Raw genomic sequence first — 72089 nt, forward strand, 5'->3', positions numbered from 1 at the left:
ATTTTAGAATTTATATTATTTTACTCTTAAAAATAAATATTTTTTTCTTTCTTAATTAAACTTTCTTTAAAAAAGTTTACACATTCTCAGTATTAAGAAACATAGAGCAAAAAGCTGTTTGATGTGGAAAAATTAAGCGTTCAGATTCACTTACAATTTCAAAGAGGGTATAAGGTTATATATGTAATTTAGATATTTGAAATAGTTAAATTAATCATAATTACTTTGAAATTGGCAATTTTTTTGAATATAGGACATGTTTATAAATACAATTATAAATGGGCTAGATTTACAAACCAACTTTTAAAATGAGAAATATATGTAAAAAGCCCAATATTTAATTTTATCTTCCTTCTCTTATAAATCTGACACCCTTATTCTCTAACATTTTTTACGATGGTTGGCGATCAAAGTTGTCAAAATATTAATACATTATAGTTATAATTAGATATGAAAATTATTTGAAATTGCGACGATTTAAACATTTCGTCGTAAGTTAATTATTTTTATTAAAATTTACGACGGAAATTAAAATTCGTCGTAAGTTATCAAAGAGGGAAATTTAACTTTTTCCCCAAATTTTTGGCAGGAAATTAAAAATCATTTGAAATTGCGACGATTTGAACATTTCGTCGTAAATTAAATATTTTTATTAAAATTTTAATTTGAAATTAAACAGAAAATACATTTCATCTAAATTTACGATGAAATATTTGTGACAGAAAATATTTGAACATCTAATTTACGACGGAAATTAAAGTTCGTCGTAAATTATCAAAGAGGGAAATTTAACTTTTTCCCCAAAATTTTGGCGGTAAATTTGACTTTTCTCAATTTTTTGTAGATAATAATTTCTGACGGACTCCAGCGTAAATTAGCACATGATTTTTGATAATTTCAATTTTTAAAAAAATATTATTTCATGATCCAACCATATTAATGTCATCATTTATTTGTTTCGGTGACATTTCAAGAATTTCAGAAAAAAATTAAATATTTTGATAAAATAATTTAATATGAAACATTGATTATCACTAATATATATATATATATATATATATATATATATATATATATATTGTCATCCATACAGTTGGATCGATGATTTTTTTTTGATATGAAATTTTGGTTACATCACTAATATATATATCTATTGACATCCATACGGTTGAATCGTTGAAAAATATTTTTAAAATAATCGAAACACTAATTCAAGATTCAACACTAGTTAGATGTACTAGTCAAACTGACGCTTGACTCTTAAAATGTCAAACCAAATAAAATTATTTTGATATGAAATTTTGGTTATATCACTAATATATATCTATTGACATCCATACGGTTGGATCGTTGAAAAATATTTTTAAAATAATCGAAACACTAATTCAGGATTCAACACTAGTTATCATGTATTAGTCAAACTGATGCTTAACTGTTAAAATATCAAACCAAATAAAATTATTTTGATATGAAATTTTGGTTACATCACTAATATATATTGACATCCATACGGTTGGATCGTTGAAAAATATTTTTAAAATAATCGAAACACTAATTCAACATTCAACACTAGTTAGCTGTACTAGTCAAACTGACGTTTGACTGTTAAAATGTCAAACCAAATAAAATTATTTTGATATGAAATTTTGGTTATATCACTAATATATATATCTATTGACATCCATACGGTTGGATCGTTGAAAAATATTTTTAAAATAATCGAAACACTAATTCAGGATTCAACACTAGTTATAATGTATTAGTCAAACTGATACTTTACTATTAAAATGTCAAACCAAATAAAATTATTTTGATATGAAATTTTCATTATATCACTAATATATATATATATCTATTAACATCCATACGGTTGGATTGTTGAAATATATTTTTGAAATAATCGAAACACTAATTCAGGATTCAACACTGGTTAGCATGTATTAGTCAAACTGATGCTTGACTGTTAAAATGTCAAACCAAATAAAATTATTTTGATATGAATTTTTGGTTATATCACTAATATATATATATATATATATCTATTGACATTCATACAGGTGAATCATTGAAAAATATTTTTAAAATAATCGAAACACAAATTGAGGATTAAATACTAGTTAGTTATACAAGTCAAACTCATGCTTCAATGTTAAAATGACAAACCAAATAAATTTATTCTGATATAAAAATTTGGTTATATTACTAATATATATATATATATATATATATTGACATCCAAACAGTTGGATCATTGTAAAATATTTTTAAAAAATAAATAAAAACTACCCTCTTAAGCAGAACTATTAAGAACTCTCTTAAAATATATATTTTTTAAAATTTTAAACAAAACTCTCTTAAAAGCGTTATTAATCATTTATTTTTAAAATGCCCTCCCTTAAATACGAAAGATTGGTTAATTAAAATTTTAAATATATCCAAAAATGGAAAAACTAATTAATTAATTATATTTTGAAACTAATTAAATTAAGTATTTTTTTTACTTAGAAAAGAAAAAAATTATGTATTTTTAAATATAGACTCAACTATAATTTTATTTTCATTGGCGGGATTGCGGGGAGTAAATATTCTGAAATTTCTAAGTGCCGGGTAATTTGACCATTTTCTTTTTCTTTCCCCCCGAACCCCTATTTATCTTCTTTATTTATTTTTATATCTTTCTCAAGGTCTTCTCACGCTCATTCTGGCCTCTGTCTTCAAACCCTAGCATTATCGCCACACTCTCCACTTTTATAAAGCCACTATTTCATTCTCGAACGCCCTAATTTTGATTTATTCTACCTGAATTTGAGGTAAACTGTGTTTGTTTTTTCTCAATTTCATTTCTTATACTTTTTGTAATTTGATTGATACTGATTGTAATTGATGTGTTTGTCTGTTTAATTGTAGGTGTGATAAGTTTTGGAGAAGATGTCGGATGAAGAGAGAGAGGAGGTGGAGTTGGATCTGTCCTCTCCTGAAGTTGTTACTAAATACAAGCTCGCTGCTAAGACTGTTAACAATGAGTCTCTCTCTCTCTCTCTCTCTCTCTCTCTCTCTCTCTCTCTCGTGAAACAAAACAAATGTAGTGAATCTTCATTCTCAAACTGTACTGATTTGCTTTCTTGATATATGTCGTCAGTTTTTGGTAAGGCTATCTTAAAGTAGGTCTGCTATAAGCTTAAGCAGAGCAAACGATAATGATTTTTTGTATTAATTTATCAAAATAATGCCTAGAAGTTTTTTCAGTATCCTGCAGCTAAAATTTGTTTAAAAGCATTACTAATCATAAGAAGCAGAACAAGTGCATTTCTGCTGCTGTTCTAGTGACAACATTCCCACTTTTATTATTGGGAAGAGATTGTCTTTAAAAAAATTATATATTGGATGAAGTAAATCATTTGAATTGAATATTCAGTTGACTATGTGATTGTGGTGGTTGGATTAAGCTCTAATATATTCTAAATCATGAAAATAAAATGTTTCAGGAATCACTATAGCAGAATACTTCAGAGATATGGATTACAATGTTCGTATGATGGCAAATTCAACATCCCGATGGGCAGAAGCTTTAAGAGAAATTTCAGGGCAATTGGTAATTACATACTTAAATTTGTGCATGTAAATTCAATGTAGATTGTTTCAGGAAAGTTTCAGCAACTTTTTCTTTGATTCTCATCATAATGTGATGCATTAATCTGCTATCCCAGAATATAAATAGCTGTTTTTGTCAGCAGAATGAGTACAATTTAACTTTTTATCTTTGTGATCATGGAAGTTGAAGACTTGACGATACTCGAAGAAATGTGGAGAGACGTTGATATTGTTGTTAACATAGCTGCTACAACTAACTTCGACGAAAGGTCTCTATTATCTTGTACCTATATTGCTCATTTCGTTATCAACTTTTTAATATATGTATAGATATGTTATATGTTATTGCTACTCTCTCCATTTCTTATTAGTTTCATTTCTATTTCAGAAACTAATTTATACTACTCTGAATAATATTGTATAGCTTATAATTTCCTTGTCGATGTACATGTGATGCTTAATTTCATAATATATACGCACGAATAATCACTAGTCTATATGTATATAGGTATTACTATTAACTCGATTGTTGAAATGTTGGATATAGGTATGACATTTCACTAGCTCTCAACACATTTAGAGCAGAACATGTGTACAACTTCGCTCTCAAGTGTAGCAACATCAAGTTGCTTCTACATGTATCCACTGGTAATTAACTGTCTAATGAGTAATTTTCAATTTCCTATAATGAGTTACATCTGAAATACCTGTATTGATGGCCTGCAGATTGTAACTAATGGTCCTCCTATTGATTTAAATTAGAAAAAAGTTTACGAGACTGATTTATATAGATAAATGTAACGTATGATTGTTGCAGCATATGTTTGCAGAGAAAAAAGTGGACTCATGGAGGATCCGTATAAAATGGGGGAGACACTTAACGGAGAAGGAGGACTCGACATTTACAAAGAGAAGCAAATAATTGAGGATGCACTCTCTCAGCTCAATCACAAAAATGCTTACAATGAAACTATTATCCTAGCCTTGAAGGAGTTGGGGATCCAAAGGTAATTTACGTAATTTGCTTAAATGTAGATCACAAAACTGTAGTCAATTAGTGAGGTAGCTTACGTTAGAGTCAATTAGTGTGGGTGTGTGTGTGTTCTTGGGAGGGGTCGTTTTTTCTTGGGTAGGATTATTGGGTTTGGTGGATTCCCAAGGGGGTTTTTGGGGGGTTTACTTCTCTGTTGCTTGGGAAGTTGGGTGTGTGGTGGTTTGATTTAGTTGGTGTAAGGAGAGGAGGGTGCGATGTCTCTGGTTTTCGAGGGGGGAGTTTTAGTTTAATGTTTTTAGTGGATTTAGGCATTCTGGAGCTGGGTTTTTTTAGCATTGACTTGGGTAGTTTTTTGCGTAGGAGGGGGGTTGGTTTGAGTGTTCGAAGAGATTGAGGGTTACGGGTAATTTTAGGTCGAGTGCAGGAGTCGGAGGTAGCAGTTTTTGGAGCTCTCAAACTGGGTTCTGTGTATTGTGTTTCCAGGAGTTTGCGAGCAGCTAGTTTTCGAGATGGGATTGCTTGGTGTCTAAGGTGTGGTGCTGTAATCTCTGTGGGTTTGTGAAGACTTATGCGGCTCTGGTTCTTCAGATTGGGAGGCCCTGGAGTTTCACTGGTTTTCCAGTAAGCACAATCTGGGGATTTTATTTCTGGACCTACAGATTTTGTGGGTGGAGCTCCCGTCTTTTTCTGATTTCCTTGGATTTATTTCGAGGTCATTCTTTGCTTGACACTTGGAGTTCTAGACATTTTTGGTTTGATTTTTTAGTTGGTTTTGGTTATGTTTTGGGGCCTCTCTTTTGGTTCTATTATTGGTTGTATATCTATTTTCTTTTTATGCTAGTTTTTTGTCTCTTAGAGGCTTGTTTTGAGAGATGAGAATTCTAACATTTCTCTTTGTATATTTTTTCTCTTATTATATTTTACGAGGTTAGACCTCATTTACCTAAAAAAATTTGTAAAAATCCAGTTAATTTGTGATTACGGAAGAAAATTCATAGATGTTTCTAAATTTAGATTTAGTCAATTGCGTGGATGATTACTTGTTATTTGATTTTGGTTTCGGATTGAGCTACGATTGTATGTAGATCGGTATTTGTGATTGTACAGGTTTAGGATCCAATTTGAAATCCGAAATGGCTGAAAACTGGAAAATCAGTATTTGGTTATTATGGAAAACAAACTTACGACGGTTGTTCTTTGTATATTCCGTCGTAATCTAGCCATTTTCATATTTTTTTTTTGAATTTTCATTTTCCAAGCTTGTAGGTCCCACCTTCTAAAATACGACGTTTTTTCTGTCGGAAATTTCTAAGTTACGACGCACTTTTTCGTCGTAAACTTATGTTTTATTTTATTAAAAGTGGGTCCCGTAAAGTAATATCCGACGTTTTTCCGTCGTAAGTACAAAACTTATGACGTTATTTTTCGTCGTATTTTGGTATCTTACGACGAAATATTCCGTCGTAAGTAGATTTATTATTTTATTGAGTATGTGGGCCCCTACTTTATAACTTGCGACGCAATTTTATCTTGTGACGAAAAAACGAACTTACTACTCGACCAAAAATGACGATTTTTTTCTGTCGTAAATGGCTCAATTACGACGATTTCAGTTCAAAAAACCGTCGTAAATGACTGAATTACGACGATTTCAGTTCAAAAAACCGTCGTAAATGGCCAGATTTGTTGTAGTGATTTTAACTTTTACACTATTTTAAAGTGTTATGCCCGCATATTTTTGTTATTAAAAATATTCGTGATTAAAAATTTAATCTTAAATTTTAATTTATAGAAAGAAAATTAAAAAAAAATTATTAACAGAAATATATGGTAAATGCATATGTACATTAAATTACGAGCAAGGACAAGCAAATTAGGATAATTTATCTTTTAATAGGGTGTCAAAAATTGGACACTTTGTTTAGCACCCATAAGTCTACGATGAGTGGCCAATAAAAATGACATAACAGATAATATTTTGACCATTTTTTTGACATCCGACGTTATAAGAAACTACTAGGATACTACTGAAACAACGTCAACTGCCTAAAGTTTTAAAGGTTATTTAGTAAACATATTTTTACATGGTTATTTGAAATACCTAGAAAGTGATATAAATTAATATTCTTTGAACCATAAAAAATTATTAATTAATCAAAATATTAATATATCGATAAATTAATAATTTGTTAATTTATCGAGATATATTATTATAAATTTTATAATATTATAATTTTTAGAATTATAATTTATCATGATTTTATTTATGAACATTTAAAATAAAATTAAAAATTTGAATATATATATTTATTAATATAAGTAAAATAGATAGATTCATGTATTTAATTAAATTATATATACATGAATTTAAATAATTTAAATACATTCATGAATTTAAATAAATTAAATACATTCATGAATATTACTAAACCTAATTCATTCATGCATACGCTCAGAAGATGTAGACAGCTTTGTGAAGATCTCCAACAATTAAGTCTTTTGATCAAAGAGTTAAATTATCATGATGCAATGGATGCTGAAAAAATTATTAATTATCCTACTGAAAATGAAGTAGTGGGGCTGTTGAACAAATTATTAACAGTGTGATGGGAAATGAGAAATAAGATGAAGTTGAAGATGATAATACACAATTAGAGCTGGTCTCACCAAAAGATATCTTTAAATTAACAATTACTTTACCTAAGTTTCTTTTGCAATATGAATATATTACCCTGAAAAAGAAAAATCAAGATGAAATATAAGGCGAAGTTACATTTGAGTCTTATTATAAAAGTGCATCTTAGAACAAATATTTATAATTTTTGATGTAATAGGCAATTATTTAAATTTATATATTATATGGGACTTATATGCATTTATAAAAATATATTATCTTATAAATTTAACGAATTATTAATTTAACATAAAGGGTCAGACTCGAAACCACAAGAAATTATTAATTTATCAAGGTTATTAATTTATCTAGTATTAATTTATCAAGATTTCACTATATTAGAACTGCCACCCATGGTTAGTCACATTTCCTGGTAAAATAAAGCTAATACATATATTATTATTTTTTTTTGCCAAAGTAATACATATATTATTAATAAAGCACAAATAAAAAACAAATTTTAATTGATGTTGTTTAAGAATTAACAAAACATAGCTCATTTTTAAATAAAGTATAGAATATATGTTAATAATATTTTTTAATATTTATTTTTAAATTCATTTAATAATATTTGATATCTTAAATAACATAATGGGTTTGTAATTAAAAATATTAATATTTAAATTCAATTTTTTACTATTTAAAATTTAAAATTTAAAATGTACAATTATAATTTATTAAAAATATGGATGATAATAACAATAATTTCAAGTCATATGTTATAATACTAGTAATTGTGTTTGTTAAGATTTTAATAAAAATATAAATTGAAAAGACAGATAAGGTTGTATAATCATTTTTTCATTTTGATTTTACATGTTAAAAAAATAAAGATAGACGCGGAGATATTTATTAGTAAATAATAATTATTATTAACCTAAAAAAATATTATAATAAAAAAAAGAAATAAGTAAATCAAATTAATATAAAAAAATAAATGCATAAGGAATTTGAATACGTGTTATTAACCAAACAACATCCCAGAATACATGTACCTTCTTTGTACATAAAGAAAGTGTAACTTCTTAAGAGCGTATTTTCAATAGTGATTGTCAAGAGCCAATAAGTTAAGGAAAAACACTCTTGATTGCCTATCTATGAGTTGGTAGATTGCAAACCAATGTGGCACAACTTCCCGAAATGATTAAATTGGTCATCATTATGATCGTATAGCTAGACTTTTTTTGTAAAATATTATTATATTATATAATATAATATTACACACCGGGTGTTTGTTTTTTTTCCATTAAAAACACTAATTTTTTGGATTTTTATTTTTACTTATTTCTTCGATGGTTATTGGTAAGGTGTATGTTATTTGCCCTTTCAAGGGGTTTGATAATTGTTCCGATGGTGATACTAAAGGTAGGGGCTTACACATTCTTATTTTATTATACACCTCCGTAAACATCACTTTCGGTCAAATTCACAAATTGCTTTTATTAAAGAGCTTATCAGTAAAGATTTTGGTATCTTTAGAGTGGTTGATATTGCTCTTCGTCAAGTTGATCAATAGCTTTGTGGTGAGTGCATAACTATACATTCACTTTGCAAGCATTATAAACATGCTAATGGACAATCCCATTCACCCATGTGTATGAGTTGGACGATTTAATTTCTTGCTATATTCGGGGTATTTCTTCACCTAGATGCATTGTCAGCAGTGGTGTGGATCTTTCAGATCCCGAAGCTATTGCATATCCTCGTATTTTGGATTCCACATTACTTGACAAAAAAATTCAGTGCTCATTTCGTACAGTGAAGAGTATTCCCCTGGCTTGTAGATTTGCTTTTTCATGAGCTCTTAAGAATATTTTGGCTACAATTGTAAGCGACCCTTCCTCTTGTGATTATTGGATAGTCTTCTTATTCTACCAGCATGTACCCTCAAAGTCTACATTTCACGTGAACGTCAAGAACAAAGATCTAGGAATAGAAAAGCCTTCCAACAAAAGTGCATCCTTACCGCGCTGGCAACTTGGAGTGAGCTTGGAGGTTCTTTAAAGTTACTTGACACTATATTTGAAGAGACATCATATCCCTCTAGTCTCGGGTTAGACGAGTCTCCAAGAAAAGATAATGTGAAACAGTGTTTGAAGAAAATTTCTGATGGTCTTTACTCGACAGCGGTTAAGGTTTTAACATTATCTGGAGTTGTACCTGGTACCCCTCAAACTAGACTTTTAATTGAAGAGAAGCACCCATATATATCTGCTCTGATATTCCCTACCTCTCTAGGTACTGAAGATCCTCTTTTGATTGATGATGAAATTGTTCTTCGCTGTATTAAATCTTTTCCAAAAGGGACTTTTTGCGGACGAGATGATTTGAGGGCTCAACATCTAATTGATTCTTTTTGTGGTTTCGAGTCTAACATGGCTAAATGGCTTATTGCAATCATAATACCGGTTGTAAATTTGTGGTTAAATGGTAAATGTTATGCATCTTTAGTGGAGTTTATTGTGAGCGCACCCTTGACACCGTTCTAAAGCCTGATGGTGGAGTCAGGCCAATTGCAGTAGGCAACATATGGAGACGGTTAGTTTCCAAAGTAGCTATGAAGAAGGTGGATAAAGAGATGGCTGATTATCTAGGGGATTTTCATTTTGGTGTAGGAATTTCAGAATGAGCCGATGCTATTTTATACGAAGTTAGTCAGTTTGTTGTACATGGGTCAAATTCTAATCTATCTGTACTATTGGTGGAATTCAAGAATGCCTTTAATATGATTAATAGGGGAAATGCTTGAAAGAGTCAGAGCTATGTGTCCCTCTATATCTTCTTGGATAGAGTTTCTTTATGGGCGACCAACTATGTTATTTCTAGGGTCCGAATTTATATGGTCAACTCATGGTATACAGCAAGGGGATCCATTGGTATCTCTCCTCTTTGCACTATCTTTACATCCGTTAATACTTAAAATACGTGAGGGATGTGTTAGGAATATGTCATAGACTTGATGATAAGTTCACCAAAACACCTTAATAGATTTAATTTAGTGACTTTGTAACTCTCAACGGATGATTTACTCTAAAATCTTTTGAGAGAGTAGCTTATGTATTAATAAGTTTTGTAACACATTTCTGCATACTACAATACCTTAAAGATCTAGAAGTTATAGGATATTTAAAGTCATGTTGACTACTAGATTGATAAGCAAAATAGGTTGGCTAATTGTGCATATTAGATGCCTTGCAATTTTGCATAAGTAAAATGGAGTTAACTGACATGGAAGAATTTCAATGGATGATTCTACAAGGTTTCAACGGATGATCCAAGTCACATTCAAAGGATGATCTAATGAAGTTTCAACGGATGATCCAACACATTTTTAACGGATGATCCAATGAAGTTTTAACGGATGTTCTCATTCAAATTGCAGTTGACAGTTACATGGGTTGATTAGATGCAAATGGAATGTGGCAGCCTATTAACAGGTTTTAGAGAACAAAGAAGCATTTCCATTTCCATGCTTATTTGAAGAAAATCAAAGATACTGGATGGAAAAATGAAGAAGCATGTGATTAGACAAAGACACATTTTTGTTTTATTAGTTTGTCTTATTCACTTGTATCTCGGTAATATATAAACCAAGAGTAGCTAGTAGTAAATTAAGCAATCAACAAGAGAAATAGAAAAAACTGTATTTGTAAAGAATTTCTCTGTTCTTTGTAATTCTACTTGTAAGCAGCTGTGTGCAAACATTGCATCACAGAGTTCTCGATCTTATATATATCTCTGGTGGAAAAGTTCAATCCACCAAAAAGTTTTTAAATACTTGTGTTTAATTGCTTTGTGTTTGATTACATCAATATTTTCATTCCGTATTTTTGCTTAATCAAACACTGTTATATATTTGAGATAGAACAGTTCTTGAAATCGAAAAAGAACCAGAGTTACATTCAACCCCCCCTTTTGTAATTCTTTGTTAGATTGTTTGGGAATAACAATTGGTATCAGAGTGAGCTCTTGAATTACAAAGAGTTTAAAGATCACAACAACTAACAAGATGAGCAGAAAAGATGTTGGAGTAAAAATTCCATTTCTGGACAAAGACAATTATCAATATTGGAAGGTGAAAATGCACCTACATCTTCTCTCTCAAGATGAAAGGTATGTTGATTGCATTGATAAAGGTCCTCATGTTCCTGTAAGAGCTGCTACAGATACTGAAGGTGTTGTAGGTAATGAGCAAAGTGTCCCAAAGTCACAAGCAGAATGGACAGATGAAGACATTGAGCAAGTACACAAAGATATGAATGCTATGAATATTTTGTTCAATGGTCTCGATGGAGATATGTTTGATAATGTAATAAACTGCAAGACTGCTAAAAATGTTTGAGATACTATTTAAATTATATGTGATGGAACTAAGCAAGTGAGGGAAAACAAGACGCAACTTCTAATCCAGCAGTATGGGCATTTTCATTGTGAAGACAGTGAATCTTTAAGTGACATCTTTAATAGGTTTCAAAAACTGTTAAATGCACTGAAGCTGCATGGAAGGGTTTATCAGACAAAAGATTTAAACTTGAAATTCCTTAGATCTCTACCAAAGGAATGGAAGCCTATGACTGTCTCTCTCAAAAACTCACAAGATTACAAGGAGTTTACCTTGGAGAGACTGTATGGGATTCTAAAGACTTATGAACTTGAGCTAGAACAATCTGAGCAAATAGATAAAGGAAGGAAAAAGGGAGGATCTATAGCACTGGTAGCTGAGCATGAGAGAGGGAAAGAGATGAAGGTTGAAGCTGTGGAATCTGCACCAAACTCCAGGGTTTGTGAAGGCAAAGGAAAAGGGCTAGTAGCTGAAGTTGAAGATCATCTTAGTCAAGATGAAATGGAAGATATAGATAAACATCTAGCTTTCCTGTCAAGAAGATTTTCCAAGCTCAAATTCAAGAAGAATTTTGGAGCAGCCAAGCCAAAATAGAAACATGGTGGATAAATCCAAATTCAAGTGTTTCAAATGTGGCTTGAGTGGTCATTTTGCAAAAGAATGCAGAAATCCTAATTATGATAAAAAGAAGTTTGAGCCTGTTAATTATATGAAGAAGTATTTTGAACTGCTCAAACAAAAGGAAAGAGCTTTCTTGACTCAGGAAAATGACTGGGCAGCAAATGGGAAAGATGATGATGAGGAACCAAACTATGTCAACCTAGCCCTAATGGCCAAATCAGATGAAGCAGAGGTCAGTTCTTCAAGCAATTAGGTAATCACCACTAACCTAGCACATCTTTCTAAAGCTGAGGGTAATGAAGCTATAAATGACATGTCTATAGAATTGTATAATTTGCGTGTTACACTTAAGTCACCCACAAAAGAAAACAACAGAATTAAAGATAATAATTTGTTTTTGAGTGAGAGAAATGCTGTGTTAGAAACTTAATTTATTGAGTTTGAAAAACTTGAAAATAGAGTGTAGAATTGATAAAGAAGAATTGACTGGATCCTTAAAGAAAGAGGAGATTTTAAGAAAGCAGCGTGAACAAGAATAGGAAGTAATTAAGGCTTGAAAATCATCTAGAGATGTCCATGCTCAAATTACTAAAGTTCAAGGTATAGAGTCTTTCTGTGAAGAAGCCTGGAAAAAGAGCAAGGGGAAACTGAATCCTAACTTGGAAGAAGGACTTTAAACAGATGTGGATTCAACGGATGATGAAGATTATCCGTCAAATGATCAAAAGAATTATCCGTCGAAAGACAAAGAACCACATCCGTCGAGTGAAAGGAAACCGGTTAGCAAAGTCAATCTAGCTAAGTTAAATGATAAATATGGATCAGTTTCCGAGAACTTTGCTCCAGGAGAAATAATTCAAGTGAAAGAAAACAAGAGAGTCAATGTGGGGCACCTATCAATGAAGGAGTTGAATGACAGATTGGAGAAGATTGAGGTTAAAGCAGAATCTAAAAGGAAAAACAATAGGAATGGGAAAGTAGGAATTAACAAACATAACAACTACACACCTGATAAATATGCACCTAGAAAAGTCAGTGTAAAGTGTGGTAGTGTTAATCATTTGTCTATTAATTAGAAACTTGCTATGCCTGCACCCATGTATGCACCTCCATCATTTCCCAACATGCCCATAATTCATGTGAATGTTATGTCTACACATAATTTGAATACAAAATTTCTAAATATGCCATTTGCACAAAATCTTTACTGTGCTGCATTTAGTATGCCTCAAATGCCAATTAGCATGCCTTACTAGAATAACATGCTTGCACAAAATATGCCTTTCCATGTTAACCATCCTGTGTATGATAATTCTGTTATGATGAATGGTTTTCCAAGATCTACTCAAATGACCAAGGTTGAATCTCAATCACCTAAGTTAAATGAGGAAGAGCCTAAGAAACCTAAGAAAAACGCTAACAAAGCAGGACCCAAGGAAACTCGTGTAACAAAATCAACTTGATTTGATTTTATTGTGTGTAGGGAAACAGAAAGAATCTTTGGTATTTGGATAATGGGTGCTCAAGATACATGACTGAAGATTCTACCATGCTCACTGAGTTCAAGGAGAGAGCTGGCCCAAGTATTACTTTTGGAGATGACAGCAAAGGGTTTACTGTGGGATATGGCTTGATTTTAAAAGACAATATCATCATTGAAGAAGTTTCTCTAGTGGATGGACTCAAACACAATCTTTTGAGTGTCATCCAGCCATGTGACAAGGGCAACTCAGTAACATTTAATTCAGAATCCTGTGTTGTGACCAACAAGAAAAGCAACAAAAGGATTCTCACTGGAGTGAGAAAGGGAAATGTGTAACTAGCTGACTTCAACTCATCAAATGCAGAACCTGTCACTTGTCTTTTCAGCAAGGCAGTCAAGATGAAAGTTGGCTATGGCATAAGAAGCTGTCCCATCTTAACTTCAAGATTAAGAATGAACTAGTCAGGAAAGATCTGGTAAGAGGCATTCCTCAGGTGGAATTCTCAAAGGAAGGATTGTATGATACCTTCCAGAAAGGAAAGCAAATCAAGGCATCATTTAAAAAGAAGCTTGAATCCACAATTGAAGCACCTCTACAACTACTGCATATGGATTTGTTTGGACCAGTCAATGTGTTGTCAATTTTAAAGAAAAGATACTTCCTAGTGATTGTTGATGATTTCTAAAAGTCCACTTGGACATATTTTCTCAAATCTAAAGATAAAGCTAGTGAAATCATTATCAATTACATAAGACAAGTCAACAATCATCCTGATCTCAAAGTTAGAAGAATTAGAAGTGATAATGGAACTGAGTTCAAAAATTCTGTTATGAGGTTGTTTCGTAAAGAAAATGGAATCATGCATGAATTTTAAGCATCTAGAACTCCATAACAAAATGGAGTGGTGGAAAGAAAGAATAGATCTCTTATTGAAGCTGCAAGAACAATGCTAGAAGAATCAAAGTTACCAACATACTTTTGGGAATAAGCTGTAAATACTGCATGCTACACTTAGAATATCTCTTTAGTCAATCAGGCAAAGTGCATGACTCCCTACCAATTGTTCAAGAATAGGAAACCAACATTAAACTTTCTTCATGTCTTTGGATGAAAATGCTAAATTCTAAAAAATCAAACTGAGCAACATGGAAAGTTTGATGCTAAAACGGATGAAGGTATTTTTGCTGGATATGCAGTTGGAAAAGCATACAGAGTCTACAATCTCAGAACCAACATTATTATGGAATCTGTACATATTGTGTTTAATGATAAGAAGATTGAAGGACTGCAAGATGAAGGTTTCCATGAAAGCCTTAAATTTGACACTGTTGAGATGATTTGTGATGATAGTAAAGATGAAAGTGATCAAGAAATAATCTCTAAGGATAATACAGAAAAATATACAACAAATGAAGCACATAATTCAACATCCATCGAGAGACCAAGTGCATCATCCGTCGAGAGACAATCTGCATCATCCGTTGAGAGGCAAAGATCAACATCTGTTGAGCCATCAATAGGAGTTGAAAGTTAATACATATCACACTCAGAAAGTACCCCTATTTCAAGTTTAAGATCCACAAACTCAGGTGGAGTTTCTTCTAATCAAAACTCAGTCACACATCAAGACAATTATGAGGCCTCTTCATCTAGAACTATTCTACCATAATAGAAAAAATGGACAAGAGATCACCCATTTGAACTTATTATTGGTGATGCAACTTCAAGAGTACAAACTAGGAAAGCAACTCAAGAAATTGTCTATACATCAGCTTTCTGTCTCAGGAAGAACCTAAAAGGGTAGAGGAAGCTCTGTTGGATCCTGATTGGGTTTTAGCTATGCAGGAAGAGCTAAACCAATTTGAAAGAAATAAGGTATGGAAGCTGGTACCCAAACCTAAAGGCAAAAATCTTATTGACACCAAATGGGTATTCAGAAATAAGATGGATAAAAATGGCATAATAGTCAGGAACAAAGCTAGATTGATTGATAAGGGCTATTGTCAGTAAGAGGGAATAGATTTTGATGAAACATTTGCTCCTGTTGTAAGACTTGAAGCAATTAGAATCTTTCTAGCCTATGCAGCCCATGTTAATTTCAAGATCTATCAAATGGATGTTAAAAGTGTATTTCTGAATGGAGATTTGGAGGAGGAAGTCTATGTCAGTTAAACTCCTGGTTTTGAAGACCCCAAATTTCCAGAATATGTCTACTATCTTTAGAAAGTACTTTATGGTTTGAAGCAAACACCTAGAGCCTGGTATGACACTCTGTCAAAATTTCTCTTAGAAAATCATATCATAAGAGGTATTGTTGATAAAACTCTTTTCTTTAGAAATATTAATGGCTCTAGTATAATTATTTAGATTTATGTAGATGATATTATATTTGGCTCTACATATGAGAAACTTTGCAAAAAGTTTGCCAAAGTGATGCAAAGTAAGTGTGAAATGAGCATGATGGGAGATTTAACTTACTTTCTTGATTTACAAGTTAAACAAGTTAGTGATGGAATATTCAGTAGTCAAATCAAATATATTTATGATCTTTTAAAAAAGTTTGACTTAATATATTGCACATCTGCAAAAACTCCCATTGCCACCAAACTTGAATTCAACACTACTGAAAAGTCTGTGGATATTTCAAGTTATAGAGGCATGGTTGACTCACTTTTATATTTAACAGCCAGTAGACCAGATATAATATTTGCTACTTGTCTTCGTGCTAGATTTTAGGCTGATCTTAGAGAATCTCACTTAATAGCTATAAAGAGAATTTTCAGATTTCTCAAAGGAACACCAAAACTTGACATTTGGTATCCTAGATATTCTGGTTTTGATCTAATTAGTTATTCAGATGCAGATTATGCAGGTAGTAAAATTGATAAAAAAAAGTACAACAAGAATCTGTCAATTTCTAGGAAATAAGCTAGTATCCTGGTTCAGTAAAAAGCAAAATTCAGTCTCTACTTCTACAACTGAGGCTGAATATATTGCTGCTGGCAGTTGTTGTGCACATATTTTATGGATGAAAAATCAATTGTTAGACTATGGTCTACAGGTGGATAAGATTCCTATTTTCAGTGATAACACAGGTGCCATTGTAATTATTGAAAATCCAGTACAACATTCAAGAACCAAGCACATTGACATCAAGTACCAATTCATTAGAGAACATGTCATGAATGGTACTGTGGAACTTTATTTTATTCCAAGTGAGAAGCAGCTTTCAGACATCTTTACCAAACCACTTGATGAGTCCACCTTTACTAGGTTGGTAAGTGAGTTAGGTATGCTGAATTACTCTTAAATTACTTTTGATATCTTTGCTAGTTGATATGCAGCCAGAATTAAATTTAATTTTCCTTGTCAAGGATGAAATTTTGGCTAAGTCAAAATTTACATCTCGACGAATGTTCTTTATCCGTCGAAAATGAATATCCGTTGAATTTTATTATCTGTTGAAAAATCAAATATTATTCTGGGTACTTTTTATCTCGACGGATATATGTTTAATCTTCATCCGTCGAATTGCTTTAATCATAGCCGTTAATTCTATTTATCATCTGTCGAATTTACTTACAGCCTGTAAGTATATTTCGATGGATAATCATTAGAATTTCGACAGTTTATTCATTTTTAAACTGCTATTTTGGGCAAATTTCATTGATTACTTTATTTTTACTTTTTAACTTTTAACCATTTATTTCTGAGAAAGTATAAAAGACCATTTTATTTTCATTTTTAATTTTATCTTTCTCAAGAAATTTCTACTCTCTCTACGTCTCCAAAACTCAAAACCTTTCTTTGTAACTACTTTCATCACTTTAATGGCACATGCTGTAAAGATCATGTCTCAAACTGGTTTTGTATATGAAAAGAACAATTTTGTAGCACTTTTTAATAAGAGTATCACTGCTTCTGAAGCCTATCGCAAGATGATGGACTTTATTTAAGTCTGCAAATTGAGCTATGCTATGTCGGCATCACCAGTAATCTACTGTGAGATTGTGGAAGAGATATGGACCACAGCAGCGTACAACTCAAAGGAAAAAAACTATTGCCTTCACTCTGAAAGGTAATGATTTCTACATAAATAGTGATTTAATTCGAGCCTGTTTTCAATTATTTGAGAATAATACACTAGTTCCACACACAGACACATATATAAGTTATATGCTTATTTCTATGGGCTATTCTCTTGACCCTTCCAAGCATGGTGAGGTTAGGAGGAAAGGCCTTAGAAAGGAGTGGTGCTTTCTCCGTGATTCTTTCATTAAAGTCTTTTCTGGAAAATAAGCAATTTTGATACCGTGACTTACTCACTTGTTAACATGCTCTATATGCTACTTAGTGATAAGTATCATAATTTTAGTGAGTCTTCTTGTATGAGTTAGGTTATAAATTAAGAGATATTAAGAAATAAACAACACATCTATTATGCTAGATTCTTTATGATGTTGGCTAACCATGTTTCTAAAGATCTTCCTATTGAGAACCCGAAAAAAAAGTTAGATTGTTGGGTACAAAAGATGAGAGTTATTGCTGATTTGAACAGGGCAAATAATCTCAGTGAGGTTACTCTAATCTACTTGCCAATCATGGAGGGGGATCAGGTAAGTGAGGTTAGTTCCATTGTCTTTACTACTTCTCTACCACAAAATTCTTTGCAGACAAGTGTGGATATGGCATCTGTGAGTTTGACCCAACAGATGTCTACCCAAGCCACTAAAACAAAAGTTTCAAAATCCAAGTCTCAAAGACCCCACTCTAGTTCCTCTCAAAAGGGACTAGTTTTAAAAACTACCAAAACTCTAGAGGGGAGTGTGAAGGAAAGTGAGGCTGGCGAGGGAGGGGGTGAACATCAAAGAAACCCTAAGAATAAGGAGAGAGAGGCATGTGTAACCCAGTCTAGCCACACTACAGTTTCCAAACAAACTGTAGTGATTAATAAGGAATCAAGCTCATTACTAGTTACATCCTCCCAAAAGGATGTTACTATTGAACAAAGCGCTCAGCCAAGAGCACATGTCAAAAGGGTTAGGGACACATACCTACCTCAGACTTACACAAGAAAGAAGAAATCTAAACACACTAGGGATACACAAGGTGCACACACTATGCAAACTGCAGTCAAAGACTCAGTTATAGCACTTTCTCAAATTCAGATTGATGTGGCTCCAATAAATGTGGAGTCACAGCCAATCTATTACTATAAAAGCACCTCATACACAAAACTCACCCACTAACTGTCTGGATGTGGACATGATTCACACATCATTTCCGGATTCTCCATATTTAACTCTCTTGGAGGAGCCCAAATCTCAAGCAAGTGGGCATCATCTTTTAGATGATTTGTTGGATCACTTGCCATTTCTTTCTGAAAATATTGAGAAATCTGTGGACAATCTGAAATCAATCACCACATATTCTACAATAATTTCAACTCCAAGCTCATTCATTTCTACTACTTCGATGGATATTGTTTTTCTGTCAACTAGTGCTTGTATCTCGACGGATGTGCTTAAAAGCAATTATCTATTAAATTTCTCAACTACTATTTCGAAGGATGTTGCTCATCCATTGAAAGTCACTGCTCCACTTGAAATTTCCAAAATTGTTACAAGTGCAGATGATCTAGTAGTTGTATAATCACTATTAGGATTGAGGGAAGGGTGTGAACTGAGTGAGAGGCTGAGTTGCTCTCAGGAAAAAGGAGAGGAAAAGAGTGAACAAATGCAAACTATTTCGTCTAGCTTGGCAAAAGAAAGTGAGAGGAGTCCCACCTTAGATGGTGAAGGTGAGGGTGTGAGGGTGGGAAACCAAGGGGAGCCCTTGATGCAAAAAAAGAGAGAACATGAGAGAAAAGTAGGTATAAATGAATGGGAAATACCCATTGTTAGTGAGTTAATGGATGTCAATGAGGCTAAAAATAGATAGCTAATTCAACAAGAATATCAAGTTGATTTAGACTTTGTCACTTATGATGCTGAGACATTTACTCACCCTAATCGAGCATATTAAGTTCTTGCTGGACATGGCAATGAGGCTGCTGAGTAGATTCTGAATTTGGTGCACACAACAACATCTACGCTAAGGGCCAAGGATGCAATCAATGCCATGCCCTCCACATCTGATGATGATTTTGAGTATCCCTCTGGTGGTTCTGAAGACTCTTTTGGGGATGATGGTGAGGATGATGAAGGAGAGGGCATGGATATACGGGAGATGTAGACATTCCATCATGGATGCAGCACAAGGAATGCAATTATTCACATCTCTAAACCACATTTTTCAAGTTAATTCATGACATCCTAAGTGCAATTCAAGCAACCACAAGTGCCAGTACCAAAAGTCTACTCAAAGCCCATCTGGAGTCTCTACAATTGCACAAGATTCAAGCTCTAAAATAGAGTCAAGATATGACAGAAATCAGAACCAAAATTGCACAAGTCAAGAAGGACATCTTACAAAGATAGAGTCTACCCTTCTTGACACTACAATGAGAGACATTAACAAGCAACTCGTGAAGGACTCTGACTCAAGTAGCAAGGTTGATTCTTTGGACACTAGGCTGAAAGCACTAGAAAGGTCAATCACTAAGATCCAGATTAACCAAGTTCACCAGACACTCCTTCTTCAGAAATTGGTGGTTTCACAAACCTCAAATCCTACTCAACTTGATGCTAACAAAAAGGGGGAGAAAGATGCACTTGTCCCAGTCAGTAAAGGGGAGAAAGATGCACTTATCCAAGGTAGTGAGGGGGGAAGAATGTGCATATTCGATTCAGTAAAGTAATTATTTCAGCAATTACCTTATCTAAGCCACCAATTCTGGATAGCATTGACTTGATCAATATTGCAGCAACTGAGCTCAGGCTGAATAAATAATTGAAGTAAATTGATGAGAAAATTGAAAAGGTTTTTGGTCCAATTAAAAAACCTGATAAATAAGTGAAACACTTCACTCAATTGAGACCAATTTCAATCATTGAAATGGTCTTAGGGAATTTAGAAAAAGAACAACCCTCAGCAAGAAGACTTCTATAGGCCAATGTGATTTTACAGCCAAAGAAAAACTACCCAAAGAATTCAAGAAAAAAATCCATTGGACCTAGTCTATACAACTCCCAAGCCTGATGAAGAGAAGCTGTTTGGTAGATCTATTGCTAATCACAAAGATCCAAGAGACTCGGTCTTGAAGAAGAAAATTGCTAAAGTCTACAGGCATGGCAAATTGATTTGTGTGATGGCTGAATATCCATAATTTGCAGAAGCTAAGAAAGAGGAAAAGGCGAGGCTCAAATAACAGAAAATACAAGCTGCCTTAGATGCCAAGAACAAACCTAAGAAGCCTGCAACCACAGAAACTGAGATGCCTGTTGTGATAGCTGAGTCTGTGAATGAAGAAAAGCAAGAGGAACCAAAGCAGACAAAAGTACCAAGACAGAAATTTAGAGCAAAGAGAAAGCTGGATTTTGATGAAGAAATGGAATAGTACATGCCAACCCAATCTACCACAACAAGTCAACCAACCTTGTCCACAATGGAGCAGGCTGAATTCAAGGTTTATTCAGATAGAAATTTCCATAGTGAACCCATAATTCCCAAGGACGAACCTATAGATTGTGAAAGCCTACCAATCCCTGATATAAACATCCCAATCCCTACCAAACCAAGGAAAATAAAGAAAAGAGCATTCAAACAAGCCAAACCTGTCAGACTTCCATCCAAAGCCTTAGCGAAACCCAAACCAACTGTCAACAAGGGAGATCAACTCTACATATGTGACATCAAAGAGTTTTCAGACCTAAATCTCTATATGGATGAGATAGATGAAATAAGAGCTATTGATGCTTACAAGAAGCTTCCAGAGAGATTAGTGTTCAGGTACAAGAGTGGAAAAGAGCTAACTTGGCCTCTTCACAGAATTCTCAATGAAGGCTATTCCGTCCTAGTGAAGATATTCTCCTCAATAAAGAAGAACTTTGGGTTCAATATTGTTGCCAAAAAGATGATACTAAACAAAATTGAGAAGATAAGAAATAGATGGAGAGACCCAAATGCACTCCCAAGAGTCTTAACTATTCCTTATAATGGAGATATAGTGCATTTGAGGCCATACTGGATAATGGAGTTCAAGGATGAGAAGAACACTAAAAGATTCTTCAGATTAGAAGATCAGCTAAAGATTTCAAGCAATGAAACTCTCATGGAGATGCAAGAAATGCTGGATCAGACTAATGAAGATGAATCTGAATTCTACAGGAAACTTCAACACTAGATTGAAAAGAATAATGAAAAACTGGGAAAGAAGACTAGACATTCAAGGAAATAAGATAAAATTTGCTCAGTCTAAAGGAGCACCCTGAAAATGGCTTGTGAGATTTTTTATGAACCTTCCTCTGTACAATTTTCAATAAATTTCAGCACTTATGAATTTTATCTACTATTAATCTGTCTATATTCATAAGGTGTTTTTTTATCAGGAATTGTAGGCATAAATTAAGAGGAGATTGTTAGGAATATGTCATAGGCTTGATGATAAGTTCACCAAAATACCTTAGTAGATTTAATTTAGTGACTTTGTAGCTCTTAATGGATGACTTACTTTAACATCCATTGAGAGAGTAGCTTATGTATTAATAAGTTTTGTAACACATTTCTGCATACTACAATACCTTAGAGATCTAGAAATTGTAGGATATTCAAAGTCATGTTGACTACTAGATTGATATGTAAAATAGGTTGGCTAATTGTACATATTAGATACCTTACAATTTTGCATAAGTAAATTAGAGTTAACTGCTATGGAAGACTTTCAATTGATGATTCTACAAGATTTCAATGGATGATCCAAGTCACATTCAACGGATGATCTAATGAAGTTTCAACAGATAATCTAACACATTTTCAACGGATGATCCAATGAAGTTTTAATGGATATTCTAATTCAAATTGCAGTTGGTGACTTGACAGTCACATGATTGATTAGATGCAAATGAAATGTGGCAGCCTATTAACAGGTTTTAGAGAACAAAGAAGCATTTCCATTTCCATGCTTTCTTGAATAAAATCAAATATACTGGATGGAGAAACGAAGAAGCATGTGATTAGACAAAAACATATTTTTATTTAATTAGTTTGTCTTATTCACTTGTATCTTGGTAATATATAAACCAAGAGTATCTAGTAGTAAATTAAGCAATCAACAAGAGAAATAGAAAAAGTTCTATCTGTAAAAAAACTCTATGTACTTTGTAATTCTACTTGTAAGCAGCTGTGTGCAAACCTTGCATCACATAGTTCTCGATCTTATATATATATCTGGTGGAAAAGTTCAATCCACCAGAAAGTTTTTAAATACTTGTGTTTAATTGCTTTGTGTTTGTTATTCCCAGTGGACTAACAATGAGATTTACAGAAGGGGGGTTGAATGTAAATCTCAAAACTTTTTCAAGTTTTGAGCAGTTTGTAAGACTAAGTGTTTGAGTGATCAAATGTGTGTGAATTGCTTGGAGCTGATGCAGACAGATATATATTCAAACACAAATGTAATGAACACAAAGAACTTAAAAACTTTTCTGGTGGATTTGTTGTTCCACCAGAGATGTGTTATTTCAGAAAATCTGTGATTCAAAACTAAATCACAGATGCTTCCTAGTACAAACTAGATGATTTTCTCTCTTGATATTTCTAAACAGCTCAGGGAAAATTCACATCTAATTACTAGCTACTACTTGGTTTATATAACACCAAGTTTACAAGTGAGGACAAAGATAAAGTACAATAAGACAATAGTTCTCCACTTGTTTCTGTTCCATTTTTATCCAGTGTAATATGGAATTATCTGTTGACTTTCCATTTTGAACCAGACTAAAAACGGCTGCTTTTTCTGCTGTTCCTGAAATATGCTACCACATCTCTGTCAATCCATGTGCCTCTGTCAGCTTTGTTAACTGTCACTATCAACTGCTATGAGACTGAGCATCCGTTGAAGCTTTCATCCGTTGATGGCTTTATCCGTTGATGCTCTAGCAGTGCATCCGTTGAAGCACTTATCCGTTGATGGATATTATCCGTTGAAGCGTTAGAGACATCCGTTGAAGCTTAGTTTCTTATCCGTTGAAGGTCTTCAATATCCGTTGACACTTCTTCACTTATACAAAATTACAAGGCATGAAATATTTACAATTAGCCCTCCTATTTGTACATCCATTAGTAGTCAACATGACTGATTATCTCCTAACAACATCTAAGAATTACAGCTTGAAACCAGAGAGTGAGATGTGCTACAATACCAAACTTATTGCTAAGTAAGGCTACTCCTTCAACGGATAGCCAAGATGGTCTTATCCGTTGAGGCTACAAACACTAGATTTCTACTTAAGTGTTTTGCTGAACTTATCATCAAACTAATACACATATTCCTAACAATCTCCCCCTATTTATGTCTACTAGAACTGTAGGCATAAATTTGGGTTTAGCTTGATGATAACAAAACACTTAACAAATATATAAACTGTAACAAAGCAGAAATTCAAAAGTGCTACAAAAGTGTATATGCTGAGATGAAATTGAAGAAATACATTGTTTCCATGGGTGCTCCTTTAGCCTGAGCAAATTACTTTCTTTTCCTTTGATCCCTGGTTTTCTTTCCTAGCCTCCTGTCATTCTCCTCTATTTGAAGTTGAAGTTGTCTGTAGAATTCAGCTTCATCTTCTTCATTGATATCTAACTTAGATTGCATATCCTTGAGAGTTTCATTACTGGCAATCTTTAGCTGATCTTCAATTCTGAAAAATCTTCTGACTCCTTTGTTGTCTCTGAACTCCATCAACCAATGAGATGATTTGTGAATTGTAATACCTCTCTCTTGAATGAGTAAAGTTCTAGGCAAGGCATTGGGCTCCCTCCATGTTTTCCTTATGTTGGCAATCTTGTTGAGAATCTCAGTCCTGGCAGTTCTGGTAAAGCCAGAATCCTTATGTATGGCTGAGTAGACTCTAATCACGGTAGAGTAGCCTTCATTCAGAATTCTGTGAAGAGGCCATGTTCTTTCCCCAGCTCCTTTGTATTTGAACACTAGTCTTTCTGGTAGCTGTCTGTAGGCAGCTATTCCCCTTACATCCTCCAGCTCATCCAGATAGAGTTCAATGTCTGAAAATTCTTTTATGTCACAGATGTGAACATAATCATCTTTAGAGGTTTGAGGTTTAGGCTTAGGCTTCTGTGTGAATTTGATTGAGGCTTTAGGGGGTGTTGATTTGATTCTTCTTTTCTGCTTCTTTGATGGTGGAGAAGAGGTTAGGAAGGTGGGCAATTTGATGGTGTCCCAATCAATTGGTTCCTCCTTGGGAATGATTGTTTCACCATGAATGTTCATGAAGGGGTCAGGTACAATGGGTTCGGGAATAGAGGGTAGTGGTTTGGATATTGATTGGGTTTCTTCAGTCTTATCTACCTTCTTTCTCTTTGCATTGACCTTCTTTCTTTTCCCTTTCTGCCATTCTTCCTTACTTCTTTCCTCCATCTCAGTACCAACCATATCCCCCATAGCTTCATCTTCACCTTTGTCTTCAATTTCTTTCTGTTCTTCAGCCTGACTTGACTTTAGCCATTTTTCAAGCTTTGCTTGTGCTCTTTTGTCAGCCTTTAGCTGTTTGGCTTCTTCATTCAACCTTTTGGTTTCTTCCCTCTTGGCTATTGAGAATTTGGGATGTCCTTGCATCACATATATACTCTTTCCCTCTCTGAAGATAATAGCCATGTTTCTCCTTACAGCCTCATCCATGGTCTCTTTGAGATATGCAATACTTCTACCTAAAAGCTTGTCCTCATCAGCTTTTGGAAGAGGAAAATCCACCTCTTTTAGAGGATTCTTTGTAGAGTCCTTATTGGATCTGTTGTTGGGCTTGAGAACCATAGGTTGCAGATCTTTGGAAGAAGTTTATCCATCCTTATGCCTCCCTACTGGCTTGAGTTCCATAATAATTGATTCCACTTTTGTGCTATGCTTCACAGATTGTGATTGAGAAGTTGTAGAACCAAATATTAGTTGCATCTTTTCATCAATCTTCTTCCTTTGCTCTTTGACTTGCAATTCAGCTGCTGCTATCTGGATTAGATCAATTCCATCTAGCTTTCCTTTGACTTGAATTGGTGGAGAAGTTGTGATGACAAGAACTAGCACTTGAGAAATCTGAACTGTTGTAGATGGCTCTCCTTCCCCTTCCCCTTTATTCTCCCCCTTTTTTTATCATCAAGGGTAGGGGTCAAGCCTTGTGCTTGTGCCAGCTGCATGAGTAGATTTGTTTGAGTTTGTTGATTCTGAAGAATGGTGACCATAGAGTCTTCAATGATTTGAACCCTATCTTCCAATCTGGCCAGCCTCTTGTCAGCATCAGATGCCTTCCTCAGTCTCCCCAACAAATCTTGCATAGTACCATAGGGTATAACTGAATCCAATTTCTCAGCATTGTAGGATTTCAGATCAGCAATGTCCAGCTTGAGCTCATCCATACTTAGATTTTGCTGGTAATGCTGCAACTGCAAGAGATGCAGAGATTCCAGATGAGCTTAAAGAATTGCCTTGGTACCAGCATCCTGAGTCTCCTGAATGGCCTTCTGAATTGTCATGACTTGTCTGACCAAAGTGACACCAAACTCTCCTGGTGTTGATGGTTTTGCCCATGCCCATGCAGGAAGATTAGGAACAGAACTTGGGCCTGCTACTCCCCCTAAGTTCATGCTCTCATTCAAAGAATTAGAGTCATCATCATTAGAATTTACTCCAAATTCTTCAGATGGCTCACCAGCTTGAGAAGGCAGCCTGTTGAAAGCAGCTTTGTCTCTGAGAAGAGATTCTGAAGTGTGTACAATATGTAGTGTCTGTTCTGCCTCCACATTGCCCTGTACAGCCAATAATTGATAGGCTGAAACAGGGTGAGTAAAAGTGTCAGCATCCAAGGAAATGTTATCAATGACAGCTTTGTAATGTTGCTGAAATTGTCTTTCCTTATCTGCATCATCCACTTTCATTAACTCACTAGCAATGGCTGGATCCACCCTTATAGCTTCTGTACCTGCCTTTCTCTCAATTTCTCTCTTTTCTTGCATCAGGGGCTCCCCCTGGCTCACACACACCCTCACACCCTCACCTTCACCTTCTAAGGTGGCACTCCTCTCACTTACTTTTGCCATGCTGGAAGAAATAGCATGCATTTGGTGACTCTCAACCTCTCCTTTTGCCTGGGAGCAACCCAGCCTCTCACTCAAAAAATCACTCCCTTCCCTCAAGCCTAAAAGTGATTGTACAGTTGCCATGTCCTCTACAGTTGGAATTGTTTCTGTTAAGTGTGTAGAGGCCATTAACGGATAGGGAGTATCCATTGAAGTAGAAACTGATGGTATCAACGGATAACTGCTGTTAAGCTTATCCGTTGAAGAACAACCACTTGTCAACGGATGAGAGATATCCGTTAGGAAGGAAATGATGTAGAGATAGAAAGTGACATAATTGTTGAATCTGTGTGGATTGATTTTAAGTGTGGTGACACAGATTCTGCAACTACATCTGAAAGAATTGGCTGATGATCCAACAAATCATCTAAAAGATGATGATCACCAGGTTTTGAGTGGGGCTCCTCCCTGAGTTTTAATGAGGGAGAATCAGGAATTGATGTGAATATCATATCCACATCCAGAGAGGGTGTTGGAGAGTTTGAGGAATGGTGTGTTTCTATATTGAGAGAATGGGGCTGTGATTCCACATTTACTGGAATCACATCAAGCTGAATTTGAGAAGGCACAGATACTGGTGGATGTATCTGTGCTGTGTGTGTCCTTTGTGTGGAAACTAGGGTTTTGGCCTTCTTCTTCCTTGAAAAGGCTTGAATTGGTGAATGTGTAGCTTCAGTGTCCCTCCCTCTTTTGTTCTGTGTCCCTGGTTGGGGACTATTTTCAATAGTTGCATCCTTTTGGGAGGATGCAACTAGGGATATGCTGGACTCCTTTTGAACCACTACAGTCTTTTGAGAGACTGTGGCTTGGCTGGTTTGGGTACTACTCACCTCTCCCACCTTATCCTGGGGGGCTTTTTGATGTTCACCCCTCCCCTCACCACTCACACCCTGTTCACTCCCTTCAGGGTTTATGGTAGTTGTTACAACTGTTGTCTTTTGAGAAACAACAGAGGTAGGTTTCTTTGACTTGACTTTGGAAACTTTAGATTTGGTGGCTTTGGTAGGAGCCTGTTTGGACAATGACACAGGTTCCATATCCACACTAGAAGGCAAAGAAACATTGGGGTTGGAAATAGTAGGAGTTATAGAAACATTTACCTCACTTACCAGTGGTGCATTCATGATTGGCAAGTATACCAATGGCACCTGGCTGTTGAGGTTTATTCTCAAAAGGTCTGCAAGGACCCTTTTCTCTTGTGCCCAACATTTGAGTTTATTATTCTCATTGGATATAACCAAACCTTCAGCAACATGGTTAGCCAATAACATAAAGAATCTAGCAAAGTAGATGTTATGTGGTCTATTAGCTTTGTTGCCTAATCTGGAACCTAATTCTAGCATAACACAGTTGCTAAAATTAAAGTACCTATCAGAAACTAGCATATAGAGCATATTAACAAGAGATGAAGTGATAGCATCAAAATTGCTAATCTTCCCAGAGAAAACCTTAATAAAGGCATCTCCAAGAAAACTCCATTCTTTCCTAAGGCCTTTCCTTCTAATACTACCTAAACTAGCAGAATCAAAAGCATAGCCTATGGAATCTAGCATTGCAGAGACATCTTTATCAGTATGTGGTGTCATGGCATTATTCTCAGGCAACTTAAAGCAAGATTGTATATCATCACAATTAATGCAATAGTCCTTACCTTTGAGAGAGAAGGTAATAGTCATATCTGTGGAGTTGAACTCTGCAGTTGTCCAAATCTCCTCAATCACTTCACAGTAGATGGTTGGGGCTTCCAGCATTGCATAGCTCAGTTTGCAGTTCTTGATGAAGTCAATCATCTTGTGATAATCAGAATGGGCTTCATTCTTTTCAACCAAGACTATGAAATTATTCTTTTCATAAACAAATCCTGTTTGAGACATAATTTTGACTACTGGTGCTATTGTTGTGAGTAGAGGTTGCAGAGAAAAACTTGAGAATTGAGAGAGAAAGAAAATGATAATTGCAAGAAAGCGTAAAGTGAAAATAAGAATTCAATTGGGCTTTTATACTTTCTTGAATTAAAACACAAATAAAATAATTAAATGATACTTTTAAGTAAGTGATAGCCGTTCAGGAATAAATGAAACTGTAGAAATTCTGAAAACTACCGTAAATACAAATACATACAACACTGTATATCTGTATCAACGGTTGAGTAAAAGAATCAACGGCTGTAACTCACTGACGTGACACATCAATGGATAAGGTAAATAATTATCCGTTGATGAATAACACTATTTTGTCCGTTGAAGGATAAAATTACCAGAAATGTATTTGTCTTTCAACGGATAATGAATATCCGTTGATAGAACAATTTTGGCTTTCAACGGATAGGGAATATCCGTTGATAGGATAAGTCTTGATTAAAGCCAACTTTGTTCTTGCAGCAAATTCATTTCAGGCTACAAGACAGATTACATAGATGACATAGATTATGAATAGTTAAGCATACCTAACTCACTTACTAATCTTGTGAATGTTGATTCATCAAGTGGCTTGGTAAATATATCTGCAATCTGCTTTTCACTTGGAACAAAATAAAGTTCCACTGTACCTTTCATCACATGTTCCCTAATGAAGTGGAACTTGATATCAATGTGCTTGGTTCTTGAGTGCTGCACTGGATTTTCAGTAATGGCAATGGCACTTGTGTTATCACAAAATATTGGAATTTTATCAACAGTTATACCATAGTCAAATAACTGGTTCCTCATCCACAGTATTTGTGCATAACAACTACCAGCTGCAATGTATTCAGCTTCAGCTGTTGATGTGGAAACAAAATTCTGCTTCTTGCTGAACCATGATACAAGCTTGTTTCCTAGAAATTGACAGGTGTCTGTTGTGTTTTTCCTGTCTATTTTGCAACCTGCATAATCTGCATCTGAGTAGCCAATTAGATCAAAACCAGACTCTCTAGGGTACCAAATTCCTAGATTTGGAGTCCCCTTGAGATATCTGAAAATTCTTTTAATAGCCACTAAGTGAGATTCTTTAGGGTCAGCTTGAAATCTAGCACAGAGACATGTAGAAAATATAATATCAGGTCTACTGGCAGTTAAATATAAAAGTGAGCCAACCATGCCTCTATAACTTGTAATATCCACAGACTTTTCAGCCTTGTTTAATTCAAGCTTGGTGGCAGTGGCCATGGGAGTTTTTGCAGGTGAACAATCCATTAAGTCAAACTTCTTTAAAAGATCATAAATATATTTAGTTTGACTAATGAAAATTCCACCACTAACTTGTTTAACTTGTAAACCAAGAAAGTAAGTTAGCTCTCCCATCATGCTCATTTCATATTTACTTTGCATTAATTTAGCAAACTTTTTACAAAGTTTATCATCTGTAGATCCAAATATAATATCATCTACATAAATTTGTACAAGTATCTTAGAGCCATTAACATTTCTAAAGAAGAGAGTTTTATCAACAGTACCTCTTGTGAAGTGATTATCTAGAAGGAACTTTGATAAAGTCTCATACCAGGCTCTAGGTGCTTGCTTTAGTCCATAGAGTGCTTTCAACAAATAATACACATGGTCTGGAAAATTTGGATCTTCAAAACCTGGAGGTTGGCTTACATAAACTTCTTCCTCCAATTCCCCATTTAGAAATGCACTCTTGACATCCATCTGATAGACTTTGAAATTGGCATTAGCTGCATAGGCTAGAAAGATTCTGATGGCTTCAAGTCGTGCAACTGGAGCAAATGTTTCATCAAAATCTATTCCCTCTTGTTGAGAATAGCCTTTGGCAACCAATCTGGCTTTATTCCTTATGACTATGCCATTTTCATCTATCTTGTTTCTGAATACCCATTTTGTGTCAATAGAACTCTTGTTCTTTGGCTTGGGTACCAGCTTCCACACTTTGTTCCTCTCAAATTGGTTTAGCTCCTCTTGCATTGCTAAAATCCAATCTGGATCCAAAAGAGCTTCTTCCACTCGCTTAGGTTCCTCCTGTGATAGAAAGCTATTATACAGACATTCATCTTGAGTAGCCCTTCTAGTTTGTACTTTAGATGTAGCATCACCAATGATCAGTTCAAAAGGGTGATTCTTGGTCCATTTCCTTTGAGGTGGTAGATTAGCCCTTGATGAGGTTGCCTCAGTATTGTCATGATGTGAGATAGAATGTTGATTTGTTGAAACTCCCCCTGAGTTGCTGATCCTTTGAAAGGAATTGGGAGTTCTATCAACTGATGAGGTGAATTGATTATCCGTTGACAGACTGTGATCAACGGATGCTTCGTTATGAACTTCAACGGATGATGCACTTTGTCTTTCAACGGATGCTGCATTGCTTCTTTCAACGGAAGCTGAATTATGACTTTCAACGGATGCAGCATTCTGTGCATTATCCAAAGACAGACTCTGGTTTCTTCTTGAGATGCCTTCTTCATCATTCTCATCTTCACTATCATCATAATATATCTCAATATTGTCAAATTTGAGTCCTTCATGATGTCCCTCATCTGTTAGTCCATCAATCTTTTTATCATCAAACACAACATGTACAGATTCCATGACAATGTTGGTTCTTAGATTGTAGACCCTATATGATTTTCCAGCAGAATAACCAACAAATATTCCTTCATCAGCCTTTGCATCAAACTTTCCTTTGTGATCAGATTGATTCCTTAAGATGTAACATTTGCAACCAAAGACATGTAGAAAGTTTAAAGTTGGTTTTCTTCTTTTGAATAATTGATAGGGAGTCATGCATTTTGCTTGATTGATTAGAGAAATATTCTGAGTGTAACATGCACAGTTAACAGCCTCAGCCCAAAAATAAGTTGGGAGTTTTGACTCCTCAAGCATTGTCCTTGCAGCTTCAATTAGTGATCTGTTCTTCCTTTCCACCACACCATTTTGTTGTGGAGTTCTTGGAGCTGAGAACTCATGCATGATCCCATTTTCTTCACAGAACATCTTCATGGTTGAATTCTTGAACTCAGTTCCATTGTCACTCCTAATATTCCTTACTTTGAAATCAGGATGATTGTTGACTTGCTTGATATGATTGATGATGATTTCACTAGCTTCATCCTTTGATCCAAGAAAATAAACCCATGAAAACTTTGAGAAATCATCTAAAATCACTAGGCAGTATCTTTTCCTTGAAATTGACAATACATTGACTGGTCCAAAAAGATCCATGTGTAGAAGTTGCAGTGGTTCATCAATTGCAGATTCAAGCTTCTTACTGAATGATACTTTCTTTTGCTTTCCTTTCTGACAAGCATCACACAGTCCATCCCTTTTGAATTCCACTAGAGGCATTCCTCTAACTAAGTCCTTTTTGACTAGATCATTCATTGTCTTGAAATTCAAATGGGACAGCTTCTTGTGCCATAGCCAACTTTCAACTGGACTTGCTTTGCTGAGAAGACAAGTAATGGATTCTGCATCTGTAGAGTTGAAATCAGCTAAGTACACATTCCCTTTTCTAACTCCAGTTAGAACCACTTTATTGTCCTTTTTACTTGTGACAATACAGGCTTCAGAATTGAAGGAAACAGTATTCCCTCTGTCACATAGTTGACTGATGCTCAATAAATTGTGTTTGAGACCATCGACCAATGCAACTTCATCAATGATGACATTTTCTTTTGAAATCAAGCCATATCCCATAGTGAATCCTTTGCTGTCATCTCCAAAGGTTATGCTAGGGCCAGCTTTCTCCTTAAACTCTGTGAGCAGGGTGAAATCTCCTGTCATGTGTCTTGAACAACCACTGTCCAAGTACCATAGATTCCTTCTTTGTCCCTGCACACAACAAAATCAATCAAGTTAATTTTGGTACCCAAGTTTCCTTGGGTCCATCCTTGTTAGTCTTTTTTCTAGACTTCATTCCTCCTGCATCTTTTGACTTAGGTAACTTTGGGTCAACCTTGGTCTCAGATGTGGTTGGTTGAAGTGTAGGGTTAGTCACAGAATCATTTAACACATTTGATTGAATTTGATAAGGCATAGGTTGTGCAAACATGTTATTCCACATAGGCATATTGTATGGCATTTGAGGCATACTAAATGCAGTAAAGTAAGGATTGTTAATGTATGGCATGTTTGCAAAATGTGCATGGGGATTCTGTTGATACATAACAGGCATAGCATGCAGAGGTGACATAGACATGTTAGGCATGGAGGGATTTGAAGGCATGGGAGCATTTTTAACAAATTTGCAATTATCAGATAGGTGATTAACACTTTTACAATGTACACAGCTTTTTCTAGGAGCATACCTATCAGGTGTGTAATTGTTATGTTTATTAATCCCTACCTTCCCATTTCTTTTAGATTTTCTTTTAGTTTCCTTCTTATCCTCAACCAACTTAAGCCTATCTTTCAACTGATCTAAAGTCATGTGTCATATATTCACCTTATTGACATCTCTGGATGTGCTAGCTCCTTCTTTGACAAAGTTCTTGAGAGTTGAATCATTCTTTTTATTTTTAAAAGAACTTGCCTGTTTTAATTGATGAGCCTTCAACGGATGCTCCTTTTCTTCCTTCAACGGATAACTTTCATCATCCGTTGATTCCACATCCGTTGACAATCCATCAATTAATTCTAACTTCTTTTTGTTTTTCTTGCAGGCATCCTCACAGAATGATTCAATTCCCTGAACCTTGGAAATTTGAACACCAACATCCCTAGATGTTTTCCAGGCCTTGATTACCTCTTGCTCACTTTCTAACTGTTTAGAAAGAATTTCTACTTTCTTAACAGCTTCTTCTAGTTCACTCTCAACAGTCAAGCATTTAAGTTTAATCTTTTCAAGCTCAATTACCTGACTCTCTAACACAACATTCCTATCACTTAAAAACACATTATTTTCTTTGATCCTAGTGTTTTCTTTAGCTAGTGATTTAAGAGAAACACGCAAATGATATAATTCATTGGACATATCATTTATGGCTTCATTGCATTCATGTTTAGAAAGCTGAGAGAGATCAGTAGTAATTACCTGGTTGCTTGATGAACTAGTTTCATTTTCATCAGAATTAGCCATCAGGGCTAGGTTGACATATTCCACATCATCATCTTTATTTACCCCATCTGCTGCCCAATCATCTTGAGTGAGAAAATCTCTTTCCTTTTGTTTGAGCAAATCAAAATACTTCCTTTTGTAATCAACTTGCTCAAATTTCTTTTTCTCAGAATTTGGCTTCCTACACTCACTTGCAAAGTGTCCACTAATGCCACAGTTGTAACATTTGAACTTTGATTTGTCCACCATGTTTTTGTTTGGCTTAGTGAACTTTGTGTTTTTCCTGAACTTCATCTTTGCAAACCTCCTGGACAGAAAGGCCAGATGTTCATCAATATCATCAGATTCATCCTGACTGGAATTGTCTTCATCCTCAGCAACTTGCTCTTTACCCTTGCTTGATTCTGATTTACTTGTGCCAATTTTGAGACTTGGCATTGTCTTTTCCTCATTTCTGGCTTCAACTTTTTCACTGTCAGCTACAAGTGCAACTGATCCTCCTTTTCTCTTTCCCTTTTCCCACAGCTCATCTTGCTCCATCTCAAGTTCATAAGTCTTCAAAATTCCATATAATCTTTCAAGTGTGAAGTCCTTATAATCTTGAGAATTTCTTAGAGAAACAGTCATAGGCTTCCATTCCTTTGGTAGAGACCTTAGAAATTTTAAATTGGAGTCCTTGACTTGGTACACTCTCCCATACAGCTTTAATCCATTCAATAGTTTCTGAAATCTGTTGAATGTATCATTCAATGATTCTCCTTCTTCAAAATGAAAATATTCATATTGTTGAATGAGAAGCTGTATTTTGTTTTCTCTAACTTGCTCAGTGCCTTCACATATAAGCTGCACAGTATCCCAAATTTCCTTAGCAGTTTGGCTATTGATGACATTGTCAAACATATCTTGATCCAGGCCATTAAACAAAATGTTCATGGCTTTCTTGTCCTTGTGGACCTCTTCAATATCTTCAACAGTGCATTCTACCTTTGGCTTGGGAATAGACTGTCCAACGGCAACTGTAGCAGTAGCAGCTGTGGCCACCTTGTGTGGGATGTGAGGACCATTCTCAATGCAGTTGATGTAGCTTTCATCTTGAGAGAGAAGATGTAAATGCATCTTCACCTTCCAGTGATGATAGTTATCTCTTTCCAGGATTGGAATCTTTACACCAATATCCTTCTTACTCATGATGTTAGCAGAATAGATCTTTAAACTCTTTGTATGTTAAGAGCTTGCTCTGATACCAATTGTTATTCCCAGTGGACTAATAATGAGATTTACAGAAGGGGGGTTGAATGTAAATCTCAAAACTTTTTCAAGTTTTGAGCAGTTTGTAAGACTAAGTGTTTGAGTGATCAAATGTGTGTGAATTGCTTGGAGCTGATGCAGACAGATATATATTCAAACACAAATGTAATGAACACAAAGAACTTAAAAACTTTTCTGGTGGATTTGTTGTTCCACCAGAGATGTGTTATTTCAGAAAATCTGTGATTCAAAACTAAATCACAGCTGCTTCCTAGTACAAACTAGATGATTTTCTCTCTTGATATTTCTAAACAGCTCAGGGAAAATTCACATCTAATTACTAGCTACTACTTGGTTTATATAACAACAAGTTTACAAGTGAGGACAAAGATAAAGTACAATAAGACAATAGTTCTCCACTTGTTTCTGTTCCATTTTTATCCAGTGTAATATGGAATTATCTGTTGACTTTCCATTTTGAACCAGACTAAAAATGGTTGCTTTTTCTGCTGTTCCTGAAATAGGCTACCACATCTCTGTCAATCCATGTGCCTCTGTCAGCTTTGTTAATTGTCAATCACATCTCTGTCAATCCATGTGCCTCTGTCAGCTCTGTTGACTTTCCACTTTGAACCAGACTAAAAACGGCTGCTTTTTCTGCTGTTCCTAAAATAGGCTACCACATCTCTGTCAATCCATGTGCCTCTGTCAGCTTTGTTAACTGTCACTATCAACTGCTATGAGACTGAGCATCCGTTGAAGCTTTCATCCGTTGATGGCTTTATCCGTTGATGCTCTAGCAGTGCATCCGTTGAAGCACTTATCCGTTGATGGATATTATCCGTTGAAGCGTTAGAGACATCCGTTGAAGCTTAGTTTCTTATCCGTTGAAGGTCTTCAATATCCGTTGACACTTCTTCACTTATACAAAATTACAAGGCATGAAATATTTACAATTAGCCCTCCTATTTGTACATCCATTAGTAGTCAACATGACTGATTATCTCCTAACAACATCTAAGAATTACAGCTTGAAACCAGAGAGTGAGATGTGCTACAATACCAAACTTATTGTTAAGTAAGGCTACTCCTTCAACGGATAGCCAAGATGGTCTTATCCGTTGAGGCTACAAACACTAGATTTCTACTTAAGTGTTTTGCTGAACTTATCATCAAACTAATACACATATTCCTAACAGTGTTTGATTACATCAATATTTTCATTCCGCACTTTTGCTTAATCAAATACTGTTATAAATAATTGAGATAGAACAGTTCTTGAAATCGAAAAAGAACCAGAGTTACATTCAACCCCCCTTTTGTAATTTTTTGTTAGATTATTTGGGAATAATAATTGTTATCAGAGCACGATCTTGAAGTACAAAGAGTTTAAAAATCACAACAACTAACAAGATGAGCAGAAAAGATGTTGGAGTAAAAATTCCATTTCTGGACAAAGACAATTATCACCATTGGAAGGTGAAAATGCACCTACATATTCTCTCTCAAGATGAAAGGTATGTTGATTTCATTGAAAAAGGTCCTCATGTTCGTGTAAGAGTTGCTAGAGATACAGAAGGTGCTGTAGGCAATGAGCAAAGTGTCCCAAAGCCACAAGCAGAATGAACAGATGAAAACATTGAGCAGGTACACAAAGACAAGAAGGCTATGAACATTCTGTTCAATAGTCTTGATGGAGATATGTTTGATAATGTAATAAACTGCAAGACTTCTAAAGATGTACAATTATAATTTATTATAAATATTGATGATAATAATAATAATTTCAAGTCATATTTTATAATACTAGTATTTCTGGTTGTTAAGATATTAATAAAAATATAAATTAAGAAGATACATCAGGTTGTATAATCATTTTTTTATTTTGTTTTTACATGTTAAAAAGAATTAAGATAGACGCCAAGATATTTATTTGTAAATAATAATAATTATTAAACCAAAAAAATATTATAATAAAAAAGAAATAAGTAAATCAAATTAATATAAAAAACTGAATGCATAAGTAATTTGAATTCGTGTTATTAACCAAACAAGTTTACTTAACATCCCAGAATACATGTACCTTCTCTATATAGAAAGGAAGTGTAACTTCTTAAGTAAATTAGAGTATTTTCAATAGTGATTGTCAATAGCCAAGAAATTACGAAAAAGCACTCTTGATTTTCTATCTAGGAGTTGATAGATTTGCAAACCAATGTTGCATAACTTCCCGAAATGATTAAATTGGTCATCATCATGATCGCATAGCTAGCCTTTTTTAGTAAAATATTATTATATTATATAATATAATATTACACACCGGGTGTTAATTTTTTCCCCATTAAAGCACTATTTTTTTTGGGTTTTTATTTTTACTAATTTCTTCGATGGTTATTGGAAAGGTGTATATTCATTGCCCTTTCAAGGGGTTTGATAATTGTTCCAATGGTGATACTGAAGGTAGGGGGTTTACGTATTCTTATTTTATTACTCACCCCCGTAAACATCACTTTCGGCCAGATTCACAAATTGCTTCTATTAAAGAGCTGATTAGTAAAGATTTTGGTATCTTTAGAGTGGTTGATGTTGCTCTTCGTCAAGTTGATCAATGGCTTTGTGGTGAGTGCATGACTATACATTCACTTCGCAAGCATTGTAAACATGCTAATGGACAATCTTCTTCACCCCATGTGTATGAGTTGGACGATTCAATTTCTTGCTATATTCAGGGTATTTCTTCACCTAGATGCATTGTCAGTGTTGTTGATCTTTCAGACCCTGAAGCTATTGCATATCCTCGTATTTTGGATTCCACAATACTTGACAAAAAATTTCAGTGCTCATTTCATACAGTGAAGAGTTTTCCCCTTGCTTGTAGGTTTGCTTTTTCAAGAGCTCTTAAAAATATTTTGGCTATAATCGTAAGTGACCCTTCCTCTTGTGATTATTGGATAAGTCTTCTTATTCTACCAGCATATACCCTGAGAGTCTACATTCCACGTGAACGTCAAGAAAAAAGATCTAGGAATATAAAAGCCTTCAAATAGAAGTGCATCCTTACCGCGCTGGCAACTTGGAGTGAGCTTGGAGGTTCTTTAAAGTTACTTGACACTTTATTTGAAGAGACATCATGTCCCTCTAGTCTCAGGCTAGACGAGTCTCCAAGGAAAGATAATGTTAAATAGTGTTTGAGGAAAATTTCTGATGGTCTTTACTCGACAGCAGTTAAGGTTTTAACATTATCTGGAGTTGCACCTGATATCCCTCAAACTATACTTTTAATTGAATAGAAGCACCCATATGCATCTGCTCTGATATTTCTTACCTCTCCAGTTACCGAAGATCCTCTTTTGATTAATGATGAAATTGTTCTTCGTTGTATTAAATCTTTTCCAAAAGGGACTTCTTGCGGACGAGATGGTTTGAGGGCTCAACATCTACTTGATTCTTTTTGTGGTTTCGAGTCTAACATGGCTAAAGGGCTTATCGCAATCATAATACCGTTTGTAAATTTGTGGTTAAATGGTAAATGTCATGCATCTTTAGTGGAGTTTATTGCGAGCGCACCCTAGAGGTCATTCTAAAGCCTGATGGTGGAGTCAGGCCAATTGCAGTAGGCAACATATAGAGACGTTTAATTTCCAAAGTAGCTATGAAGAAGGTGGGTGAAGAGATGGCTGTTTATCTAGGGGATTTTCAATTTGGTGTAGGAATTTCAGGTGGAGCCGATGCTATTTTATACAAAATTAGTCGGTTTGTTGAGGTACATGGATCAAATTCTTGATGTCTTTAATATGATTGATAGGGGAAATGCTTGAAAGAGTCAGAGCTAGGTGTCTATCTATATTTTCTTGGACGGAGTTTCTTTATGGGCGACCGACTATGTTATTTCTAGGGTCCGAATTTAGATGGTCAGCTCATGGTATACAACAAGGGGATTCATTGGGACCTCTCCTCTTTGCACTGACTTTACATCCGTTAACTGAGGATTCATTTGAGGTCTCTAAAGCCTTGACTATTATCCAATTCGAGGGGCCAAGATTGGGTTTTGAGCTTAATAAGGGAAGACAGAAGTTTTTTAGCCTGTTTTCGACCCACGTATTTCTCGAGACAGACTTTTTCCTCCCGATATTGGTAGGCCTCAAGTAGGGTTCAAACTTCCTTGGTGGTTTTATAAGCATGGACGGGGTGTTTGTAGAGGAATTTGCTAAGAAGAAAGTGGTAAAGTGTGTGGAGCTTATGGGTGCTTTGGAGAAATTTAATGATCCTCAATATGAACTTGTCTTACTTAGATTTTGTATGGGAGTAAATAAACTCTATTTTGCGTTGTGCACCTGCCCGTCATATTTTTTTAGAGAAGTTTCTTCTCGGTTTGATACTGTATTGAGGAAGACACTTGACAATATTGTAACGTATGAAGGGCCTGGATTTGGTGACCTTCAGTGGAGGTTGGCGACTTTGCCTATTCGTTCAGGTGGTATGGGTGTGTATACTGCAGGAGGCACTCGCCTATTTGCATTTGTGACTTCTCGCATCCAATCTATTGACTTGCAATATCATATTTTACGATGATGTGAGATGATTCCAATCAGAGATTATTCTACTTTAGCTCAAGAATCGCTGCAAATTATACTCTGTGATGTAGATTTGGTTAAATTATCCACTAAAGGGTTTGTCTGCCAAAACTAATGCATTATTTGGTAGACCTTTACTTTAGTGGTATTCGGAAAATCTTCCTAATAGATTTAATTTTTCAGAGAGACAAACTGTAATATTCCAGTGCTTGAGAGCCACACATACTCGAGATTTCCTATTAGCCACACCCATAAAGGGATTAGGACAGCGTATGACGCCTATGAAGTATCAGATGATATTGCGGTACAGACTTGGTAAGAGATGTGTTATATGATGTATTATGGAGAGCTGTGATTTCAGCGAAAAAGGAAGCACATGTTAACTTTCTTACTCCTCACGGTGATGTTAGATCAACTCTTATACCACCTGATGTGTTAATTTACAGTTGGAATGGAGAAAAACATACTTGTGTTGATCTATTGGGAGTTTCTCCTTTGAGTGAATTTGGAAATGAACCGTTTGTAGTTGGTCAGGTGGCTACAAAAGCAGCCAAGGGAAAAGTGCATAAACATGATCAGGCATGCAAAGATAATCAACGCGTGTTCATACCTTTTGCTTTTGACATATTTGGATTTTTGGCATCTGATGCTGTTAAGTTTCTTAGGAGAGTGCAAAAAATCATGAATAAAAATGTTATGACTGCAGGCTCGACTGATTATATTTTTTGTTGGATTGGATTTGCTATTCAACGAGGTATTGTGGCGCAGTTTGTTGCTCGCTTATCTCGTACACTTGTATAAACTTTTTTTGTATCCCATAAATAATTAAATTTCTTTAAAAAAATTTTAAGAATTATTTACAATTTAATTTAAGGGACCACAAGAAAACTTTCAAAGGTGTCTTACTTTTGGAGTTGAAAATTGCTAAGTTGACATGGAATTGTGTTAAAATAAAAAATTACTAATCTATACTATACTATTACGAGCAGACATCCTCTATTTGGTTGTTAGTCGGTTGTTCGGTACAGTTGTTTAGTACGACAATTAACAATCATCAGATTTAAAGCTAGATGGATGGCAACCGTTGGATGCAACAATAAAATAATATTATATTAATATTTAAACTGCTCTTATAGGTTTAAAGTTTGAATCATGTCAAGAGCGTATTATATTCAAACTTTTATATTCTTTATTTTAACATTTTCTACAGATTCATGGCAACCGTTGGATGCAACAATACAATGATATTATATTAATATTTAAACTACTCTCATAGGTTCAGGGTTTGAATCCTGTCAACAGCATATTATATTTAAAGTTTTATATTTTTTATTTTAACAATTTCTACACGTCAGGTTCGAGTCCCGTGAACAACATATTATATTATTTATTTTCAATGAAGTCTCAGAATATCATAAAACATATATTATTATAACTTACTATATTCTTCAATTTTATTTTTCAACTATAGAAATATATTTTAATTTTATATTTTAAAATAAAATATAAATTATTAAAAATGGTTAAAGGCAATACGTGCGCACGGGTGATAGGCTAGTGGTAAGGGTTGACAACTATTTTGACAATATAATTATATAAATTTTCATTTGGTTTCCAAATTTAAATTAAAATCAAAATCATTCAAGATCATTCCAACTCTTTTGCTTCTTCCTTTTTTTATATTTCATTCAACACCCCCCTTACCTTAGACAACAAATAATGCACTTGGACTTTGCTCGCCATGCTAACAACACTCAGGTCTAACAGTACACGGCATATTCCAAAAGTTTATATTCGGTGACAATGTTAATATACTGTCGAATAATAATTTCAAAGTAAAGATCTATACATTCCATTCGACCTAAATAATTTTTAGATGATTAACATTAACTTATATTAGTTAGAAACGAAAATTCATTGATTAACATTTCTATAAATCTAAGAATGAAGCATACTAATTAATTGTCTCCATTTTAATGTTGTTTAGTTAAAATCAAACTAAAAATAATTAGTTAGATTTTTTCGATGTAATTATTTCGAGTTAAAACACAATAATGTAAACTATTGATTCAGGTAAAATAAACTAAAACTTAACTATTATATTAAATATAATTTTTTTTTGTAAAAATACGTAGAAATATCAATAAAACTATGTCCTTTAGTAAGTATTATTATATTTTTTTAAATATCTCTTATTAAAAAAATCATGAACATATACAAGTATTAATATGTTTATCATGAAATCATATCATTTAAAAAATTTAAATGGGCAAATTTAATATTTCACTACAAATTAATTTTTTTAAAAATTATATAACATTAAAAAAAGATCGGTGCACTGATTTTAAACTAGTACTATATTATAATAAATGAAATATTGAAGTTTGGTCGTCGATCGTTACTGGTTTTTTGGTAAATACTGATTTTACCCAATTTTTCTTAATATAGATTTTACATAATTACTCTTAATTATTTTACATAATTATCCTTATTTTAATTACAAGATTTTATTAGTCTTACTAAGAATATCTCCGATGGATAAAGACACTTAGCTAAAAATATGTTAATAATACCATAAATAAATATTATAGAAATTGTGTAAAAATTAATCTACTTCATATTAGCTAAAATTTTAGTCAACCTCTCTATATTGACTATATTTGTCAAACATACACGGACCTGTAGTTAAATTACACATAATCTACTTACCTAATCGAAATTATGCATTTTATTTATAATAACTAAAATGATAAAAATATACTATTTTTAAAATATATCCAAGTCCACCTGACTAAATCAGTTGACGGTTAACAGATTCGACAAATTTTACATAATCAGTATTTTATGTCATCGTAGCAAACCAATTTAACCAACACCATCAGAGATGCTCTAATAAACTTATAATAGGAAAAGAATAAAAAAAATCAACGGTAATATGTAACCTTTTCTATTTTTACCAACTAAGACAATTCTTTCAAAGATCACGGGTAAATTTATTTATTTTATTAAAACTAAATTAGATATAATTCGTTAGTCAATATTTACAACGTCAAACTAAAAAAAATTAATGTACACTTTCATGCGGGTTAAAATAATTTATACAACTGATTTTGGATAGAGCAAAATTAAAATCGGAAAATTGTTAAATTTAAAAATGTATATAATATTAAAAAAAAATTATATAATATTAAAAAAAAATTATGCACGTGCTTTAAACTGGTATTTTAATAATATCTTAAAAATTTGATGTATTAAATATGAATTCAAATCCTGCGGGGTATGTTAATTATTTATCAAGTCTATCCGTCTTAATTGTAAAACCAATCGAATGACAAGAATGAGCATGAAATTATATCTAACACCACCCCACGAACGGGGCCACGTATATTTAACTTTTTCTAGTGCTACCCGTGTACATGTTTGAATAATATTTTTAAGTTGTAGCCTGTAACGGAAGGAAATGACAGAAAAGAATTAGAACAAGCAATAATAGCTGCACTTTTATTAAATGAAAGATAAACCCTTTTCCTGACATTTCTATTTTTACGGTCAAATTGACTACTCTTTGATCAAATATTAAAAATTTGGCATAAAATTACATAAATGAAAGATAAACCCAATTTCTTTAATTTATAAAATTTATTGATGATCATAAAAAAAAAGTTTCAAGAAGATAACTGTTTCTAAGATTGAAAAGTGAACCATTAACATCATGTATTCATCGTCAAGTCTTGGCAGTTATCAAAATTTGAAAACGGGATTGTAAATACCAGGGTTTATACGATGGAGAACAAGAATACGGGGAGGGAATGCTAACTACATCAGGAACAATAACAAATTGGATCCGTAAGCACAAATTATCGAAAAGGAAGAGGATTGATCATCGAAAATTTTATAATATAAATAATTGAAAAGTACATCTTAAAAAGGAAAACGTAAATAAATAGGAGAGAGGGGTAGTATTAATATTAAAATGAAGTGATCGACACGTATTTTAAAAGTATAGTTTTATAATTTTTTTAAAACTTTTTTTTACTGAATAAAATTTTAATATTTAAATTTTAATTCAAAAAAATATTATGAAATTATAATAAACAAACCTGTGCCAAATTTTTTTATTTAAATATTAAGAACATAGTAAAACCGAGGGTGTAATACTTTCTCAACAACTGATAACACTAAATGATTGTGTTACGCCCAGATCCTTTCGGTCGCTGGAACAGGCTTCGGCTGGATTGAAGGTGGCTTCGGCCGTACCTGAAAGTGAAGAGAATCCGAGAGTTTGTACCCCCGATTTACCTCCGGTGTGAGAATCAGAATCTGGCTATAAAAGTAGGGTAATAATATAAGAAAAGCAGAGTGTTTACGAGAATGCGTCTATCTTTTGTCTTACTCTACAAGGATTTTTATACCCAGTTTCACCTTCAATGTCCAGCCATTACTAATCATTAAGGGGGGAGTGAGAAGGGGGCGTTATGTCCCTTGTTCTGTCCAACGGTCCGCGAGTAGTGGGACTCGGCCCGGGCTTCCATGGGCCTTCGTTATGCGGGCCTGGAGGTCCTTCGGCCCAGTAGCTTAACCGCTTACTGGACCTTCGTTCAATGGGCCTTGTTGGGCCTATAACCAACATGTCCCTGTCCTTCAGCTGGGCCTTCGGGCCGGCCGACAGACACCGGTCTCGGCCCATATTGGGGTGAGGAAACCCTAGGGCGATCACTTCAGTCCCGCCTCGATCTTCGGTCGTACACGTGGCAAGCTTGTGGGGACTTGCAGTGCATTAATGTGACAGCTGCTGGCACGTCGTTCCATGGCTCAATCTCAGCCGTTGAATATCAACCGTTTTAATCTGGGACGTCTATTTCAAAAACCCCCAAACGTCGCTTTTCTGAATTCATTTTAGGCGCCTATATAAACCCATTTGTGCATTTTCTTTTCTTTTCATCACTTTTAATTCCTCCAAACACAGTGACAAATTGCGGTGAATCTTTTAATCACGGGCAACAACAACTCCGTCTTTCCAGACCATCCCATTTCAATCCAAGAACATTTAAGTAAGTCCCTTTTCTTGCTTTTCAGTTTTGAATTTGCATGCCAGTTTTGTGTTTTAGGATGTTTGCATGTGGACTTAGCGGTTTTGTTCTGGGTTCACGGGGTTTTTCTGGGTTTTGGGCATGTGCCATTGCGTTTTTCTGGGGTTTTTGGGCATTTTTGGGTAGGTAGTAGAGGTTTCTGGGTTTTACCAATTTGAGGGGGCCCCATGGATTTAAAGATGGCATGCGAGGTATTTTCTGACCCAGAACGTTCTTCGGGATTTCTTGGTTTCAGAACGTTTTTCGGGAGCCGACCCAGGGCGTAAACATGTGGTCCGGAGTGAGATGTTTGTGAAAGGTTCTGTAGGAAAGAACATCCTTCGGGCTGGCTTGCCCCAGGAGCAACTTTCGGAAACTGCCTCCGGGGTTATGGTTCGTTCGGTCCTGGGGCGTGTACTCGGTTTTTTATTTTTTCTTTTCTGCCTGCTAATCCGAGTACATGGACTAATGTCTCTCTGTTCCTGATACAGGGACATGGACCGAGCAAACCGCCCCCCAGATTCTTGGGACCCCTTATCGAACAGCTTGGCGGGAACGTCTTCCATTCGCCCTGAGCGGACGGGTCGAGCCCTTTTCGGTTCGGCCGCTGACTATCCTGCAGCCAATAATCGATCAGAACTGACGAAGGGACGCGTGGTTCAGATGTACGATGATTATTCCGTCCCTCGAGGGTTCTGTTGGCTGTATGCGCCGAGGGAGGGCGAAAGGATTTATGATACTCCCGGGGTGCCAGACGGATACGGAGGCTACGCCGTTGGGGTTTCGGAAGCGGCCTTTAAGTGTGGCTTGAGGGTGCCTCCGTTGAAGTTGATCAAGCACCTTTTCTTCCAGATGGGTATCGCCCTCGGACAAATGGACCCAAATGGGTTCATCCATATTAACTGTTTCCAGAACAGATGTCTTCACGCCGGGATCGCACCCAACACCCGTCTATTATGGTACCATTACGACTTCCGGAAGAATCCGAAGAGTCCCGATTTTTACACCATCGCCCGTCGAGCAGGGCGACCTGACTGGACGGCGACCAATTCGAATAATAAGTCCACTCACACTCATTGGTGTTATGTGAGTGGTCCAAGGCTGGCGGCCATGTCGGTTTGGCGAGATGTGAATCCCTCGCTGCTTCTCATGCCGAGCCTGACCTTGGAGGAGAAGGAGAATTACACGGCGTTAGTGGACGTCAATGTGAAGAAGCTGGGTCCCGGAGAGTTTCGAGACAAGGACTGGCTCTTCAGCTTGTGGGGTGGGGGTAACAAAACTTCTTCCTTTGTTTTTTCTTTCCTTAGTTTTATCCCAGCACCTGTATATTTGCTTTTCCTTGTTATGCATTCGATTATATACGCTTGGACTGACTTGTTTCCCATTCATATTTCAGTATCTTCGAGGGAGGCTTTGATCGAGAGGAAAAAGGCCAGGGCGGCCGAGAAGAAGGCGGCGGAGGAGACGGCGAAGAAGGTCGCCGATCAGGGTGCTACGCCAAATCCTTCGGAGGGCACAGGCGAGAGGGCTCAAACTGAGAGAGCTCCGTCGCCCCGCCAATCTCATGCGGCTTCTGAGGCCGAGGAGGGGGACGATCTGGAGTGCATGGGAGTGGGGAACCCTTCCAAGAAGACCCGGAGCAAGGAGGGGATTGTGCGCTCTTATCTCCCAGGGTGGGGCGTGCTCATGTCCGACCACACTGTGTATCCAGCCCGGCAATCCACGAAGGAGGTGGCTTCGGACCTATGCCATGGCCTCCAGCTTCCGGTCGATCTTCCGACCTTTGCTTCGGCCTCTGCTACCGAGGCCTGCACGAAGCTTCTGTCCTTCCTGTCCCTGGTACGTTTTTTAATCTTTCTATTTTTCGTCCACCTTTTTCCTTTCGGCACCTTTTAGTAATATTTTTATCGTCCTTTTGCAGGCTTCCCCTTGGGCCGCAGTCGTGGAGGATAAGGTTAAGGACATGGAGGCTCGGATGGCCGAGGTGAAGGAGTTGGAGAGGAGGGCCACGACGGCCGAGGAGGAACTCGTAAGGGTGAAAGCCCAGAGCGAGGTCAAGGCCACCGCGCTGAAGGAGGACAGATCTCGGCTGGACACTGAACTGGAGAGGGCGAACCAGAGGATCTCCCACCAGAACGTCCAGCTGAAGAGGTCCCAAAAGGAGCTTCGAAAGAAGCAGAAGCTGCTGAACCTGACGGAGGAGCGCTGCTTCCAGTTCGACGCTGACTATATCTTGGAGAAGGCCCATGGCCTGAACTAGGATTATAAGCAGTTGCTGGACGACAGCCTGGAGGATCCTATCGGTCGGCCAGTAGTCAAAGTCCCTCCTGTCTCCTCCGGCGAAGACGAAGAGCTCTCGGATGAAGACCCTCAAGCCTAAGCCTTCAGCACTGAGGTGCTTCACATGACGGAAGATGATCTTGTTGCGAAGTTTGCCTTTGGTGTTTCCATGGTCGTACCCAACTCTTGCAGCGGCATTCTTCGTTCGTCTTCTTGTATTTCTATTTTTTATAATCGGTACTATTTGTAATTGGTATTCCTGCCTTCGGGCTTTTGTAATTTAACTAGCCTTCGGGGTTTTATATTTTAATACATCTTTTGTCTTTCATCAGCATTGTCCAACTGCATTTAATAGTAGTATCTTTGGCTTCATCCACCTTAACAATTAAAACGAATCGCCTTTTCGGCGTTATTGATGCCTTAACGATTTTAATGAAATGAATCGTGCCTTGGGCTTATTCATTCGCCTTAACGAAAATGAATTATATCTTTGGTTTCGTTCACCTTAACAATCTTTTTTTAATAAAACGAATTGCATCTTTGGCTTCTTTCGCCTTAATAATTTTAATTTTAATAAAATGAATCGTATCTTCGGCTTATTCATTCGCCTTAATGATCTTAATGAATTGTATCTTCGGCTTTGTCTGCCTTAACAATTTTAACAATTTTAATAAAATGAATTGTATCTTCGGCTTATTCATCCGCCTTAACGATCCTAGTGAATTGCTGCCTATGAATCGTATCTTCGACTTATTCATTCGCCTTAACGATCTTAATGAATCGTATCTTCGGCTTTATCTGCCTCAACAATTTTAACAATTTTAATAAAATGAATCGTATCTTCGGCTTATTCATCCGCCTTAACGATCCTAGTGAATTGCTGTCTTACTACTACCCCCTACGGCCCCAAGGGTTAAAGGTCGAAGGTAAGTTCGGGCTGTTAATCCTTTTACTGAATTCAGACGAAGGAACAGGGGTGCTGATCTTTCAGCGATTGCCCCTAGATCAGCAGGTCATGGTTCGTTCGTCCAAGTGGAGGTCTTTTTCGGGATCGCCCCTAAACCTTGTTTTGGGTTTAATTTTGAGTACCTGATTGAGGCCGAAGGACCATGTTCTTCTTTTGATCGCCCCGGGACAGGGGTTCCTTAGGCCTTTCTAATAACAAATGATTAAGGGAAGACGAATGATAGGGCGTTATTCCAGGATTGCCCCTTGAGGCCCTTAATTCGTGTTTACCAATTTCAAATTGTCATAATGGTGTAGTGAAGGATGTTCGAGTTTTGGGCGATTGCCCCTTATGTCGTTCAATTAACAAATTAGACAAGGGCGGCGGCCGAGGGGTTTATCTTCTTCGGGATCGCCCTCAGATAATACTCGGGCGGCCGCAGCACGTATAAATAAAGAAATTTGACAGGAAATGCATCTTTATTTAGTCAAATTGTTTATATTCTTCACATATAATTCAAATACAAACTTTTAAGAAATTTCTTACTGATAAAATTTTCGAAGGCGACTGGCGTGCCAAGTGTTTTTGACTGCTTCTCCTGACAATGTTTCGAGCTTATAGGTTCTAGGACGAATGACCTCGATCACCTTATAGGGCCCTTCCCAGTTAGGCTGGAGCTTTCCTTGTTTGGCCGACATGGATGCGGCCAACTCCCTTAGGATTAGGTCTCCTACTCCGAAGGACCTTTTCTTCACATTAGAGTCATAGTGTTGTGCCGCTTGTAGTAAATACCTCATGTTCCTTTGATGTGCGGCTTCTCTTTCTTCCTCCAGTAAGTCTACGTTCGCCTTCAACCCGAAGCTATTAGTTTTGACACTGTAGGTCTCGGTTCGGTACGATTCCAAGCCCACTTCAACAGGAACTAGAGCTTCGGTTCCATAGGCCATTCTGAAAGGAGTTTCTCCCGTTGATGTCCTAGGGGTTGTTCGGTAAGCCCATAAGATCCAAGGGAGTTCTTCCGCCCATCTTTCTTTGGCCTCGCCCAACCTCTTTTTTATTCCTCAGAATATCACTTTGTTTGCCGCCTCGATTGCCCCATTTCCTTACGGGTGGGCGACTGAGCTAAATTTCTGTTCAATTCTGAAATGGTGCAGAAACTTGCGGAATTTGTTTCCAATAAACTGAGTTCCATTATATGAGATGCATGTTTTTGGAATGCCAAATCGGAGAATGACCTGTTCTAAGAAGAACTTTTTTACGGCTTCTTCGGTTATGGTTGACAGAGGATGAGCTTCGACCCATTTGGTCATGTAGTCGATGGCGATTATGCAGTACTTCGCTTGTTTCGTGCTAGTAGGCAGCATGCCAACTATGTCCACGGCCCATACGGTGAATGGAATAGGGCTTAGTACAGAGGTCATTTCTTCTGGGGGCTGTTTTGGGACGGTAGCGAACAGCCGGCACTGTACACACCTTTTTGCATAGTCGCTGGCGTCGGCCCTCAAAGTGGGCCAGAAGAATCCCTGTCGGAGAATTTTAAAGGCGAGCGACCGACCAGCCAGGTGCTCGCCGCAAATTCCTTCGTGCACTGCCTCCAAAGCCTGTTGCTGTTCTTCGTTGTTCAAACAGCGCAGAAGGGGTTGACTGACTGATCGGAGATACATCCGCCCATTGATTATTGTGTAGTTCGATGCTCTATATTTAATTTTCAGCGCATCCTTTAGGTCGGGCGGTAGAATGCCTTTTTCCAAAAAGTTCCTGAGGGGGGTCATCCAGTCGCTCCCTTGGTGAATTTCTAGACATTCTTTCTTCTCGATCGAAGGCGTCTTGGCTTCGGTGAGGTAAATAGAACCAGTTAAGTTCTGTGTCTCGACCGAAGCTAGCCTGGAAAGGGCATCTGCCCTAGAATTGTTCTCTCTACCAATTTGACTTAGTTCAAAGGTTTCAAATGATAAAGAAGCATCACGTACTTTGCCAGCATAGGCTTTCGTTCGGGGATCCCTTTGTTCATATTCCCCCGTGAAGTATTTCACGACCAACATGGAGTCGCTGAAGGCCCTTAGGTGTTTCGCCTCAAGGCTTTGGGCCAACTTCATGCCTGCGAGGAGGGCCTCATATTCGGCCTCATTATTTGTCAAAGGGAAGTCAAACCTTATGGCTTGGCATATCTCAAATCCTTCGGGGCTGGAGAGGATCAAGCCGGCCCCACACTTTTTTCCGGCTACCGACCCATCTACAAAAAGCTTCCACTTTCCTGAGATCCGGATTAGTTGTTCATTAGGTGAAAGATCCTTCGGGCCCGAGAATGTGCATTCAACCATGAAGTCGGCCAAAGCCTGGGCCTTAGTTGCCGTTCGGGGAACATATTCAAGATCAAATTCCCCGAGTTCGATGGACCATGCTACGACTCTCCCACATGCTTCGGGCCTAGTCAAAATCTTCTTTAGAGGTTGGCTGGTGACAACTTGGACCGTCCGGCCTCGGAATAATGTCATAATTTTCGGGAGGCCATAACCAACCCATATGTGAATTTCTCGGCGTTGGGGTACCTTGTCTCCGCATCCTTGAAGACACGGGACACGTAGAACATGGGATGTTGATTATCTTCATAATTTTTCACAAAGACGACCCCCAGAGTTCTGTCGGACATAGCTAGATAAAGCTAAAGAGTTTCCTTCGGATCGGGCCTCATCAAGAGTGGTGCCTTTATCAAATATTCTTTTACTTCTTCGAACGCCTTTTGGCATTCGGGCCCCCACTCAAAATTCTTTGACCCTTTGAGCACGGCGAAGAAGGGAAGTGCTTTCTCGGCCGACCGGGAAATGAAACGCCGAAGGGCGGTGAGCTGGCCTGTCAATTTCTGTATATCTCTGATGCATTTGGGAGGTTTCATATTGATAACTGCTTCGATCTTCTCTGGGTTCGCCTCTATTCCCCGGGCGCTGACCATGTACCCGAGAAACTTTCCACTAGAGACTCCGAAGGTACATTTGTTCGGATTGATCCTCATGTTGTTCTTTCGGAGCGTTTTGAAGCATTCCTTTAAGTCTTCGGTATGATCTCAGAATAGTGATTTTACTATCATATCATCCACGTATGCTTCCATGTTCCTTCCGATCTGCTCTTTAAAGACCTTGTTCACCATTCGCTTGAATGTGGCTCCAGCGTTCTTCAGTCCGAAGGGCATTTTAATATAAGCATAAGTCCCCTTCGGAGTTATGAACGCTATCTTGGGCACATCCCTATCGTTCATAGAAATTTGATGATAACCAGAAAAAGTGTCCAAAAACTAAGTACCTCATTTCCTGCCGTTGCGTTTATCAGTTGGTCGATGTTAGGCAAGGGGTAGTGATCCTTCGGACATGCCTTATTGAGATCCGTGTAATCCACGCACATCCTCCATTTCCCATTCGACTTCTTCACAACCACCACATTGGCTAGCCAGTCGGGATACTCGATTTCTTTGATAAATTTGGCTTTTAACAATTTTTCCACTTCAGCTTCTATTACCTTTTGTCATTCGACTGCAAATGTCCTCTTCTTCTGCTTTACCGGCTTGGCCTCGGGCTGCACATTCAAACAGTGCATTTCTGTCTTGGGATCCAATCCGGGCATATCTCCCGGCCCCCAGGCGAACACATCATGGTATTGCTGGATGACAGCTATTACCTTTGCCTTCAGATCCGCCCCCATGTTTTTTCCAATCCGAACCATCTTTCCCGAATGGCCCGCGTCCAATTCCACTTCTTCGGTCTCTGCTGCGGGTTCGGCAATTGGGCTCGAGAGATCGGCCCCAAATTTTTCCAGCTCGATGTTCAATATTTCCCGGCTTCCGCTGGGTTCGGATTCTGCCCGCTTCCTCTTCCCGGTTCCATCTGGCCCTTCATATTCCTGATCCTTCTCAAGGTCTTCGAGCATTATGATTAGGGCAGTTTTCTGATCGCCCCTCATTTCTCCTACCCCTTTTTCAGTGGGGAACTTGAGTTTGAGGTGGGGTATAGACTCCACTGCTTCAAAGGTTGATAAGAAGGGCCTGCCAAATATTGCATTGTACGGGCTTTCAATCCGAACCACATAGAACTTAACCAGCTTCTCGACGGTATATGACAACTTGCCCAGGAGGACCGGAAGAGTAACCGTTCCTTCGAACTGAATAGGATGTCCTCCGATGGCATAAAGGGGAGCCTCGTTACAAGGCTCTAGTTCCTCAGATATAGTTTTTACTTCGCCCATTATCCTGTCCCTTCGCTCTGGCTCATCGGCCTCTAATTCCTCCTCTTGGTTCTCCTTCGGCCCCAACCTATCTCTCAGATCTCGGATGAATTGATTAAGCTCGATGTCTTTGATCATGCGCTCAATGAGCTTTTTGAGCTGATAGCATTCATCAGTGTTATGCCCCTTGTCCCTGTGATAGTCGCAGTACTTATCAGGGTTTTTCTTGTGGTTCGGGACTTTCATCTTGGCGGGACGAACAAAGACTGGCTTGCCCTTTATCTCATGGAGAATCTTGGAGATTGGCGCATTCAAAGGTGTGAACACGGCCGAATCTCTATCTCGACGCCGTTCGGCCCCACGATCTGTTTCTTTTCCTTCTTTCCTGCTATCCCTCTGGTCAGATCCTGATCTTGAGCCCTCGTATCTGTCGGCTCTCTTTGATCGGTCGTCCCTTCTTGAGTCTTTATATCCTCCAATACTTTCCATCTTTCGGCGAATATTCTCGCCTCTTACACATATATCATTCAGGGATTTTGGGGGAAAATCGTAAAGAGATGAGCGAAGTTTTTTACCTTTATAGGGGTCTAGCCCCGCCGTTAGGAAGCCCATTGCTTTGATTTTGTCCAGGTTAGTTACCATCCCAGCTTCTTCCTTGAACCGAGCGAGATAGTCCCCCAGCTCTTCATTCGACCTCTGTCGACAGTGGACCAGGGCTTCAGTGTCCTTCGCCTTTCGGCATAGGTGCGAGTAGTACTTCAAGAACTTCCTCTTCAACTGCTCGTAGGACCCGATGGACCGAGGCTTTAGGGACTTGTACCACATCGAAGCAGACCCTTTGAGATAAGTCTTAAACATTTTGCACAACATAATATCATTGTGGCCCATCCCAACCATCAGGAGTTCATACTTTTCACAGTGGTCCTCGGGATCTCCTTTCCTGTTGAACTCGCTCATCTTGGGGAATTGTCTCTCTTCACCCGGAGGGGGTCGGTATAGCTCAATCTCTTGTGTCACAACAGGTTCTCGATCGGGCCTCCTATAACCGAACAGGGCCTTTTCTAAGCGATTGAGCCTGAGGCGGGATCCATCGGGCTCCTCATCTGAATTGGAAGAAAAGGGTTGTTTAGTCCTCTTTCTTCGGGGATACGAATCAGAGTCAGACTCATCTTCTTCGTCATATGCCCTACGTTCCCTTCTATATTTATGCGCTCTGCCGGTCTCATCGGCCCGCATCGCCTCCCTCAAGGTTCGTTCTTGCAGTTCAATTTCCTCCCTCTGCAGTTGTAGGGCTTTCAGTCGGAGCGCAACGGCTTCTCTTTTCTTGGCTCGCGCTTTCGCTTCTTTGTCAATCTGATCAACTTTGGTCTTACCCTTCTCCGCGGCTTTTTCCGCCCGGATCTTTAGGAGTAAGGCCTCTTCTTCAGGGGTTAGCGTGATAACCCCGTCCTCGTCGACTAGGGAGGACGGTTGTCCTTTATCGGTGAAACCAGGCGGCGGTGAGTGTTCATGAATTATTTCTGTCATGGTCTCTCTCTCAGCTTGTAATTCTCGTATTTCCCACAGACGGCGCCAAATGTTACGCCCAGATCCTTTCGGTCGCTGGAACAGGCTTCGGCTGGATTGAAGGTGGCTTCGGCCGTACCTCGAAAGTGAAGAAAATGTGAGAGTTTGTACCCCCGATTCACCTCCGGTGTGAGAATCAGAATCTGGCTGTAAAAGTAGGGTAATAATACAAGAAAAGCAGAGTGTTTACGAGAATGTGTCTATCTTTTGTCTTACTCTACAAGGGTTTTTATACCCAGTTCCACCTTCAATGTCCAGCCGTTACTAATCATTAAGGGGGGAGTGAGAATGGGGCGTTATGTCCCTTGTTCTGTCCAACGGTCCGCGAGTAGTGTGCCTCGGCCTGGGCTTCCGTGGGCCTTCGTTATGTTGGCCTAGAGGTCCTTCGGCCCAGTATCTTAACCGCTTACTAGACCTTCGTTCAATGGGGCTTGTTGGGCCTATAACCAATAGATTGATTGACAGTAACAAACATTTCAAGTGATAATCTGTTTCTAGTTAAAACTTCCTGATTGGGAATTATCTACCCTGAATAGATTTTTTTATTTAAGAGAGGGTGAATAGTCATTGTCATCCTAGTTTTCCTTCCGACCTTCCTATACAGACTTAATGTTTTTTAGTTAAGGTACATGATATTTATAGATGGTAAAATTAACTTTATTATTTTAAAGGAATTATTTGTATTTTGAAAATTCTAGAATATTTAATCTGAATTCTAAAAAATTCTTTAAAATCTGATGATATTCAATATAAATTGAAAAAGCCTTTTAAAATATAAGGGTATCCAATTTAGATTTTAAAAAGTCTATTAAAATCTGGTGGTATTCAATTTGAATTTTAAAAAATCCATTAAAACCTGGTGGTATTAAAAATCCATGATTTTTTTTGTATTTTATAAAGTTATAGATTTTGATGGAAGTCCTAGTGTATTTTAAATTTTTAAAAATCTTATTAAAATCCAATAGATTTTGATGAATTTGTAGAAATCACTACTTAAATCAGCAACACTCTCTACGAGATTTATTCAATAACTCCGCTAAAATCAGCGTACAATTAAAATCAGTCAAAATCAGTGACAATCATTCAAAATCAATGGATTGTCGAATAAAGACACTATATTTAATATTAAATACAAAATCAAGTATAGATGGTAATATAAATTTATTAAATAATAAACAACAAACAGACTTGTGTAATTTAACATTTAGATAATTTACATGTATCCTTATTCGTGTATGTTTGTTGTTATGGATGGATTATATTTTAGCATCAAAAATCTGTTTTTGATTTCAAATTATAATAATAAATTAATAATATAATAATATAATAACAACAAACATACTTGTGTACAGTGTACTTTAACACCCATACACTAGAACCTCCATTTAGTAATAGTGATAAACTCCCTATAATAATAAAAAGTTATGGTTCCGATTTGGGATTAGTTATAACAAAAATAATATATATATATATATAGTAATATCTCATACTTTTTCTTAATCCATCCTTTATTAATTTTACTATACATTAGAATAAATCTTCTAAAATTATATAAACATATACATACATACATATGTGTGTATGAGATAGATATATCCAATAATATATAGTTTTTTACATAAAGATGAAAGACGACTTAAAATATTTTTCTAAAATTATATCATTTTCATTAACACAGTATCATTTAGCTTGCAAGTCCATAATCACTAATCAACACAGTCATATTTTTATTAATTTGTTTCAAATTTATACATTTGATATTATGTTATTTAATTTGTATATATGTTTTAAAGTTATTTATTCAAGATATAAAATATTTTTTTTACTTAACTTTTAAAATTTAAAATCTATATGTCAATCTTTACTAAAGAATAAACTCATTATAGTAATATTTAATTTAGGTTCCAATGATATTACTGTATAGTGATTTTACTTGACATTAAAACATAAGCCCTTATAACTTGACATACATATACTCAAACATTTACGTATATGATTTACCATTTGTTTGAGAATATATATTTTATTTTGATTATTTTTATATTTGTTATTTTATTATTTTTATGAATATTTTATTATTTTTATAATAATGAGATCCGTTAGAATAGAATTTTAAAAATAATTCATAGAGATTATTTAAAATAGAATAGTTTAGCCAATTCCAGTTAATTATTACTATAATAGATTTCAATAAAAATGAATCTGAGAATTCCTAAATTTTAATATTTTTACTTAGATGATATTATGTAGATATGCATCCTTATTTTTCATAAAAAAGAATGAAGAAGAAAACTGTTTTTTTTTCTTTCAGACAAAATTTATTAAACATTAACTTGAACACATTAACTTTTTGTATATTCTTGGGAAACCTTGGTAAAGTAAATAAAAGAATAGAACAAATTTCAAAAGTCTGAAATTAAATAACTTTTATAGTTCAGTTATAGTAGGGGTGTACGCGGTACGATTTGATGCAATTGGAGGGTAAAAATCAAACTAAACCGCAACTTGCTGTTTTTCAACATCTCCATCCGCAATTAAATCGTTGGTATATAAAAACTAACTAAATCCACCCACTTAATTGTTGGTTGCGGTTGGTTTTGCGGTTCAACCACTCAAACAGTTAAAAAGAAAAATTTACATTAATAAATATTTTTTATTTGCAAAATTATAAGATTTTACAAAAAAAAATCAATTAACCTAAAAATTTAATAAGATTAAATGACAAATAAATTCAATAGTTTAGTAACATATTAACAAAGACAAACTAATCCTAATCCTGGATATAAAAGTTGACCAAAACTTTTCGGACTTTATTTATACTGGGCCAAGTCCAAGTTTCCATACCTGAGTAATTTTATTTATATGTGTTTCAATTATTTTTAAAAAATATATTAATTTATATATTATATGTGGTTGTAGTTGAATTTTCGTGTAACCTAAAATAATGAATCCGCAACCAAACCGCAAATTAACGGTTATCTAAAATTGCATCCATGATTATCATTTACGATTATCCGTAATATGCGTATCAGTTGCGAGTGGTTTTTGTGATTGATTGGATTGAATGTGTTATACCATAAAATCGTCCTGGATATTTTATCGGATCTTCAAAGAAATGGGTCTGATAATAGTCAAGAAAGAATAACGAGTTCCGAATAACGCGTCTCCAGCGCCCCCGGGCACCGCGACCGCACCTGTCGCCATAATGGGTCTGGGCGCAACTTGAGGGGTGCTAGCCACGAGGTGCGACCGTTTACGACAACTATCAACGATGAGAAATTATGACGACGATTGATGGAGTTCTCCTCGAAAGTTTACAAAGGTCATTACACTAAAGCTTACAACAATCACAGTAAAGGAGGCGTGCGACGATCACCACGATGATAATGTTACGATGACCGTTACGACAAGGATGTTACGACAGTCGTTATAGTACAAGGTGACGTCGAAGAACCAGTATTGACAAAGGAGTCTACAAGTGGTGTTTCAAGCTAAGGGATAAAGAATTAAGCTATCAAGAAGTAAGGAATGTCCGCTCTGCAATGCAAGTTGAATAATTACGAAGGATTAGCAAGGAGGTTGCTCCCACAACTAAACCGGGAAAGGAATGAAACTTAAGAAGTACACAAGTGAAGAAGAGGAGCCCCAAATGAGCTCTCTCATGCCTAGGGCACGCCTTAAGCATACGGAGGAGCCTCCGGAGGACTCCAACCCTTTATAGGGCGCGCCCTGTGAAGGAAGAAGGGCCTCCGGTAGCCCGTCATCCGGAAGATTATATTGACTGTGTTATTTTGTAGTCTTGCGGGTTGTCCTCGCAGGGGAAACATCATTAACACTTAATGTGTGCTTTGGGAGCCATGTCTCTGTATTCGCCAAATTATCCTCATCGGGAGACTTTGAGAATATCTCGAACTTTGCACTTATATGCTTGGGATCACTTGTTCTGTAGTCTGGTGGGTTATCCTCATCGGGGAAAAGAATGCGCTTGAGTATTTGCGGTAAGTCATGGATATACCTGCGGTTATGATTGACGAAGATAGCGATGGCGGATGGGATATCCAGCGGCCGGGGAATCCCTTAGCTGTGAAGTTCCGAAGTCGTAACGGAGCCTTGGGCCTTTGTGACTAGGCCGCATCGCTGGGCACTCCTAAAGCAAATCAATGTTCGAGTTATACTAGGAAGTTGGTTGGACAACTCCTATTGGGGCACGAAACGAGAAGCCAAGTGCATGTAGGTTTTTTGTTCTCCAAGAACTATGTTGGGCTTGATCCTCTATAAAGGAGGTACGTAGGCAAATTGTAAGGGATTGGAAGCGAGATCTCTATACGCCACCACCAAACACCCTTGCGATCTCAGCCCCCGATTCATCAGAATCATCATACTCCAACAAATTTTAAGGTGAAGGACCACCACTACAGATTTTGATTCCGGCCACGAACCTCAAATCTTTGTTAACCAAATTCCTCCGTTAAACAACTGGCGCTAAAAGGAGGGGCTTGAATCAAATCGAATTTTAGAAAGAAAAGATGTCCAACAATGGTGGAAACTCGCAGGACAACGGCTACAACTCTATTGGAGATGGACATGAAGGTTGTCATGGATCTCATGACAATGAATGCCATAGTTCTCGTGGTCTTCAAAGGAAGGAAGCTATTGAAGATGGACGAGAAGGTTGTCATGGATCTCATGACAACGAAATCCATTGTTCTCATGGTCTTCAAAGGAAGAAAGCTATTGGAGATGGACGAGAAGGTTGTCATGGATTTCATGACAATGAAGTCCATGGTTCTTATGATCTTCAAAGAAAGAAAGCTATTGGAGATGGACTCAAAAGTTGTCATGGATCTCATGACAACGAAGGACATGGTTCTCATGGTCTTTGAAGTAAGGAAGTAAATGAGGATGAACGCTTCAAACGGTAGAATGATGTACGCTTTAAGCGACATGAGGATGAACGCTTCAAACAGCAAGATGATGTACGCTTTAAGCGATATGAAGATGAACGCTTCAAACAACAATAAGATGGATGCTACAAAAAATAAGAGGATAAACAACCATCGTTATGCTGCAACAACGGTGGTTTATTGGAACAACTCCATCGGATAGAAGATTCTTTAAAGCACTTCAGGAGCAGCTTAGGGCTAATCGAGGGAGGCGAAAGCCAGCATCACCCTCAAAAGTACCATTCTAAATAGAAGACGATTGATAAAAAATATAAGGAAAATTTTGAAGTACAAAATAAGGAAGATCATGTATCCCACGATAAACATTTTCAGGGGGTAAAACCCCACCTCTTGCAATACACCTGAAGATGTTCCGATTGTTGAGATTTCATATGATGAACAAAGGCTTCAAACAGAGCCAAATCAAGAGTGAAAGATAGTCTTACATGCACATCACTCAGGACATAATGATAGCGAGATCCGTTGTGATGATCTAGAGATTGAAAAACAATGAAGGAGATTATCTCGTTTGAAAGAGCGTCTTGGCATCCAATTAAGCGACGATAATCTGAAGACGCTAATTCTGAAGATGTAAAAGAATGGAGATTAACATAAAATAGGGCTTCATAAGCGTACACATACACCCCTCACAAGGGAAGAAAGGCTTCACGACAGTGAATACCCTCCTTTGGAACAAAGGCAAAGAAGCTTTGAATATAGGAGAAAAGAAAAAGAACCTAAAGAAGTCGGCCGTAGGAGCCATAATTGGGGTAGAAGAAGCGATGTTCGAAGAAGCACGAACAAGGTTAGGGAAAATCGCATCAGTGATGATTAAGAAAGAAAAATAAGAATGCTCTCATGGTTAATGGTGGAGAAAGACCACTGGAGAAATATCAAGGATCGGTAGGCCAACAAGAGATTACCACTCAGGACTTTATTCGGCCACAATCACAAGTAGTAGTTTCACCGTAACCGCAAGGAGTCACGCTTCAACCATGAATTGTTGTGCAACCGCAACCATGAGATATAACGCAAACTCAAACTCAGATAGCAGCAACACATGCGGCCTTGACACGACCTAATATTCAGAATATACCTGGAGTAGAAAATGTCAATGTGGATAATATAAAGAAACTATTATCACATTTGGAAGGGGGGAAAGTCATGTCATCCGCATAAACTACGTCGCCATTCACTTTGGTGGTTAGGGACGTACCCTTGATCACTGGATATAAGAATACTACTCATGACCTACACTTTTATGGAAATTCCGATCTAGAAGAGTTCTTGAGAAAGTTCAATATTGAGATGGATGTGTACCAGGTGCAAGATTTAGCAAAATGTAGGCTATTGGCGGCAACTTTCAGGGATATTTCTCAATATTGTTTCCAAAAGTTGGGACCTGAGATGATTTCGTCATTAGAATAAATGAAAGTAATTTTCCTGATTCAATTCAATCTTCGGTAAAATACACCAAACCGGTGATGCATCTGAAAAATATAAGACAAGGAGAAGGGGAAACTTTGCAAGCATATTTCAAGAGATTCAACACTGAAGTATCAGGCGTAAGAGATGCCACTGAAGAAATATTGAAGAACTTCTTGATTGCTGGTTTACGCACAATGACAGATTTCTAGAAACACATTCAAGGAAAGAGTTCTAACAGCCTCGAAGAATTCTATGAACAAGCAGAGTCCTTTGACTTTGTTGAAGAACCACTAATCGACAACAAAAAAGTAGAGTCTCGTGGAGTCGCAAAGGTGAAGAATGGAAAAGGAAGAGATAGATCCCCTAGTCCAAACTATCGGAGGGAGTGCAAGGTACATCAAGTTGAAGGAAGGGAGTGAAGTCCTCCAACCAACTATGAGATATACACCACCTCTTATGCTCTTTTGGCGGAGTCCATCGAACATATATATGAAGTTAATAGGGGAAAATGCATCTTTTGGAGACCGACTCCTTTAACCGAATAGCAAACCCAAGATAAGGAGAACTACTGCGAGTATCATGAATATGTCGGTCATAATACCCATGAGTATCGACACTTTAAATATGAAATAAAAGAACTCATCAAGGAAGGGTCACTTAGAGATCAGAGTGTCAAAAAAGTAAAGAAGTATCGAGGGGACCGCCCGACCAATCGGGAAGGCCTAGGGCGCTCCCGAGAAAGGGAAGAAAAGTAGAAGTCGATGACATAAAGTTAGTCAAATGAGAAAGCATTTATGTCATCTTTGGATGACCTCATTATGCGGGAGATACAAATGGAGTAATGAATCGATATGCTAGAGAAGCACGATGTCCTATACTCACTGATGTTAATCATCTTGAAGAGACACCTCCTAAGATATCTCGAGGAGAAATAACAGACATCACTTTTATAGAGGAAGACGCCAAATAGGTTCATCATCCTCACAATAATGCCTTAATTGTGAAGGTCTGCATTGGAGCAATGAACATCTATCGCGTGTTCAATGACAACGGAAGCTAGTTAATATCCTTTACTTTGATGTCTACAAGAAGATGGGTTTTCTCGACAAAGATATAGAAATAGAGAACATATACATCTATGGCTTTGACGGAGAAGCGATGAAAGTTAAAGGGATGGAGACTCCCTGTCAATATTGGAGAAGACCCTCTCTCAAAAACAAAGTTTGTCCAGTTCATGGTGATGGATCATGAGTCATCTCATAATGCTCTTATCGAATGACCGACCCTATAGATCCACTCTTTTTCCTATTCAAAGATCATCTAAAAAATATGTGGGTCGTTACCTCCATTCATTACTTATCCGTGAAGTTTCCAACACCTAACGGTGTAGGATGTGTCCGAGGATGTCAAGCGGAATCAAGGAAATGCTATAACAAATTTGTCTGAGAATTCCGCAAGAAGAACCCTACCCGAAATGAAAGGATCAACATGTTGTATTCTTTTGATGAGTCAGAGGTAGAAAATTTAGAATCTGAAGACATGGAGATTGAAGAAGAAGTGTAGGAAGATGCGACTTTATCCGTAAAATTTTAGAAGATCCCTCTTCCGAAAGAAATGTGAAAATTGATAAAATGGAGAAAGATCTCGATCCCAGTTAGTGTATACTGTTTGGTTTACACAATACTGAAGTTATGAATAAAAAAAGATGAGTCTTCATATAAGGCGCGGCTTCGGCCCCTTACTCGCTTACATATATTATAGTTGAGTCAAGTAGGGCTTAGCCTGAATAGTAGACCATTAACAATAAAATTACTCCTAACCTAGAGGGATAGTAAAGTGCATTATGCTAAAGTGCGTTGCGCATTGATGAAATTTTGAAGTTTTTTATTTTAAGACATGAAGATCAAGTCTCGTCATTATATTTATTTCAAGACATGAAGTACAAATGAAAATCCGCATGAAATTTAAAAACAATTTTCAAACACACAAAGAAGAAGAACATCATTCAAGCAAACAAGAAGATGTAAAGCTTTCGAGGAAGCTCCATGCCCCCTAGGGCACACTCTGAGGGGTGTCCACCCTCGGATGGAATTTGAGAAATTCATATTTGTGTTTTATTGATCATTATCTTATTTTTAGTTTTTTAAATAATTAAAATGATTTAAGGAAGGTAACTTCCAAGTAAGGAGGGAGAAGTGAAGACATCCGAAGAAGTCCTACGCCTCTTGGGAAGCGCTCAATGGGGGTTTCATCCCAAGAAGAAGATTTTTTGAGTGACGACTTTTTTCACAAGTTCATTTATGATGATTTTTCAGTCGTCAAAAGATTATAAAAGTTAAAAGAAGAGCGTCCAAACATGCAAGAAGGCACAAAGACTTCTGGAGGAGCCTTATACCCTTTAGGGCATGCCCATGGGGTGCTCCCCCAATATGGAGATTCTTCCTTCATTTATTTTTGTTCATAGGTCTACTTATTATTTCATTATTGATCTTTAAAAAAATTAGCAAGCATAAGATAATGACATTCAAGTACGAAAAGAGATGCAAAGCTTCCCAAAGAAGCTCCACCACACCTAGGGCCGGCCCTAGGGGATCCTCCTCTAACATTGAAGTTTTTTAATTCGAGTTATTTGATCTATGAGTTCACTCATCCTCTCGTTTTAATTTCGGATTTCAATATTATCAAAAATAACTTTTGGGCATGCAAGAAGGTGCAAGACCTCCCGAATGAGCCACAGGCCTTCCAGGGCGCGCCATATGAAGGGCCTCTCCCCAAGGGGAAGGTTTTAGAGTTACATCCATTTACTTACAAGTTTACTTATTGGTTAGTTTTCGTAAGATGAAAATAATATAAGGCAAAAGTAAAATGATAACATGCGACATGATACATAATATGGAGTTTAAACGCTAAATGCGATAAGTAAAAGAGTTCTTACAAATTGCAGGGATTTTACAGAGGCCCACACTTCGAATACAAGTTAGAGCAATAATCACAATGTAGAAAAATATATGTAAAGAAGCATAAGACGTAGAAGGTCTAGAAAGCACACTCCTATGCTAAGGGGTTGAGGGAAGATAGTCTAGGAGAGAAGAACACACGGTGAAATGAACATCATTCGCGGGAATAACAATGTCCTCGGTCGCAACATCACCAGATATTTTGGCTACAACTCCTACCATATAAGAAGTACACAAGTGAAGAAGAGGAGCCCCAGAAGAGCTCTCCCATTCCTAGGGCACACCCTTAGCATACAGAGGAGCCTCAAGATGACTCGAACCCCTTATAGGGGCGCCCTATGAAGGAAAAAGGCCTCTGGGAGCCCGTCATCCTGAAAAACATATTGAAAGTGACGTTCTATTGTCTTACAGGTTGTCCTCGTAGGAAAACGATTATTAACACTCAGTGTATGCTTTGGGATCCCTGTCTTTGCTTTCTCTGGGTTGTCCTCGTCGAGAGACTTTGCAGTTATCTCCCACTTTGAACTTATACGCTTGGGATCACTTGTCTAGTAGTCTGGTGGGTTCCTCTCAGGGGAAAACATGCGCTTGAGCATTTGCGGTAAGTTATGGCTATATCTACAGCTATGATCGACGAAGATAGCGGTAACAGATAGGATATCCACCGGTCGGAGAGTTTTCTTATCCGTGAAGTTCTGAAGTCGTAACCGAGCCTTGGGCCCTTGTGACTAGGGTGCATCTAAAGAAAATAAATATTTGAGTTATAATAAGAAGTTGGTTCGACAACTCCTATTGGACCACGGAATGAGAAGCCAAGTCCATCTAGGTTTCTTGTTCTCCAAGAACCACGTAGGGCTTGATCCTCTATAAAATGAGGTACGTAGGCACATTGTTAGGGATTAGAAGCAATATCTCTATACTCCACCACTAAATACCCTTGCGATCTCATCCCCCGATTTATCAGAATCACCATTGTTTGGTCCCGAAGTATCGTAGAAGGGGGGGGGTTGAATACGATACTCACTAAATTAAAAAATTCTTTCGAATCTTTTACGGATCTATAATTTAGTTTTCATTTAGTGGTTCCGTGTTCTTGAGGTGAATAGTGTTTGGAACAATAAAATGAGGAGGACAAGATATTCGGGGAGGTATATATTCATATATAAATCTGCGAGGGTGTTGCTACACTCTGGTAAATAAATTAACCGGATACAATCTAAGAATAACAAAGTTCCCAACTTTTACAAAGATCAACAAATTAAATCATATATAATGATCTAGCTTTTGTATGTCTAAGAATCTAATTACCGGATAACGATTATAATATCCCTATGAATATATGCGAGTCTAATTGGGCATTATAACATTTCTCCGGTGAGAAGTTCAACAGATATCAATTTCCCTGAGCTTCTCTGTATTTTCTTTGCTGCTTGTTTTCACCATCTCTCGTGGAGAGAAGATGATGAATATAACAAATTACAAACTCAATTGTTAATTTTCTATTGTTGTAATGTAGACTTTATATTCAAATAAAAATACGTAGTCATTTGTTTACCACATAAATCAAATAAATGAATCAATAATATCGTGGATGAGAAAACTTGTTCCATGGACTTCATCTTTGTTACTTGCGACTAGAGGAGGAGGTTTGCCTTAGCCATTTTCAACCTAACAAGTTACTTATGACTAGAGGGAGAGATTTGCCTTAGCCATTTTCAACCCAACAAGTTACTTGTGACTAGAGGGAGATATTTGCCTTAGCCATTTTCAACCCAACAAGTTATTTGCAACCTTCCTCACCTTGTAGAGGGTTAGTTGCGACCCATAATAGCCTAGGGAGGGAAATTTCCTTAGTTTCTTCACCAACTCTACTTACTCGCGACCATAGCTGTGGCGCCCTCCAAACCCGGGTCAGAAGTTTGGGGTCCACCCACGCACACACACCTTATTACCAACTACCATGGACCGCAACAGGTTAAAGTATGCACACAAGCCACACACACACACTTATACTACAAACACCCAAATCCCAACTATTCAAACTTACAACTGAATATTAAACATCATTACAAAATTTACAAACTTAAACTATCTCAAAAGCTGTCAGCTAGCTTAACTCGATCAACCTGGACCCCTAGCTCTCGCACTGGATTGGGGATCCTCGCTACCAACAGGTTCCTTCTTAACTGAAAAAGAACATACAGAAAATCGTACAAATGAGCTAACTAGCTCAGCAAGTCATGTTGACAATACTGAGAATAAAATGATCAAGTAATATGAGTTATGGTATCAAAGGAATAATGAATATTGATATAGAATTGGATATTATATTTTCATTTTAAAAACCAAGGTTAGGCTGCTGATCAGTCACGCACTAACCCCGAGCAAGGTACACAGCTCTGCTCTAATTACTGGATCCAAGGCACACATTGGCCTAACTTGACCACCAATCTGGTCTGACCACGAATCTGGTCCACAATTTTATAAAACAATCCAATTCTACCACAATAACAGAATAAACAGTGTAAAGCAATAAACAGAATCATAATCAACATGGGATATTTCAATCATGAGATGGGTTTCAATCTTCACAAGGAAACAAAATAGCAATTCCAAAGAATGGCTATCAGCTGGTGAAAGAATCGGATAACAAAAGAATCAAAGTTTCAAGGATACAAGGATTTGGTCTTTCAATGTATAAGGTATAATGGTTTGAGTATATAAGCAAATCTTGGTTCAGTGTTCGGTATTTAGTTTGTATGTATTTGTGGAGTAGTATCATATATCTGTGGTTCGTATCCGGGTATTCAGTAATCAATGGTTCAGAAAGAATAAGGTTTACGGTTCAAAGATCAATAACTGGAATCAAGGTTTAGGGTTCGGTGCTTCAAAGCACCTGCAATATAAGACAGAACTATCAGCTATTCATAATATATCTCGTGAAAGTTCAGAATACTTGCCTGGTATTAGACTGCTATACCTCACGAACTCCCAATCACAATCTCTTACTCCTCGACTACTTGCTTTCCTTTCCTCTGCCTGGCTCTTCTTTTCATATATCATATGTATCTATCAATACTCAACTCATACGATTCTATTCGATATAAGCTTCTACCTACCCTTCATTTCACCCAAATCTGATTTACGGATTAAAAGATACGATCAAAATAGTCATATAACGTACACATACGCATTTAACACATTATTCAATGCACATATAACACATAAAACGTAATATATTTGATTGAAAATACTTTTCAAAGAGGGTTTGATGATAAAAGGATTTTTCAGATATTTAATATGAATTTTAAAACATTTTTCGGAATTTAAACGGGCCGTTGAACCATTTTTGAAACAATAAGCAGGGTTCCGTTGGCCGAATCTGGCTTCAAAATAATTTTATAATAATTATCGAGCCTTGAAAACAATTTAGAATAATATTTTAAAGCTCGAAACTATTCTTTAAAATTTTTAAATCAAAAATAAATAATTAAATATAATTAAATAATAAATTAATATTTAATTAATAATTAATTAAATCAATTAATCAATTAATCAATTAATTGACCAATTAACTAATTAATTATTAACTAAAATTAATTAACTAATTAATTCAGATTTTTTTTGAATTAAAATAATAATTTTTGGAATTAAAATAATAATTTTTGGAATTTTTAATAATTAAAAATGAATTTTTGTAATTAAAATAAATAGAAAATATGATTTTTTAAATAATTTATAAACAGGAATCCTAAATTTGCAAATTCTGAAAAGTTCAGGGACCTAACTGTTTCTTCTCCAAAACTACGGGTACTAAACTGTAATTTTTACAAGGTTCGCCGGAAAACACCATTGTCTCGCCGGAGAAGACGATCCAGGGATGTTCAGGCCACCACCACCTCCAGATGACATCTCCTCACCACCAGGAACTCAACCAAGCAAACCAATCATTTTAATAACCCCAGAACTGCCCAGAAATTGGCCGAGAAATTCGTCGGAACCGGCGTACTTTGTTTGCTTCGATTTGAGCAAACTAGGAATCGTCAGTTGTTGTAATATACATGAATCGATTGCAAATTTAACAAGGAACACGAATCAATCAACAGAAACATCTTATAACCCATAGTACAGAAACCCCTAAATTTCAATTAAGAACATTCATACGAGTTATAAACCCTAATTTCAAAATTCGAAAATTAAACTCAATTTTGAACATGTTATTGAACTCCAAATCAGTCATATGACATATCAAAATTATCAGGAAGAAAAGCTCTACAACATGCAATCATCAAATCATCCAAACAATAATCCGAACAAAAATTCATAATTTTAATCCAAATAATTCGAAAATAAATAAAAATATATAAAATAAACCTTTGATTCTGCAGTTCTGAAACTTGAAGAAACTGATATTACTCCTTAAACTCTTCGTTTTGGTTACCAGAACTTTCCAAACAAAGATCAATAACACCTTGATTTTGCAGTTTGATTCTTGAAAGGTTTTATGAATATAAGTATTTTCTCTGTAAAATTTTATAATTTACTGGCTCCAAATGATTTTCTGTATAAAATAAAATACGGTAAGGGCTATTTATATTTACGAAAAATTAGTATCCCGTTGGATCATTCCGGATATAAAATAGTATGTTTATTTATAAAAATAGATCCAAAACGGTACCGGTTTTCGGGATAATTATCCAAATCTGTATAATTTGTACTGCGGTCTTGGTCTCAGAGCCTGGTTACACGTATTACGAGGTGATAATTATAATAGTTTAATAAAAAGATATCGTTTATCAAAAATACGAGTTTTATTGATTTACCGAAATAAATTTTGTATCGAAAATATTGCGCCGGGACCCGCACATGACAAATCGTACGCCGGATCGAAAAAGTCAAAACATGGAAAATGCTCGTAATATTGCAACTAGGTTAGGAAAGAGTTTTCGGAAGAGTTCACTACTAGAAAAACGTTAATAGACATCGGCTAAAAACCGATGTCTATGAATGCAAATATCCGATGTCTTCGTGGGTGATGTTAAAGACCCCCCATTTAACATCGGTTTTAAACTGATGTTAAATACGACATATAACATCAGTTCTTTGTTTAAAACCGATTTCTGTATCTTGATATTAAATTTCTCATGCATATTTAATCTTCATATATCATCATAATATGATATTTTTATCAATTTAAATATATGTGAGCTAAGCAAATCTTTCAATATAACCAATAAACTGATGTTACTAGTACCAGTAACAACAGTTTTCATCAAAAATCGATGTTAACAATACCTTTAACATCGGTTCTTAATTGGTAACTGATATCTATTTATAACAAACTGATGTCTATAATGTTCAGTAACATCAATTTTTTATTTTAAGATTTTTTTGTTGTAGTATTTAACATCGGTTTTTACTGATGTCAATGGTCAACGAGAACTGATGTATTAAGTTTTGACAGACATCATTTTCCATTGTAATGATATTTGTACTTGTTTTATTAATGCATATTTTAAAAATATAGATTCCAAAAACCAATGAACTACTAAAACCAATTGCTGCACAATACCAATTATCCATAAATCTAACAACTAATATTCAAACATCCGGTACAACAAATTCATCTAATCCAAATATCAAGTACTAAATATATCCATCCATATATTCTACTACTGTCTATACAAAGAATTTGACTTGGTACCGACAATAACATGTAAAATATCATTTGAGGAATGCCCTTGTTCTTCTGCATCTTCCCACTTCTTAGTAAAGCTCCTGTAGCCTCTAGTCCCGTATGATGACAATAAGTTTTTGACAGACCTGAGAGGATTAATTTTGTTGTAGAATACTTCAAGCTATTAAAACAGTAACAAATAACTATCCTAAAACAACAGAAACAAAGAAAAACACCAAAAAAGCATGACATTCACCTGCCACTTTACTGTCTCAAGACTAGTTGCTAGTTGACGCCTATGATTGTTTACTGACGCAAGTAGCCTATGGTCAGGATTACGGGTTTCTTGAGCAAGACTTTACTCGAGCAACAAACTCAAAACACTGATTCCATCCTATAACAAAAATCAACCATTTTAAGTCATAGCATAAGCAACAACATAAACATTTTCTCTTATAATGTATAAGATAACACTCATACTCAATATACAGAGCAAATAAATCAAAAACAAGTTTTAAAATTACCATTTCAAGGACTTCTATTCTATTGTATGCCCTGTCAGAGATCACAATAAGATCTTCAACCACCGGGACTGCCACTTCTTTATACTTGCAGGCGAGAAGAAGAGCTGTAATCCCAACCAGTTGGAGCTTTTTCCGAACCAGGTTGAATGGCCAAAAACCTGTCAATCAGATTCACTGTAAGATACAGGGTCTCCTGCATCAGCTCAAATTTATAGTGGACCTGCTCATTTCATAATAAAGTTAATAATATTTGCAGTATAGAACTTCCAATTGTAAAAGACAATAATGTTTAATATAAACCTTAATAATCCAGTCAACTAATATCCCTCGCATTCTCTTGTTAATATTGAATTGTGTGGACATGTAGTCCACTGGAACACAGATAGAACCCTACATCAAAATAAGGAATCAGCATTTGACACTCCTGACATCTCATTAATATTCGACGATGACCCCCCTCAAGAACCTCGATTTCTCCTCCGTTTCAATATCTTTAGCCTCATGATCAGGCCTGATCAGGTCCTAACACACTCTCATAGATCAATAGGCATCAAACCTCTTGTGTAGAAGTCATAGTATCGTGGCTTCACCACTATAAGGATTAATATTTAGATTGATATGCCAACCTCTGAATACACTGGCTTGCCAAGTCTGACTGCTTGTAACCTTGTTGTGATTCTTGACCCCAATCCTGCAAGTTTGTAAGAATTTTTTTAACTTGTTTGCTTGGATTCGTTTTCCGCTACAAGCTACAAAACTATATGTAATGTAATCAATTTAGGTTATGAACAATGGATCTCTAGAATCTTCGGTGAGTACTTTAGCAATTAAAAATATTCTGAAAGATAATTCAGAGTGACCATAACATTTAAAATAGAACATATGTATAACTAATTAATCCTGGTTTTTTGTTACTGAAATAAAAGATGATCATAGATTCTAGACATCTTTTCCTGTAGTTAACCCAAAAAAAGTTTTACAAATCAACAGTTCTTACATGTGCCTACACACAAGCATTCCATTCTTGCTTTTCAGAGACATTGCATTTGAGGAGATCCATCCTAGTTTCAGTAACAATAGGATTCCCCTTCCAGGAAGCAAAATGATCTCTATCCATCCAGCTAATCCTAGTGTTCCCTTATTTTAGGTCCTTCAACAAAGAATCCCATGGCTTTATATTGATCTCAGGCCTGAGTAAGTTCAAATAAGAGGAAAGTTTACAGATACATATAGTCGTTATGATTAAAGCATCATTTTACTAGCAAATGGGCAAGCACTAAAAAACTGGTGTTTTTTCCTGATAAGTCATTGCTTGTGCAGATGGAAAATAAAATGTCTTATCAATACCCAAGAGAAAAAAGGTAACATAGTACTTACCATCCCCAGAAGGACCAGTCCGGGAAAACAATGTCCAATGTGGAATCATCAGCACAATAGCGAACCAATGGAGGTGGGGCTGTGGCATTAGGCCCACAGTAGAACCTTGATTGGACACCTGGCCAGTCAACACAGTCAAATATAAGGTCTAAATCATGAACCTTGCCTGGGTACATTCTCAACAACCGTAGGATTATGTTTTAACAACTATTACACTCAAACTACCTTGGCCACTTTAGACTCTGGTTAACCTGATATATGTTTTAACAACTTTGTCGATTATGCTTAACAAAGAAACATCTTTAATTATGCCAACATAATTTCAGTTGTACTACATTTATATTCTTTACAGTGGGTAATGAATAGTTTCTACATAAGAGAGTATTCATAAACTTAATTTCTCTTCAAACTTTTATGATTAGGACATATAAAGGCGAAATCCGAGCCACAGATTTCCATCACTACTGTTAATAGTTTTTGAAATTTATAAAAATGAGTAGAATACTGGAAAACAAATGTTTATAAATGAAAGGGACAACTGTAATATAATTTTTTTTTACTTCAAGAATTTTTCCAGAGCCGTCAAGGATATGCTTCATTGCTGACATCGCAGTACCAGCAGCTAGAAGTGAAGCATGCCAAGATCCAGGATTTAAGAATATACCAGAACAGAAGTTTTTTCCCCACATCGATCTGCTTCAATCAGTTCATTTATATATTCTGGAAATCATGACAGTCATATGAGATACTTCTTAAAATTTTAAAACCATACGCCAACAAGAGTCATGTTTAAGAAGATTTCAAGATTTATTTAACCACTATTTTATATTATTCACAATCTCTGATTAAAGATTTAACTGTAACAATTGATTCAAGTATAATGTTGAATTGTTTCTTAAATTTGGATTCATACGCAATCACATAATTTACTTTCAACCTTTGTGAATATAATCAAATTCTAACAGGAGGATACTTTTCCTAACAGATTCTAATTCTCTACAGTACAATACTCTCAATTCCATAAATCTCTAATTGAGAATTTTAACAATAAAATTTAGAAAATTTGATCAAGTGGGCACAAGGAAAAATAGGAAAAGGAATCAATTTATCAACAACAAATGGATAAAAACATAAAATGGTGAGCGACAGCTAAGAGTGAGAGTGATAAAATTCAGAAAAAGGAATAAAGAAAGGAGGTAGAATATATTACATACATGGAGTATGAAAAGAGTACAATTGAGAAATGAGAGCAGGCCTTCCAGAATGCCAAGAAAGAAAGGGTGAAAGAGGACCCTTTTTCAAGATTGAAAGCATGTTCTTGACTCTGTCAGCATTTTCAGGGGGTTTGTC

At 36.4% G+C, this 72089-nt stretch overlaps 3 protein-coding genes across 3 annotated transcripts; 1 reads left to right on the plus strand and 2 right to left on the minus strand.

Annotated features, from left to right (window-relative positions):
* The first annotated feature begins 2949 nt into the window (after positions 1-2949).
* LOC141664150 (fatty acyl-CoA reductase 3-like) lies at positions 2950-5216 on the plus strand. Its single transcript, XM_074470044.1, has 5 exons — positions 2950-3023; positions 3486-3860; positions 4139-4239; positions 4409-4598; positions 5069-5216. The coding sequence occupies exons 2-5, from the start codon at positions 3769-3771 to the stop codon at positions 5145-5147; spliced, it is 462 nt and encodes a 153-aa protein (XP_074326145.1). The 5' UTR covers positions 2950-3023; positions 3486-3768; the 3' UTR covers positions 5148-5216.
* Positions 5217-48597: 43381 nt separating this feature from the next.
* On the minus strand, positions 48598-49002 carry LOC141664912 (uncharacterized). Its single transcript, XM_074470871.1, has one exon. The coding sequence runs from the start codon at positions 49000-49002 to the stop codon at positions 48598-48600; it is 405 nt and encodes a 134-aa protein (XP_074326972.1).
* Positions 49003-50717: 1715 nt separating this feature from the next.
* LOC141664913 (putative mitochondrial protein AtMg00860) lies at positions 50718-51065 on the minus strand. The gene has a single exon (XM_074470873.1). The coding sequence runs from the start codon at positions 51063-51065 to the stop codon at positions 50718-50720; it is 348 nt and encodes a 115-aa protein (XP_074326974.1).
* Between the last annotated feature and the right edge of the window lie 21024 nt (positions 51066-72089).

The sequence above is a fragment of the Apium graveolens genome, chromosome 6 (genome assembly GCF_009905375.1).
Source record: "Apium graveolens cultivar Ventura chromosome 6, ASM990537v1, whole genome shotgun sequence".
NCBI lineage: Eukaryota > Viridiplantae > Streptophyta > Magnoliopsida > Apiales > Apiaceae > Apium > Apium graveolens.

Bases quoted from the DNA above. Each gene is read 5' to 3' on its own strand.
- LOC141664913 (XM_074470873.1), bottom strand. From the start codon at position 51,065: ATGAGGATCAATCCGAACAAATGTACCTTCGGAGTCTCTAGTGGAAAG.
- LOC141664150 (XM_074470044.1), top strand. From the start codon at position 3,769: ATGGAAGTTGAAGACTTGACGATACTCGAAGAAATGTGGAGAGACGTT. The intron at 3,861-4,138 runs GTCTCTATTATC...TGTTGGATATAG, and splicing joins ACAACTAACTTCGACGAAAG to GTATGACATTTCACTAGCTC. The intron at 4,240-4,408 runs GTAATTAACTGT...TGATTGTTGCAG, and splicing joins GCTTCTACATGTATCCACTG to CATATGTTTGCAGAGAAAAA.
- LOC141664912 (XM_074470871.1), bottom strand. From the start codon at position 49,002: ATGGCCTATGGAACCGAAGCTCTAGTTCCTGTTGAAGTGGGCTTGGAA.